Source organism: Papilio xuthus, unplaced genomic scaffold (genome assembly GCF_000836235.2).
Source record: "Papilio xuthus unplaced genomic scaffold, Pxut_1.1 DF827679.1, whole genome shotgun sequence".
NCBI classification, from domain to species: Eukaryota; Metazoa; Arthropoda; class Insecta; order Lepidoptera; family Papilionidae; genus Papilio; species Papilio xuthus.
Genome location: NW_013530970.1, coordinates 3,283,946 through 3,356,034, shown reverse-complemented (window position 1 = coordinate 3,356,034; position 72,089 = coordinate 3,283,946).

The following is a 72,089-nucleotide window of genomic DNA, read 5'->3' as shown; positions in this document are numbered from 1 at the left end:
GAGTATCCTGAGTGGGAGTTGAACCCAGGACATGGAAATTAGAAATGCTTTAACCCATGAGCCACCGACGCTATTGGTTAAGTAGAATTGGTTATATTGTTCTAAATTGATAATATTCTGATTCCTTAATAGTCCATAATTATTTGGAAATGTCATCAAAATTTACATTTTCTTAAACCGTACGGCGAAAGGCTAAACTTTGTTAATTTCAAGAAAACTTATCCTACTGATGGAGAATATTACGTCGCGAAAAGTCGAAAGACGAGGAAAATTTACTAACTTACAGTTTACTATCAATCTAGTGCTCCTCTTTGAATTGACTTCATTTACGTAAATATTTAAAAAATATAATAAGTATTTCATGTGTTACTTGAGACTATGTTCTATATTTGTGCCAAATTTCAATAAGATTTGATGAACAGTTGTGGAGTTATCGAGTAAATGTGTAAATCAAACGGGAACCACGGGAACCGTACATATTTCCAGAATCATAGGTAGCATATGTGTTCCTTCAGATTGTGTGCTACATCTAGCAGCCATTCTAAAAAAAAAAGATGTTGTTTATACTGATGACGATTATAACTATACTGTTAATATGAATAAAGACCGAACCCATTACTTATTTCCGATCGATGCAAAAATTACTAAAGGATCGCTAAATTAGTCGACCTGATACATTGCTTACGAAGACGAGTTATCCATTTACGTTTGTCTCATACAAACTAATAGAACGAACCGATGTCAAAGATCGATTATTGATTTTGGCCGTTAGTTACTTAAGAGTATTCCTTCCTTGGAGGTCAAAGTGTGTTTGTGTCGTTATTTATTCGATTAGTAAGGAAATTAATGCACGAAAGCGTCCCTTGTGGGGCTCCGTAGCGTGATATTGGACGCGACCAACCATACAACCACAACCAATCAACTAGGTACAATAGTTAACCCTTTCACGATGACTTCCCAAAGCTATACAGAATTAGTTTGGTTTTTATTTTTATTCAATTGTTTTATTGACGTTTGTAAATATTTTTCAATTTCGATACAGAACGTTCAAATTCGGTTACCTATCTAGTTGTTATTCACCATTTTTCTAATTTAATATTATTTTTTAGTTTCCTCCATACATTTAGATTGTGATGGAACAGATAACTTTGTATCAAAATGTTGGCGTCCTTGCAATTACTTAGGCATTTTTTTTGAAAAATATTAGCAGCTTATTCGAAATTTACTAATATCTCTTGAAACTATTCCAACTAAGTCATAGACTTTTGCTATTGTGCCATCGATACCACCATCGCGTGATAGTATGCCCGTACCCTTAATCATTAAGTTATTGGCGCTTCCAATCTTGTTTCAAAATTTCACATGTTTTTATTTCTTTATTATAATCACAATAAAAAGTTTAAACAAATTTTTGTATTATTTAGAATCCTTTGAGTTTCTGCATTGATTGGTTATCCAATCTACGACTGTCCGATGCAACTGTAAATTGAATCAAAGAGTTTTGCGATTCGCTTCTCTGTCGGAACTCATCAATTTTATCGATTATGTACATTGTATTCCAGTTCAGTTGTAGCAAACTAAAAGTTTCATAACAATGCTTTCAGATAACCACAAACTTAAAAACTTTCAGACAGGATTTGAAGATATAAATAGCATTTCAGATAGGACAAATACAAATTAAGTATGTTAATCTATGGTTAAGCTAACTAGCATAATTCTGCGTTATATTATGAAGTCGTAACTTTTATAAAATACGACAAAATCTGCCTGTTAATTTCAATTTTAATATAAAAAATCTCATCTAAGTTTTGTTGCGAACTGTACTTTTCAGATAACGTGGATATTCTTTTTTAAAACGCATTACAACACTTATTAATAAAAACAGAAGATTTTTTTATATCATAAGGTGGCAAACGAGCGAACGGCCACCTGAAATCGCTGAAATAGCGAAGTGACCGTTACCCATAGACATACGCAATTGCATATGCGTTGCCTAACTTTAATCGACAGAGGAGAGGATGTACAGAAAGAAAATATTTTCCCCTTCTATGCATCCTCTCATCCGGAAAGTCCACTTCCACTTCCCATCCTTTGAGAAAAAGGATGGGAAGGGAAAGAGGACTAAATTAGGCCTCAGGGACGCACACTCATCAGACCAAACGCGGAATTGCTTCCACTTGACGCCTGTCTTCTGTGTGGTCGTGGTATTTTACCGGGCGAGCCGGGCCAATTCGAGCGAAGATGTTAAAGCGGGCTCTACCACTGTTAAATACTTAAGCCAAATAAATTGCATTTGTATACGACTACTTTTATAGCTACAGATTAACATAATACAAAGAACTTGTATAATTAATCACGTCCAGAGGTCCAAGTAGCTGGGAACTTTCCACGACAAAACCTATCAGACCTTAAACTCATTTATCATAATAAATGATCTACTGCCCCTTCTGTTACTGCAATTTTAGGGGAGTAGCCCAGTTTTTATACAATACAACTAGTATTCGCCCCTGACACCGTACGCTTAGACTTAAAAAAAAACTAAACTAGCCTATGTATTCTTCCAGACTATTTTCAGCATCTGTGCCATATTTCATCAAAATCCGTTCAGCCGTTCCGGAGATACCTTCAAAAAATATCCATCCATCCATCTAAGCGTTTCATTTATAATATTAGTAAGAAGTAAGATAGTGGGATAGAAGCTCCAGTAATCTAATGGTTAAGATTTCGGATAGATCATAGATTCGAATCCTGTCAAGACCTTAAACTATCGCCTGCCACTTGGTATGTGAACATTAAAAATAATTATATGTTATTCTATGTAATTTAACTTTTGTTTCGTATTTCTTGACATAGTCTTTCTAGAGCTACGCGGTAACGCATCACTTCGTCTATAAATCTTAGAAAACGTTAAAAAAAATCAAAGTAAATTAATGTATTTTACATAACGATGAAAAGTAGCATATTAAATTCGCACACTTTATGGAAATTGAACAAGTAATTCAAATGTTCGTACCCAAATTGAAATATTATATTTTCTAATTTAACGCCGAAATTTATTCTCTCCGCGAGGGTTTGTGCGGTGAAGATATCAAATGAAATTGAATATATTACATCTTATTTTACTTGCACCTGTTATGGAGTGAAAATTTTAACTAAGGGTCATTCAGTTTTAATTTTATAACTAGCTGTGGCCCGCGGGTCCGTCCAGGGTTAAAAATAAACTTTATTAGTAACGTAAGTCTTCTTCCACGCTATAATATCAATGCCAAATTTTGTAGATTCAATTCTAAAAATACATTCTAACACAAACATTCGCCTTTATAATATTAGTAAGTTTTTTTTTTATATTCGCATTTGTAATTTATACTAGCAACGTGACCCGAATTCGCACGGATAGACTTGGCAGTAAAATATTGCAATGAAGATTTAAGACAATATATAATTTTTAATTGAACCAAATTACACACATTTTTATTTCAAGTTGAATTTTGAAGTTTGTAACACAATTTTCTTTGCTTTGCTAAAACTCCTATGACTCTTTGACACTTTATAATACGAGATATAAAAAACAAAAAAATAATTGCAGTACTAAAAATAATTTTTAACTCCCGTGTTTAACTCTCACAATTGTTTGCATATGTTCTAGATGTTTCACTAAGCGCGTATTTTTCACGGTGACTACTTTATTTATAACAATGTCGTGTTATTTATAGAAGAGACAATACATTGAATTTAAACGCGGATTTTTACTGCCTACGCTCCTGTACAAAAATATAGTATTGTCTTTATTATTGAAATGAGAATAAGAGGGATTATTTTAAATGTTTAAACAGTGGAAACTTATAATATTATAATAAAGCTTTATATGATTAAAAAATACTTAATAAGTAGCCTATGTGTCTTTCCACACTGTATTCTACATCTATGCCAAATTTCAAGGAGATCCTTCAAAGAAACATCCATCGATCCATCTAAACATTCGTATTTATATTAGGTGCGCAACTAAGTTCTCCTGTTTATCAGTAGATGGCTCTAGCAGTAAGAGTTGGTCGATTTTGACATATCCAAAACGTCATGAACCAAGCTTAGACATATGGTGAACAAACCGTTGCGACACATGAGTGATTTTGTTTTCGCATTATATACTTCTGGTCAAGTAAAAATGTCGAATTTCGTGCCAAACAATCGTCATTTGCGGGAAGTGTTGATTTTTTTTGGTATCGGGGAGGGGAGGGGGAATCTTCGTAAGATACCCTGCCTTTTGGGGGAAAGACAGGATTATGTGAGATTCTTACACACTAAAACCTCGGTGGCCAACCGTGCCAAAAAGTGCGGTTGCGAGGGTCCTGGGATCTCCAAAGGAACGCACCGGAACAGCTGATAGACCTTAGCTTATTAAGGTATCAAAAAACAAAATACAATCAACTCGTACGATCAAAAAATAAACATTAGTTGACGTAAAGCGGACCCACATCAGATGACGTCACCACTGATTGGAACACAGTGTACGAAAGAGTTTTATTTTTTAATGAATGCTTTGACTGGCGCAATGGTCGTGCAGTTGTTCTTTTGAGGCGAGCAATGCACACTGAAAACTGCTGCCCTCCTTTCGCACTACTCATTTTTTCATCAAAATCGGTGTCACAAAGAAAGAGGGTTTTTATGTTGTTTAGCGAACAGAAACTCATTAAAATGTACAGTTGAACATATTAAAAATTTAAGCCATGTACTAAAACAGATTCGCTTGAGTTAACTGATAGAAATTTAAATAGACAAAAATCTAATTTTCAAGAAAATAAAGGTTCGTATTGGTTGAAGTTGTACACAATTTTTGAAAATTGGTTCATCGGTGGATGAGTGTCACTCATAGTATAAATGCATATGTTTGGATAGATAGATAACTGTTTATAAAAAGATATCTCCGGGGCGGCTGCATGGTTCTCTCTGAAATTTGGCATATATGTAGAACATAGCCTATTCTTTCAGGCTTAGATTTTACACATATTTACAGTAATGAATAACTAGAATATTTACTCTTTTTTCAACTTGTATAAATTTTAATTTACGCAATTAAATCCTTTACCTCTTCTTCTGTTTTATATCTTTCTCTTCGTATCAAAAGTAACGCCGCCCTACGTATAACGAAAATGGTGTTTGAAACCTAGTTAACTATTTTGAACTTTAAAAATATAAGACGCAAATTGCTTTAAAATTTGTGAATAACCACCAAAATTACAATGACGTTACGCCAAAAAGCGCTGCAACTAACTGCTTATTATTATAATAATTAGTATAAACATAATATCTTGTGTAGTTCTCGTTCCGTGTTCTGAATAGTTGGCCTCCTTTTTCATTGCTCATTTTTTAAAACAGAATTTCAAACAAATATGAGCGAGTGCACTTACTGCTATTAAAATGAAGCTCATTTGAAATACAACTACTACAATATTGTTGTACTCTATTATGTAAAGTTAAAGTAGATACATAAACATTATATTATATACAAGTCGATGATTCCATGTTATTTGATCCACTTTCTCTACAGTCAGTTACTGCGTAATACTGTTAATACTAAGTACAGTCAGCTGTATAAATATGAACAAACATAAGTTTCTTGAAAATGCAATAATGCGTCAAAAATATGTTACTCATGGTCCGAAACATATGCACGGATAAGTGCATATATTTTTTTAATAAAAAAATAAATGAAGACCTGTACAAATTTTTAAACTTTAGTGTACGCTAACTACTTAAATGTAAACATATTAATGCAGCTGACTGTACATAAATGTTAAAAAATTGAGTTACTTAAATACAACTTAAAAAATCTATGTTGTGACTGATTTTTTGAATATTCTAAACTAATAGAAAATTTTATGTTATAGTCTGTGGTTAATAACATTTTAAATAAACAAATAAAAGCAATGAAGCCCAGTTTTTTTATTCAATCCGTGACCGGAATAATTCTCGCGATACATCATTTATCCAATATCAATATTTCACTGCGCCGACAGTATCAGCTATTAATGAAGTGCCCGATTTAAAAAAGATATACTCTTCGATACTATTGGAATAATAAAATCAAAATATGTTTCGTTTTGTTGCAAAATTATAGGCAAAAAATATAACTACGAAAGGCCTCAATCCTTAGCTCTTCGTTCTTCTTCTTCTTCCAATGCCTCTCCATTACTGGAGGTTGGCCTTCAGCTCAACGAACCCTTTCCTGTCCTGTGCCAAGCTCTTAGTTGAAAACGTCAAAACGTTTTCAATCTTTACTTGGTGATTATTGGTCTGAATTTGTTTTTTAGAAATTCTATATTTAAAATCCGAACTTGAATTTAAAAATAATCTTACTCATATTGTAAAAGCGACTGTTTAGGTGGATATTTGTTTGAAGGTATATCCAGAACGGATGAACGGATTTTTCATTAAATTTAGCATACATGTAGAACATAGTCTGGAAGAACACATAGGTACACAATTATGTTTTTTTTTTAATTTCGAGCAGACAGAGTCGCGGGCGTCAACTAGTGCTTCATATTCATTAATTTGATAATATTTGTCATGTTTGAAAATAAATTAATTGTTTGATCTTGTTTATTTTTAAACGACTCTAAAAAGTGAAGGATCCAACTCCACTCTACGGTTTTTAATTATGACTGTAACTTAATCGTAATTCGTCGAATTACGACTAATTAGGACGCTATCCAAAATTTTAAAGTCAAAAATAATATATTTATATTCTTATGCAACACGCGTTGCACTAAAGCTGGCAGTGGGCCGTTAACTAAATATGTAAACTGACCTCCTTTCACGAAGCTTCATATTTGTACAGCAATATAAACCTAAATAAGATAAGACTATTTCTCCCATTACATGCAGCTATTTAAACATTTAATTTAAATGAACTTTTGCCTAATTAACAGCAAGGTAAAGTTTTTTTCCCGATTGTTCAAAGAATAATATGTTTTTCTATAAGTTAAAAGTCTTGACTCGTTTTGAAAACTAAGTTGTTTTTCGATTCATATTCTACCCATAACTGTTTATAGTCAATATTATTTTACTAATATTATGAATGCGAATATTCAGATGGATGTATGGATGGATCTCGCTGAAATTTTACATAGATATAGAACACAGTCTGGAAGAACACATAGACTCCCGCACATATGTAGTTGCGGGCGACAGCTAGTTTGTTATATGTATTTGTTTTAACCCCAGTTTTCGTTAATTAAATGTATCCAAGAATATTAAATCTTATCTTTTTAATCTTATTAATAACATAAATACCTAAACAATAACAATAACACTCTAATCGGAATCAATAACATTTTATTCAAGGAAATCTTCCTAAACGTTTAGTACGAGGAAATCCAATTAGTCGTCGAGTCTTTAAGTTGTCGATACTTTTCCTTTCATTTCCTGTTATAAAGTCAATTCGAGTGAAGGCACAACTTTTCTTATTTTCCAATAAAAGTTCTATATTCCATTTCTTACTTAAATTTCCAACCTCAGTGACACTAAGTATTACAAGGATGCTTAAAAGTTTTAATACTGCTTACGGATCCATCACAAATAAATTAAAATAATTAATCGAAAATATTCCATGATTCCCCAATGTAAAGAACCTATTCTCTATTTAAATTTCATCAATCACCCAGATCCTCATTACGAAACGTAAAAGCAAACTCAAATTTAATAATACCAAAAAATGTCTAACACGAACACTAAAAATATCGTCTACTAGCGGTCGCCCGCAAATCCGTCCGCGCTGAACTAAAAAAAAACATAATTAGTAGCCTATGTGTTCTTCCACATTATGTTCCATACGTGTGCCAAATTTAATCGAGATCCGTTCAGTCGTTCTGGAGATACCTTCAAACAAACATCAATCCATGTAAACATTCGCTTTTATAATATTAGTAAGATTCTCATTAACATCATAGATCTTGATAAAGAAGTTTTCTATTACAAATTATCATCATCTTTCTGGCCGTAACTTGACTATTAAAAAAATGCAATACTCAGTTAATCATATTCAAATTAAGTGAACGACGACGCGTACAAATCATTTTTAATATATAATACTTTTTCATCGGTTCGTTCTATTGGATCCAAAGCGTTAGAATGACTAACTTATTAAAGTAGGAAGCGCTTCTTACAAAGTTGGATGTCTGCCAACGCTTTACCTGTAACGAAAGGGAACATAAGTTATTTAGGAATACGGAATATCGAAGGCTTGTTTTATTATACTATTACTATTTTTATCTACAACTGAATGTTCGTTTCTGTCGTCGATTGAATTTAAATATTTACATTTTGACGCCCACATACTGTATGAGAAGAATAATGAAAAAGAATTACTTTTGGCAGTAAAATAAAAAAAAACAGTAAAATATAAAGTAAATGTAACAATAATTGAGATTTTTTTTCTTTGATCCTTCTGCATTCATATTATATCTTACTAATATTATCGATGCGAATGTTTAGATGGATGGATGGATGTTTGTTTGAAGGTATCTCCAGAATGGCTGAACGGATCTCGATGAAATTTGGCACACATATAGAACATAGTCTGGAAGAACACATAGGCTACTGATTATGTTTTTTCAATACCATACCGACGGAGTCGCGAGCGACCTCTAGTATAGACATAAACCACAATTTAGAGAGGACCTTTACTTTATATTTACCCTGTGGAAAGTAATGATTATTGAAAAATATATTAATGTCAATGTAAAGCAGTCTCAAAAAGTCTCCCTCTCACTGGAGATGTATCGAGTAGTCACAATGAAACACTGGTTATATCTTGGTGCGAGTCAACTTTATTGAAATGTGATCGGCAAGTCGATAAATATACCAAATAAATAAATATCGTGATCTAGTAATATGTTCCGCCATCTGTTGCCATAATATTATAAACTAAATTGACATAACATTTGACAGTCAATTCTTTTTAATTATTTCAGTACTTAGTAGCGATTGCAAGAGCACTAGTTTATGCCTGCTTTTGATTTAAATTCGACGTACAACTTGTTATGAAAGGGGTCAACTTGCAGCCGCTAGAGGGCGCAACGCCGTTACATGAATTTTACGTAAAATATTCATGTATTAATTAATTAAAAGACCCACTTGAAAGAGCAATAAAAGTGTAACATACATTCATTATTAATATGTCACGGTGACTTCATTAAGGATATAAATTGTTATAGAAATGTAATTAAAAAAATATGAAGTATCAATATTAGTTGGTCACTGTATTTTTGATTCGCATTCGCAGCTTAACTCATGAATAAAGTGAAAAGAAATTAAATATATTTGTAGGTATCTCCGGAACAGCTTAACGGATCTTGGTGAAATTTGGCACAGATGTAGAACATAGTCTGGAAGATCACATAAGCTACTTATTAAGTTTTTTTTAATTCCCCGCGGATGGAGTCACGGGCAGCAGCTAGTAAAGAAATATAAAGAATCAAAGGATAATATGAATTAGATATAAAGTTAACAAACTAATAAGTACGCGCAATGCGACACAACTTGATACTTTAATACACAAAGCGAATCATTACAAACAAGACAAAAAGTAAATGTCTCATTATAATAAAGGTAAAGTTTGTGTGTCTTGGCTTCCCGCCAACGCTTTTACCTGAGACAAAAGGAAATATATTAGTTACTTGGAAATATCCCTTTATTTCCATAATGTTCAATGTTATACTCCAAGATTGAATGTAATACATTGTTTACGAATGATTAAGTATAGGTTAAAGAAATTAATTGCAAAATCTTATAATATTTTTATTGGCTCACAGTAACAAAGAATGTAATTAAATAAACAAAAGTAGTACATAATTTAACCTTTTTATACCGTCGACGAGTAAATTAAAGTTGGTGGCATTGAATGTGTTAAAACAAAAAGCTTGAGTAACCGTTCCGTTATGATACTTGAATAAATATTACTGTAATTTCTATTTAGTTACTAGGCGGTTACAATTAATCAGACAACTTAATCTTTAGTGCTTTTGTAGTATTATCATCAGCTCACTATAGTTCCTTACTGAGGGCCTCGGAGCATACCCTAAGTTAGGGGTGACTAAGCCATAGTCAACCACGCTAGCCCAGTGCGATTTGGTTGACTTCACACATATCTTTGAATTTATTTGCAGATATGTGCAGGTGGCATCACGGTGTTATCCTTCACCGTAAGAACGTCGGATAAATGTACATAGCCTAATCGACATTGTAATATCTCATTGGTACATGGTGGGATTCGAACCCAGGACCTTCAGATTACAAGTCAAGTACTTTACCCCTGAGCCGCAGACGCTCTAGTCAAGCATACTACAAATGCTTGTTATTAAATGAGCAACATTCTAATAATAAAGTGGCACGTCCATGTTATGTGACATTTGCTGATAAATTCGTACTACCTTGTCAGTTTGATTGATGTCCGTAATAGATAGGGATTCGACATTTCTGCGTTTCGATAAAACTGTCAATATGCTTAGTCATCTTTGGATCTAGATAAAGGAAAGGGACGGTTATTTGAACGTTATCCAATAACATTGCAACCTCACGCAAATTTTACGTAATTACGTGCTGTTAAAGTTTGGTTTTATTTCATAAAACAATAATAAAATCCACAAGAGTCGGCAGGCAAAGTGTTTAAAATATAATTAGTAAATTGCAATAATCGATTTAAATATTAATATTAATTATCAAAATAATGGTGAACGGTATTTTAGATTGGTAAAAAGGGAAATGTAATATGTTTTTAAAGTGGCAGTCAAAAGGTTAATATATGAACAATATACATAATATAATATCGTAATTTATATCTTGTTTTTATGTCATCAAAATAATTTATCCTTCAAACAATTTATAAAATGAAAAAAAAATGTTCAATTTTACCAATTTTGTTATGGAGATGAATTACGCTATGGTATAAAATAATTAATCATATAATTCGTAAGATTAATGAACTTCTGTATAAAACTTAGCTTATTTTAGCATCATAACTGTAAGATGAAACCAATTAATTAAAATTGATGTAATGTTCTTTGATATTTATTACAAAACTTAGGTTAACGGAGTTTGTTTTTCACATATTAAATGGAAATTGATATACATACACATGAATGTTGTTTATTTTTCTTAATATACTTACAAAATATGAAGATTCCTAATGCCAAGTAAATACAAGAAATCTTACTTATATTATAAATGCGAATTGGATGGATGGATGGATATTTGTTAGAAGGTATCTCCGGAAGAACTGCTCAACGGATCTTGACGAAATTTAACACCGACATAGGATACTTGTGTATGTGTTTTTCGATTTCCGAATTACATATGTACATTTATCCGACGTTCTTACGGTGAAGGAAAACATCGTGATGCAACCTGCTCATATCTGAGAAGAAATTCAAAGATATGTGTGAAGTCAACCAACCCGCACTTAGCCAGCGTGGTTGACTATGGCCTAATCACCCTTAACTTAGGGTAGGCTCCGAACCCCTCGGTGGGGACGTATGGTGAGCTGATGATATATAGGTTACTTATTTTTTTTAAATTAAAGACAGCTAGTAAAAAAATAGATGACAAGCTTTTTTAATGAATACTTTAAACAGGAAAAAGTAACACCCTTATAAAGGATGAAAAAGTTCATTTTACTTTGTAGAATATTGTACTAAAATCAGAAATGTATACAAAAATTACTTCGGTAACGGCATGCGGATATAAACAATTTCACCGCATAAGTTGAACAATCCATTTTGAAATAAATCATCAGTAATGTATGGACCAATTTCCCTACACATTTTTCGGCTTGCCCCATTTGTCTCTCCTTACTACGTTCAACATCTATTTTCTCCACAACGGCGAGATATAGTTTTGTAATAAATTTCATTTATTATTATTTGTATTGGAAATAACATTTTCATATAACAGACATATTTAAAATAAAAGCGGAAAATTAATATGTCGTTTTATTGCTGAGATGTAAAAGGTGACTTCTTTGTATAATCTATTGTCGACAAACTATGAAAAATCAATGTAGACAGCTACATTAGTAGACAGAGATTGGATATTTGTAAACGAGCAAGCGCCTACCTGAATTCGCAAATCAATTGCAGAGTACGGGACGCACAGAAAAAAAGACATTCCTCCCTCCTATACGTCACCTTCTCCGTCAAATTTCTATCTTCTTCCCATCATTTCCTCAATAGGTAAGTACGGAAAAGGACTAAAATAACAGCTGATAGATATACATGGAAAAAATGTTTACTGACATTCTATAAGAGCAAAAGCAATGATTAAATTATTGTCGACGTCACAACATTCAATTGAATTCATATTAAATTACACATTTCAATAATTGCATTCAATATTCTGTACAAAGGTGAACACTTTCACAATTAACTTTTACCAAGAAACAGATTACCTAACTATAGCTTGATTTTATATAGTAGCTGTCGCCCGTGACTTAATACGCGCGAAATTAAGAAAAAAATTAAAAAGTAGCCTATGTTTTCGTCCAGACTATGTTCTATATCAATGCAAAATTTCAGCGAGATTCGATGAGCAGCTTCGGAGATACCTTCAAACATCCACCCATCTAAACATTCGCATGTATAATATTAGTAAGTTATACTTATAAAGAATTACATGTAGATATAGTACATCGATGAGAAGCAATAAAACGACCGATAAGACGCCAACTGACGGATGCGGGGGAACTTTGTCAAGGCATGATAGACGACTACGCTATATCAGGATCCTTTATCTCCTAATACATTGGCCGATCTGTGGGCAATATTTCACTGGGTGGTAACAATTCGACAGCCGATGGCCTATTAATCATATTTGTCCTTGGGATTCGGGCAAAATGTGTAATAAACTGTTATCATATAAAAAGATTTTCCTTTCTATTGATTTATCTTTGGTTAAATATTGGTCATAATTTTTATAATCAAAAATAAATATTATTTACCTAGCTGCCACCAGCGACTCAGACCGCGCGGGATTAAAAAAAACGTATTAAGTAGCCTATGTGTTCGATCCGTTCGAACTGTTCCGGAGAAACCTTCAAACAAACATCTATCTATCTATCCATCCATCTAAACATTCGCATTTATAATATTAGTAAGAAGTAAGATTACTAAAATAAACCATTGCGTCCTTAAAACACGAATAAAATGTTCAGTAAAAACTCTTACTTATTTACGTTAAAAAGTGATGTGAATTTGAATGTTTGGCACATACACTTAGACTTTGTACTCCTTCTAAAATTGAAGTAATAAGCAACCAAGGCGCAATAATTTACGAATTTCTTCCAAATAAATTAATTGATAGAAAGCTTGGAGCATTAGAGGAATAAACAATGCAGTAAAGAGATAGACGTTTTATGTATCCCACAGAGCCAACTGGTAAAGCTATAAATCTCCAATTTATAGCAGTCCCATCAATTTCACAGGAGCGGCGGTGTCAAGTGAGATTGAGAGGTTCTATGTAAATTTAGTTGTTGGAACCGAAGTGTGAAAACCTCGCACCACGGCTGCTTTTCGAAATACCAAAGAATTTAATTCCGACGAGATCTGAATTGGATTTGACTTTGAAAACATCCATTTAAATATTAAAGTATAAAGCAAAGTTATAAATGAACTTTTGAAATGTTGAGAGAATGCTACAAACTTATTACTTGCATTTATTCACATACATTTAGTATGTTAAAAATTTAAAATATTTTATCATCATCGTCAACTGCTGAACATAACCAATAAATTCCATAGTATCTTAATAAAATTTAAAAAAAAATATATTAGAAACCCGCGCATCGTGAGAAGGTTTCTGTCTCTGCAGCCCTGACCGTTGGTTGCTTGAGTCATGGGATTCCGCAGCCGGTGGTGTTCTATTTTTAAGTAAGTCTATTAAAATGCGACCAATCAAAGCGTTCTCAAATAAATATTGACTAATGTTACATCAAATAAGCACAATTTCATTTATCAAGAAATTAATTTCCGTATATTATTTTTCTTTTATAAAGAATCATTGAAAACATTCCTTGAAGAATATTTCATTACTCACCGGCGCGTGGAGTACGCAACACAATAGATATCTCAGACAAATAAAAAAATATCCCTGATTAAAAAAACAACAATTGTTAATATTCAAGACGTCCCACTGCCCCAAGATATTGTACATACACCCCCATGTAATACTTTTCCGTTTTTACTTTCATTTAAAAATAAACTAACTACTGCTTAGTCAGCACCGACTAGGTGCAGACCCCTCGGGGTCTTTCTTCAGGACTTTTCTTATCTTGGTGTATCCGTTTCCTAATTATTTTATGTCTGTCGCCCGCGTCTCCGTTCGCGCGAAATTTAAAAATAAAACGTTGATAAAAAAATATTTAATAGCCTATGTGTTCTTTCACACTATGTTCTACATTTAACTATGCCAAATTTCAACGAGATTCCTTAAGCCGTTTTGGAGATACATTCAAACAAACATCCATCCATCCATCTAAACATTTTAATTTATAATATTAGTATGAAGTATGTTATGTTATAGTTTAATCTTCTTCACTTTCAAAATTTTTAAACTATAAGCTTTTGTTTTTTTTCTTCATCTTGGTTATATTAATGTTACCAGAGTATTTTAGCTTGGAATTAAAAAAGAAACGTATGTCAACGTGTCACTCGACGTAACATAGAGTAAGTGCCTCTCGACACAACTCGGCAATCGTTGTTCACATCATGAAATAAACAGGAAAGGCTTCAGGATCCCCCTGAGCGACAACAGACCTTTTTTTATCTCTTCATCCGTAACAAAAAAAACCTTTTAAGACGTAAACATAGAGACACGTAAATACTTTAAAATTAAGCTCGTGTTTCAATGAGAAAGAATTCGAGCATTTTAAATGCATATAGAATTAGTATAAAACATTTTTGCGGCATCAGTTTTATTTTTAACTGTTTAAAAAATATTATTTTTTAACTTTATGGTCTTATAAAATCATTTCTTGTGCTGTTTCTCCAGATGTATAGAATCTCGTTTATTTCTAATCCTGCAGAAAAGTCTTGTTTTAAAATTTCTAATTTTTTTTTACTAAGGGCAGTTTCTTCAATGAATTGGGTGTAATGCTTGATCATAAGGTTTCATATTCAGCGAGGCGGGAAAATCTTATTAGCGTAATTGTGTCTCGGAATTTCTTATTCATGCGAGTGCTCCCGCAGTTTAGCTGGTGCGCCAAATTCGTATCCGCAACCGTCGTGCAATCTCACAAGATTGTACGGCCGCTAGTAAGATGTTTGATGATTTATTGTTATTAGGTTCTTGAGCGTAATTTAATAAAATACCTTAAAATGTAAATGCTTCTACGCATTCATTCAATCATCACTAACAGAATATAATTATAATTTAAAGTAAAGCTATAATTATTACTCTCTTTCTCTGGATCTCTCTCTCTCTCACTCTCTTACACTTCTACTGCTTCTCTGTCTACTCAGTTGTAAATTTCAATTCTAATTTCAAAATGTTGCCCAATAACCTCGAAGTAGATTTGTTCTTTCTACAAGAAATGTTGCGTTCTAAGTATAAGTTCCAAGACGAAAATCCCATCAATCCTCATTAAATCCGGATGTTGTTCCGGCCTAATTGAATGAAGCCTGTGTAATATCGTCATAGTACACGAGTTTCACTTACAAGGAAACGTATTTACGACTAAAGCGAAGTTTTTATCTCGAGCAATAAATTCGATTAGTAAAACGGTTGTAACTCCGCGTTAGAATTGCGTACCCGTAGAGTCTATTAAAATGTTAGTCTGTTGAGTAAAATAATTAATAAGATTGATAGTAATTCCCTTTTAATAGCTATTTATAGAACACTGTTTTATAAACAATAGAAATGTTTTATGGTCCTTTGAGTCGGATTCACATCATTTTTCAAATTCGAATTAGATAGATTACCAGCCTATGCCTTCTTTTATAACCTTCTAACTATTGCCCGCGACTTCGTCCGCGCGTATATAGAAAAACTTAATAAGTAGCCCATGTGTTCTTCTAGACTATATTCTACATCTTGACCAAATTGAATAAATATCAGTAGAGTCGTTCCAGCGATACCTTCAAATAAACATTCATCCATCCATCTAAACATTCGTATTTATAATATTGGTATGAATAGTATGATGGACATGGGGGATATATTTGGTCTTAAATAAGTATCTTCATATCTATAGAAATCTCTGAATTTTTTTTAACCAGAAATCATAAATAACTAAAATACGATGAAAATAGTATCAATTATCATAACCATCAAGTTAAATGCCCGAGATTTCGTTTCTAATATTGGCAAATTAAAATTTATGAACCGAAAAGATAATAAATTTTTATGAACTTTGTGAAAATGTACCGAGGAATAGAATTTAATAATGTCGTTGTTAGTAGAATACTTTAGTCTTATGTACTAATATTTAAAGTACTAATGGTTTCAATGTTTACGGTAAAAATAATTTTAGGCTTTACAATAAATGCCGTCATTTAATTTTATAATGTGATCAATACTATGATAATATACTTATTTTCTGATAAAATAAAACAGGAAATACTTATTTATTACTATTGTCAGTTTCTCAATGTCAAGTCGTTCTTGTAACGCGACAAGCTAATTTGAACCAGTAAGAGAGGCGCTGCTATCGCGGTTTTGTCAGTTGGGTATTAACCAAAATAAAGTACAGCTCACTAGCGCCACCCTGTCAATGTCAAGGAAGTGTCACAAGATATAGAAGCTGTGTTGTATTTTTTCCTTTTATGACATTTTCTGCGCCTAAGGAGGTTTTATATATTTTGGACAGTACTATCACTATAACAAATAACGATTACAGTGACTATGTTACCGGGCCAGATTGATTTATACATAGGCATAGGATATAACGTAAAAGAAAACATGGTAGTCACAGAAATAACAAAAACTTATAACACATTTAGACGTTGACATGATGGCGCTAGTGAGCTGTCAAGTTTTAGTTTGACTTATGCCCACCGGGTCAAGTTTATTGGTCTATTAAATACACAGATTAATGAATGTTCTTAATTTTCCACTGTCGCACTTTAAATAATGTTATCTTATTATCTTGGAAAAAACATAGAGACAGCATTGTTTTTAGAAGAATACAGGTAGTAAATTTCACGGTTAGATCATGATATGAGATAATTTTCTAATGACACCCTGAATATTTACTTATATTATTGAAGTGAAACTTCTTTATAGCTGTGGGTTTTATGAATTTTTAGTATATGAGTGTCATGAGTATAATGACATGACGGTACAATGTTTAGCTTTCCCAAATTATTAGCTTGGAAACAAGCCAAGTACGTCATACAGATAATATTAATAAGTTCAATTATGTTTGTGACTTAATAAAAAAATGTCTTATCCTTCCAACATAAGATAATTTTTTTCAACTATCGAAGTATACTGTAAATTGTGATTTTTTTTTTATATTTCCCAAAAAAAAACTCCCAACTTAGAACCGAAAAGAAAGTCGTCACTTAACGATATTGAAAGTGTTAAATACTCTTTCACTTGGCACAAGACATGGTTCGGTTTTCTGAGCTGACAGACAATCTCCGGGAATGAAGAAGCATTGTACATATAGGAACAAGAATAATACTTCCAAAAAAGATAGAAGTATATATTTTTTAAATATCACATTTTAAGTTCAATTCGATCTTTAAGTTATTACATGTTTTTCGCACTAAGATACATTGGCACAGAATTTTCTCTAGTTAATATGTCTTAAGCGGACTTATGCTCTAAAGACGAGACTTGAATTAGTGATTCTTGGCAAACAACCAAAACTTCACAGTGTGAAGATGTTTTCGTACAAAGAAATAACAAGTTACATCTACGCATAAACTTTTAATCCTTTGTAGAGAAAGTAACATTATTTTTTGTTTTCGTTGTGTTTGGAATGTGACTTATATTTTTGAATACGTCGATTACGTTTATAGTCTACTGTCTTATAGGAATGAGCTTACCAGCAGAACTCGGAAGTCTTTTAATGGTCACTTAGCGTAACTTAACTATTCAAAATCAACAATTATGAACTCAGTGATAAATTACCAATTCTGACTAAAACAGATACAATAGGAAATCTATTAAGTTGTTTTTTAAGTATATTAGGTTTCAGTAGCTATTAAACGGCTCTATGAGCGACAATTAAAGCGTAAGTCAGATGTTTTTAAATAAATTAAGTTATGTTAAGTAAAAATATAAGAAAAAATGCTAGCTTTTTGTTTGTTTTATAAGCATATGATTATTTTAAGTTTAAGACTTTTGTAAAATGTTCATTTTTTTAAAAACAAGCCATTTTTCATGTTTTTAAAGGTGTAATGATAGTACATGACACGGGAAGTTTATGATTGAAGGGGTACATTTAGCCCATGAAAGGGTTCAGGTAGCTGACAAGATTCCTACACTGAATGATGACTGAAAGGGAACGATGTCCTTGTTCTTGTAGCATTTTAATCTCACATAAACTGAGATGTCCCAAAAAGCTTACTAAAATAATTTATCGCCTGACAAAAAAATCGCACGTATACAGATCTGTTGATACTAATTTTGAGTAGTCATTACATTTGTACTATACTCTACGGTGAAATAAAGGTTAGTCAGAGTTTAATATTTTTAACTAAAGCTCTCGAAACCGATGTGCATGCGTAGATGTATAAATGTAGAGGAAGCTAGAGGGTGTCTGAACGCCAAATAGAGGTCCTGAGTTACGAGCGTGATGTTATTTTAATTAAACTCAAGTTATACTGATTTATCTTCTTCAAATAAAATGTAAAATAAATTAACTACACTAAATCGTTTCATTCATACTTCAAAATACTTTTAATTTTACTACGTTAAAAATAAAAACATTCGTCTTAAATCCTAGTTTATTTTTCAGTTGAGTGCACCAGACAATATCTTGTATCGACGTTTAATATCTAAGATGGACTACGATAAGATTTCCTCTGCTCTTGACTTTCAAATAACATATACTCCACTATTATGTCTCTCTACTGGACTGATATAAACACTCTTTTCTTAGCTAACGTAAAATATAGAAGCAAGAAGTACATTTCAGAGTAAGCACAAATAATATTTAAGAACATAAATAATATCTATACAATAAAGAAAAAAATCTTATAAGCAAATGATGGGAAGTGGAATTGGATTTCCGAATGTGAGGATGCAGGGGAAGGGAAAATATTATATTTCTGTGCATCCTCTCCTCCGTCGATTAAAGGTAGGTAATGCATCTACAATTGCATATGTCTATGGGCAACGGTTGGTTCGCTATTTCAGAAATTTCATAGTGACCACTACCTGCTCCTAGCCACCTTATAATGAAAAAAAAATTATCAGCCATCAAAATAAATACGACTAAACTATAGTTTAATCAAAACAACATACAATTAGTTTTCAATTAAACTAAGATTTGTGAACTCATTTATGAACCTCATAAGTTCAATTTAGAGTCAAGAAATGTCCGCTGTAACTACAAAGTGCGCAGTTTAGTTGTAAAGTCATATAATAACTTCTTGTTGAGCTCAGCTTTGTATCTAGTAGAATCATAATAAGGATTCCGTTTCCATTTCATTGTTGTTTACTACATGTAACTGTATCTAATTACACTGCATTGTTTAAATTCGTTAAGCTGCAAGTATTTTTAAATGTTATTTGAACTTTGCTCTCGGTGACATTTTTCTCTAAAGAACTGTTAACTGTAAAACGAAGTTACTTTTGCATTTGCTCCAAGGAATTGACAAGGATTTTCTCAAGTACATTTTTAAGTTAATATTAAATATCTTAACTTTAAAAATAATATTATATAAAAAATATAGAATTCTATTTCTAAGCAGCAATATCTCATAAATATAGACAGAATATACAATAAAACGTGTTACAGGAATTTTAATAGAAATACTTAGAAAATAGTTCTAACAAGAACAGAGGCGGCGTATTAGACTCACCCGAGTAAGTACAAAAGTTCGCATTTTAATCGAACTGCGCGGAATGTTGGTATTAAAGTGATCTATGCAAAACGTGTACAAGAATTTTATTAGCTTATGCAACTGGCATAAAATAAAAGAGAGTTTTTAATGCACTTTAATTTGAAACAAAATGTAACTGCCGGATTCGTCGTTAGATTCGTCTTCAGACGTTCAGTGTTCGTCTCCGATATGTAATGAACTGAGGAACTAAGAAACTAAGAAACTTTTTCAGCCACTATTTTACTAATTTTACTTTTAACTTTTTAGCATATCTTATTCATTTATTTTTACTTTTACTAATATTATAAATGCGAATCTTTAGATGGATGGATATTTGAAGGTATCTCCAGAATAGCTGAAGGAATCTCAATAAAACTTGGCACACACATAGCACATATTCTGGAAGAACTCGTAGGCTACTACTTATATTTTTTTTAAATTCCGCGCGGCCGGAGTTGCGGACGACAGCTAGTCTTGATTAACGCTGTTTATCATTCTCTTTAATTTAGATCTTGATTTGAAACAACGTAGTGTTGTAACATTACATTAATTTATCCTTCCTTGTATTTATGTTGTTTTATTAATTGATACAAGGTAAATTGATGTTTACCGCAAGCAATATTTTCCCGAAAGTCGACATTATAAGCTACGGTCCTTCATCACTAAGCTTTTCACGTAAGAGAAAATATTTCTCTTCCCTGTTATTAATTATTTTCAAGTAATAATGTTATTTGATAACCTTTGCAAAATATATTAATATCTGTTGTATAAATAAGCAATACATATATAATACATGATTTCATTAGTGTAAATAAAATATCGTTTAATGTCATAGAGGTTCGTGTACATGCATCGCCGACATTTTCTTACGTCGCTGAAGCCAATCGCTACTTGTTAATCGAGATAGGTGCTGCTAAAGTGGCCGCGATTTTCAAGATGGCTGATGGCTGTACAGTCGACATTTCTGACAGCTGTAAATTCGTGTCAACCATGTAGTCTGACCGAAAAGAGTCATGTCGACGATTCAATGTCATGTGTATCATAGGAACCGCGTGCTACGCGATAAACACGAAGAAAGGGCAAGAGTACATGAGATTTGCGTTGTCTTGTGTACGAACGACCTCACTTGTTTAAAAACAAAACTAAGAGTTACGACCTTTTCCTTCATACCTGTTAAAAGCGTTCATGTATAAACACGTCTCGAAAATAAGTCAAGATAAGTCAACAGGAGAGGGTCACAAATCGAATCGGTCGCGTTATTTGAATTTCGTTTACGTTGGCCCGCGTCACAGGATCGCCGACAAGGGTCTGACACATTGGTGATTGTGAACGTCCGACCAATGGTTTTATTTATTTTTAAATAATCGAAATTGCTCCAAACTATAAGATATATTAATATGGTTTCTTTCATGTACCTTTTTTAAGAAATACCTCATCACTATCTGTTCCGTCATACGCAACAGACAAAAAAAGTGAAATATAGATAGAAAAATATTTTAACTATCTACTCCTTCAACTATGGTATTTTACCAATAAAATATAAAACTAGATTTTAGTACAAAACTAAAAGTTACTTTATAGTTACCATATTATGATAACTATTTGACTAATTCTTTCAATTTTCTTCCTTCAAATCAAATCAAAACATGAAGCTCGTACTGTAAGCTAGTGAGCCAATACATCTTCAAGTCCCATTTATTTCATTTAGACAAGAGATACGAGTCTTAACCATAGAGCGCAATTTAGTTGACAAGTCATACAATAATTTCTCGTAGGAGCCGCTTGATGGCAGCACTGAGAATATTCCACTGCGCGGCTTCTGTCTGCCCGTAATTTAGTGTTCCACGACCCACACACTTTGTACACTTATACGGTTTAATTATGCCATAGGTCTTGTGTTAACTTTTCATTACATGTTGCAAATTTATTAAAAAAAAAAACAAATGGGGCCATTATTACTAGACAAGGATCTGAAATTTTATATTGTCGATAAAGCTTACTAATTATTATTTTGTTTTAATAAACGTATGTGAAAAATTTAAAACAAAAGGGAGAAATAATACTTATGTTAAAAATGCGAATGTTTGAATGGATGTTTTCTTGAAGTTATCTCCGGAACGGCTCAACGGATTTTGATGAAATTTAGCACACATATAGAACATAGTCTGACATGAAGAACACATTGCGGACAGAGTCACGGGCGATAGCTAGTACACAAATAAATATATACAAAAATATAAAAGATGAAATACCTTTACGCCTAAATATTAATATTTAGATTGTAATTTCTTTGCATTTCCTATATATTAAAATTAATAAATTATAGCTTTACTTTTTGTTCTTTTCATTAGTAAGTTTTCCTTATTATGATTACTATGAGTCTCAACATGATTACGTTTTTTTTGTTCGTAAAGAATTGAGAAGACAGCATAATTTTTATTAAAGTAAACACCGTTTATTTTGTCCTTGCAAAAAGGCGATAGTCTTCGTGCTTCCATCCTTCATTTATCACCGTGGTTTACCACTTAAATCAGAAGGAGGAAAAAGTACTATCGAAACGTCGTTTCATTAATAACCTTATGAATAAGCTTTTTTGTACTGTTTGTCATATGACGTATATCTTGTCAGGGTAAATAACAACTGTGGTAAGGTAAACATTACACCAAAAGAAATAGGAACATTGTGTTGACAATAACAAAGTGCCATAAGATGTTGTTAGAACTACAGCTGTATTTTAATTGGGCCAACTGCGAAAAATGTGCCAATCGCCTTTATATCATCGTTATTTATGTCAAAATATATATGATGTTTTTGGTTCGCATTACGCCCGATAGGGGGCGCTGCACAAATTTTAGTACAAATTTTGTCGATGACGATACGATGGCAACTGACATAAATTTTCATATACGAGTACGTAGGGGTTCACTGGGCCCAGATATGTCTGTACTACACATAAGTAAAAAAATACAGTACAAAAATTTAACAAACGTTAACGGGAAAGGTCAGAATTATGTTTTGTTTATCAAATGTGCAGTAATTTGTGGCAGAAAGCGGGCATTCGCACGTACGATGATGTGATGACCCCCAAGGGGGCTATACGAGGCCCGACATGATTACGTACATTAACGTCTACCCGCAGTGTGTCACTGTCGAGATTAATACAAAAATATAATTCGTTGAGTTTTGTAAGTGCGAATTTATTCCTGAAATGGAACACGAAAAATATTTTTATGAGTTTTTATTACAACCTAGCTGTCGCCCGCGACTCCATTCGTGCAGGATTAAAAAAAAAACTTAATAAGGATACGAAGTGTTCTTTTAAACTATGTTCTACATTTATGTCGAATTTCAGCGAGATCCATGTAGCCGCGGCCGTGGTGTAACCTTCAAACAAACATCCATCCATCTAAACATTCGCATTTATAATATTAGTAAGATGACATACGAATCTAGTCACTCTATTTATTATGACTTTAATAATAGAATAAAGTTGTGCGTGTCTCCGTGTTGAGTCACACGGTGGTGAAAGTATGAAAAATGTACAAGAGGAATGAATACAGGCTGCGGTGCACGGCATCATAAATCAAGGAGTCATATTGTTAGCCTCACCCTATATAGTCGTGTTTTTATTTACGAATCGCCAGGCGCAATTTCGATTCGGATAAAAGACTGTACCCGTTAATTTAATGTTTGTCATAACTTTGAATGGAAATAAAAGTTTTTTTTTTGTCATTTTTACCTTTTATTTCAAGCCGAAATAAAAGGAAAAATGACAAATATGTATATTGACTAGCTGGTTCCCGCGACTCTGTCTGAGTGGATTATGCCGCCTATGTTTTCTTACATACTATATTCTACATCTATGTCAAATTTCAGCAAGATCCATACAACCGTTCTAGAGAAACTTGTAAACATCCTTCCATCCATTCCCATCCATTTATCCAAAAATTTGCATTTATCATATTCGTAAGATTTCCACAGACGAAGAAATCGTAGAACGTAATGATATCTCCTTTGTTTTTTTTTAATCAAAAGTATGTTTCTAAACTTGTGTTTCTTTAATGAAAACTCACGTTATATAGTAAGTGTGTAACAAATTGTATATTACATTGTATTGTGTGTATATTGTAAGTGTGTCGGAGGCCAAGACCCACTTTGGGTCGATGCGCCCGCGGAGTAACTAAGTAACAAATTCGTTCCAAACTGGGCAACATATATTTACAAAATTTTCATGAAGTTTTTCGCCTCCAAACGTTGAAACTGTAGATTTAGCAATAATGCGCTTAAAATTTTAGGAATTAAAGTCCTTTTTCGTTTTATTACAAACACTTTTTGCTGTATAAATGCCGACAGCGAATTGATGATCGTCGAAATTTAAATTCTCTTTGGTAATCACAAAAAAAAAGAGTATGTATTGAAGAAACGAGACTAATTGGGTGCGGTCGCAGTTTCAACCGACTTTGGAATAAAAGTATTTGATTAAATTTATTTAATTATAACATACAAGCGATTCTAGGAATAAAAAACATCAATGAGATTGCGACTCTTTTGTATACATTAATTAGAATTCCTTTAGTATAAATATATATGCGAAAGTTCAGATGGATGGATGTATGTTTATTAGAAGGCATCTTCGGAACGGCTCAACGAATCTTGATGAAATTTGGCATAGATTTAGAACATAGTCTGGAGGAACATAGGCTATTTATTAATTTTTAATCCCGCGCGGACGGAACCGCGGGCCCTAGCTAGTATTGAATAATCTTTAATCTCGAATTTAATCTATTTACAAATAATTATTGTTTTTGCTTTAACTGTTTTAATTTAATTTTATGAATAATGTTACATAGCAACATTTTTTTCAAGTTATCTTAGAAATAGATTTTTTTAACAACGAAATATTTTCATTATTTTCCATTTATACCCATTCTAATAATTAGATCAAATGATTAAGTAGCATTTCAATTTGATTTCGCTTAAATTTAGCGACCAATGTACGTCCGAATTTCGACCATTCTCCTCGGAATTCATTCAGTCCAATTGGGCCATTGTCAAACACTCTAGATCGCCGCAACTACGGTCTAACGAACTATATGAAGAACCAAATATTGGATAATTTATTTCATCTGCACTTAAAACTTTACCAAAACGTAAAAAAAAAATTAAAAAAATATTACTTCTAAGAAATTCATACATTATCATAAAAATTAAATTATCACAGTATTAACATTTGTACAATAAACATTAGCAAGTTAAATAAAAGCAGCTATTCAAGGCATAAAGTCGAAAAAAATAAAAAAATGAATAAACAGTATCCTATGTTCGTCTCCTGGCTCTAAGCTACCTCCTCACCAATTTTCAGCCATATCGGTAAAGCCGTTCTTGAGTTATAAATAGTGTAACTAACACGACTTCCTTTTTTATATATAGATGATTATCATTAAAAACAAATTACTATTATGAATGTAGTTATAAATTTGTTTTCCACTATATTTTAGTACTATTTACATAAAATTATAAACATACATTAACACTATAATCTGATCAGATTAGATAAAATACATTAAAGTTTTAAACTAGTAACTAAAACATGTAAGCCCGGGGAAGGTCAAAGTTTAAAAACAGTTAGGGTTAACTAATTTGTACAATATCGTCGAACGATCCCTCGGCAAACTGTTGTACTTGTGAATTATTTATTTTTAATTTAAACTATACGATGTACTTACTCCAAGTCAACCTTCCCAGAAAGATAAAGTAAACAGTAAACGATATTAGAGAATCGAATATGTAACAAAATTTTACCCACTTCAACGACTTCGTCAGTGTGGTTTAAAAAATGCCTCATAAGCTAGTTTCCAATTAAAGTCCCGTCAAATTTGGTCCAACCGTTTAAGAGATTACCCGGAACAAACGCGAATTTGCAGACATACAGACTGACAAACAAACTTAGGTTAGAAGCAAAGCAAATACAATATGATTTTTCTTAAATTTTAATAATACTGGGCACACTATTCCGTCCGTGCGGAATTAAAAAAACATTTTTAGTAGTCTATCTGTTTTTCCTAACAATGTTCTATATATATGTCAAATCTCATTAAGATACGTTCAGCCGTTCCGGAGATACCTTCAATCAAACATTCATCCATCTAAACATTCGCATTTATAATATTATTAAGATATAGATAAAAGCGTCGGTGGCTCAGGGGTCAAGTACTTGACTTGCAATCTGCAGGTCCTGGGTTCGAATCCCGCCATATGCCAATGTGTTTTTCTATTACCGATTTACATAGGTACATTTATCCGACGTTCTTACGGTGAAGGAAAACATCGTGATGCAACCTGGACATATCTGAGAGGAGGTTCAAAGATATGTGTGAAGTCAACCAACCCGCATTTGGCCAGCGTGGTTGACTATGGCCTAATCACCCTTAATTTAGGGTAGGGTCCGAGCCCCTCGGTGGGGACGTATAGTGAATATGATGAAGATTTAGATGGAAATAATAGTTTGCAAGTTAATAACAACTTGCGTTCAACATTACTAACGTCTCTATTGAGAACATTGTCCTTTTTTAATTATGTTAAAGAACATTTAAGTAGTACGCAGGAACGTTAATTGAATGTGCATACATATTCATAATATAATTCATTAATTAAGTTCAAGAATTTAGAATAGTACAGTAAGCACTTTACGTGGCAAGTTAAAATATTCAGTAGAGGCAAGTTGTTCCGGAGTGCACATTCCTGTAGCCGTTGCCGACTCTACTGGATGATGACTATTATTAATTCCACGAATATAACTTAACCTAAAGCAAATCAAATGCATTCGGATTAAGTTTAAGCTATTTACAACGAATTGGTCCAATCAATAATTTTAATATAATATAATTTATTAGTTCCATGAAAGTAATATTATTAATTTTGCAATTATGTATATTTCAAAATAATTCTATGAACATCTATACTACTATAATATAATCGGAAGAGTTTGTTTGTTTAAACGCGCTGATCTCAAGAACTACTGGTCCGATTTGAAACATTATTTTTTAAAGTATATAACATTACGCTGCGACTAACAGTTTTATGTTTATTTCCGCGCGGACGGAGTCGCGGTCGACATCTAGTAAAATATACAAATAAACATTTTTTTTATCTAAAACTTAGCACATTTTTAGTAATTTACAATAATTTCTTGTAGCACTCCATCTAAGCTCTTAGCTTGTGCTAGGACATGATTTACAACAATAGTCGATTGGGATTCGAACTCTCGACCACTTGATCAGAAATCCGCACCCTTAACATTTAGACTATTGGTGCTTCAGATACTTTAGTATTTAATTATTAAACATCTGAACTTGTACTTATGAAAAACAATATTTAATATAAGAAATTGTGTTTAACTTAACAAAGCAACATCACGTAGAAATTTAATTTATCAGAAACCTCGCTTAGTGAGTTCTAATTCAGTTAAAGCTTTTACCGTCCATTTGACAAATTATATCAGATTTCTCTTTCCTTTATTACTTTCAAAATATGTCGTCATACATATACTATGGCTACAATAAAGGAACTTACTAAATAACTTTTTTAATGTATATCAGCCGTCATATCTGAATTCATTTCTGTCTTACGCATATCATATCATATTTTCACAACTGTGCGGTTTGCGCGAAACTTCCTGCCTCGTACAGCAGCGTTATGGAATGGTCCGTCCTCGTTGGTATTTCCTAACCGCTACGACTTAGTGTCTTTCAAGAAGTGAGCGTATCACCATCTCAAAAGCCGGCAACGCATCTGCGTTTCCTCTGGTATTGCTGATGTCCGTGGGCCTCGTTTGCCCTGCTCGTTTGCCCATTCTGTTATAAAAAAAATCCTCTTTCACACCATTCATACTTTCTTCGGTCTTCTCTTTTACCTTTGTGGATATTAAAATTCAATCTTATCGTCATCATCTTTCTCTTTGCTACTGTATTTTTCCACCACTTACGCTACTTTTAAACACCCTCTACTAATTTATAACTTTAAGTAGCAACCACACCTTCCATGTATTCAAACCAATGTATTTACATTCTTATAATTGTTATCTTTAATATTAACAGTTGTCCGAGACTTTTACAAAATACAGTAATAAACATAGCCTATGAATAGTGTATCTTCCTAACAGTGAAAGTCTTTTTCATATCGGTACAGTAGGCTCGGAGCCTATTCAATGCAAACAAATAAACAATTATATCTTTTAATTAATATTAATTTATAGAGGTTTATTTTTAAATTCAATCAAGATTATAGCACAAGCAAGTCTATTTTAGGTCAGCAGTCTACAACATGTCGATAGGAACAATACCTTACGTCTTTGAATCTTGCTGTATTTATCTGACACAAATCTGACATAGGCCTTAGCTCGGCTACTCGATAAAGCTTCAACATGTACAGTCAAGGACGTTAATTTTATACCCATTTCGAAGAAATATCATTTGACGTTCAAAATGTAATAAGGTCGAAAACTAATCATAGCAACGTAGATGTATGCAAAATTATATCTCTTATAGTGACCGTTCACTATACCATTATCGATCCTAAATTTAATTCCGTGACATTTTCTGAAATTATAGCGTACTAGTTGTCGCCCCCTACTCCGTCTGCGTGAAATTAAAAAACTTAATAAGACCTATGTTTTCTACTAAACTATGTTCTACATCTATGCCAAATTTCAGCGAAATCTATCCAGCCGTTCTGGAGATACTTTGAAACAAATATCTATCTATCCATCCAAACATTCGCATTCATATTATTAGTAAGATTATATTATGAAAGTGTGAGCTGATTTTGCAATTGCATTTTAATACAGCACGGTTTATATATTGTTATTTATTAAACTAAAAACTTGTAACTCGTAGTTATCCGTTGATTTATCGATAGCACTGGGAGATTATAGCTGTCGATCTATTCTGATTGTAAATATCCAATGATGCGCAAAATTTTCCATTCCGGCTTAGCTTCACTGCCCGATTCGATCCGGAGATCAGTAGCTATGCAGATCCCTGTATCCCATCAAGTAATATTTAAATTAAAGTTCTATAACTTGTACGTACTTTGTTCAACTACTTTAAAACAAACATAATTATTTCGTATTGTTTTCCGAAAGAAAAATTTCGTCCAAAAAATTGCAATAGTTTGTTTAATAGTTTCGAATTAACTTAAGTTAAATTTCCTATTCTTAAGTAGTAGTATAGTTTATCAAATAAACTTATTGATTACTTAAATCAGTCACTAATTAAAAAAACATTGCCAAGAAATAACACGTACACTTATTACTTTGCACATTTGTCCCCGGTGAGGCCAAAAAGGATCTTTCACTTATTTAGTATTATAACATTAATTAATATAAGTTATATGTAACTATTATTAATTAAATTAACAAACAAGCTTCCAATTAATTAATTAACTTTGACTCGTACTTAATTTGTGACTAATGTATTACACCTGATCTCTATCCTAAAGGACGTTAAAACATATGTAAATTTTTGTCTTAAATTTGAATACAAAATCATTTTGTGAATAATTTATTTAATTTGTTTCATGCGGTCTTTAAAACATGTCAGATTTATAAAAGACTATCTGTCGACCGCGACTCCGTCTGACAGGATTTAATATAAAAGTAATAAGTAACATATGCGGCGTTCTTCGAGGCTATTTATGCAGTCGTTCCAAAGATACCTTCAAACAAACATCCATCAATCCATCTAAACATTCGCATCTATTTATATAAAAATCAATCGTTGTTCGTTAGTCTCACTAAAACTCGAGAACGGTTGAACGGATTTATCTTATTTTGGTCTTGAAATGTTCGTGGAGGTCTAGGGAAGGTTTAAAAGGTAAGAAAAATTCGAATAATTGCCAGGAAAACCCTAAAAACAGCCCTTTTCTTTTTCCCATATAAACGGCTGAATAGATCTCGCTGAAACTTGACATAGATGAACAACACATAAGCCAATATTTATGTTATTTTTAATCACGCGTGGACGGAGCAGCGGGCGACAGATAGTTTATAATATTAGTAAGATAAGATTTAAAGATATAAAGGTTATCAATTAACATGCACTTATCGAATTTTCAACATTAATTGGTAATTTTAACTCCCCCTTTTCACATTTCACAATTGGCTATAATAATAGGATCGATACGGAAGATACCAGAGAACGTTGTATCGAACAGAAATGCCGAACATAGCTGAAATAACGGCCGGCAATTTCATGCAAAATCCGGAATGTGTTGGCCTATCTAAGATAACCGTATTAATATCATCTTTGGTGGTCTGTTATGATATTTGAGGAGTCTTAGCTAGCAATTAGGGTTACGATTTCCACGCTACTCTTAATTTTTGTTATAAATCTATTCTATGTGTATTTTTATTCTGTCGTGTACTTGTGTGGTAAAAATATGTTTCAAGTTCAATTTAAATTTCGATTTTATTTCTATCCTAATTAATCTTTTTTTTAAATGAGTAGGTATTAATAGTTCTTTGGAACAAAACATGAAGCTGTGAACGTACGAAAATGTAATAAAATTCAAAATATTACACGAAAAATCAACTTTAAATTTTAATATCTGGATCAACTGGAGAGCGTCGGGGGCTCAGGGGTCTAGCACTTGACTTGCAATCTGCAGGTCCTGGGTTCGAATCCCGTCATGTACCAATGTGTTTTTCGATTTCCGATTAACATATGTACATTTATCCTACGTTCTTGCGGTGAAGGAAAACATCGTCATGCAACCTGCACATATCTGAGAAGAAAATATATGTGTGAAGTCAACCAACCCGCACTTGGCCAGCATGGTTGACTATTGCCTAATCACCCTTGACGTATGGTAGGCTCCGAGCCCCTCGGTGGGAACGTATAGCGAGCTGATGATGATGATGATGATGATGATCTGGATCAAATTGTTACTTTTGAGATAAGCTCTAAAATTACGGAAACAAACTTTATGAATTTTTCGTTATAACTTATAATCCTATAAGTTATTATATGTTGAAGTTTATTTCATGGAATAAAATCTTAATATTTTCATTATTATTTCCCTTGAAATAATTATTGGAGACGATGTAAATTTATTTAATTAGTGTCGTAGTCTACAACAGCGCTAATTGACTTTACGTCTGTTAAATAGGAGCTTTACTGCCATCAATTAACTCAGTTTGTATTGGCAACTTCAGTGCCAGCTGACACGCGATAAGTCTTACTAATTAGCTGCTTCTACACGCAGATAAACCCAATAGCCCAGTGGTTAAGATGAACTTGCCAAGATGCGAAATTGAAAATACATTTTTTTGTTTGTTTTCATGTGCTGTTTCGAAAGACCGCCAGGTTCCTCAACATCTCAATGGCTGGTATTTCACAAACGTGCGGTATTAGCGAAATGTTTTACCTCGTACAACGGTGTTATGCAATGGTCTGTCTTTACCAAATCGCTACATCTTAGAGTCCTTCAAGAAGCGACCATACTATCTCAAAGGCCAGCAACACATCTGCGGTTCCACTGGTATTTCCGATGTCCATGGGCTTTGATTAACACTTCAATATTCCCGCTGCTCGTTTGAACCCTTCTCTTTAAAAAAAATGCAATTTTTCAATTGTTAACATCAGTCCCCGTAAACGGGGTAACTCAACTAAGGGCGACTACTAACTAAACGGGGGACTCAGTTGACAAGATTAATGCGCGGTAAGGAAAAGTAAGGAATATCGGACATACGGCATAGTGCATAAGGGCCCTAACAACGAATGAAAACGTTTCTCACATGAACACTGTGGCATGCAAAAATAAGAAATCACTCGAACCGCATACAATGACCAAGTTATAATCTATTGGAACAGCGCCGTAATAATCATCACATCAAAATTCACAACAGTGTTATCGTTAAGTTAAAAAATAGTCATTTTCAGTACTGTCCTTATCCGTTTTTAAAAAGATTATTCTTACGTGAATTTTAAAAGCAAGTGTGCTTTAAAAAATTGCTAAACATATTGTGGTTGCCGGCTCTATAAATCTCTTAGCTCTACGTGTCTCTTGTGCATCGTAAAAGAAGACAGTATATGTATGTTTTAAGTTTACTTGTGTCTCCCGTAGGGACATCGTGTTTAACATTACGCTTTCTTCAGAGAACTGAGTGAATAATTAAAGTAGACATTCGTATGTGTTTCTTTGAGTTATATTTTTTGAAACATAGAGGGTGATATTTGTTATCAATTTCATGACTCAAGTATTGAATACAACCCCTAAAAGTTGATGAATTTTATAGGAGTGTAGTCAGGGTTATTGCTTTTTTAAGGTAATTGTTTATTTTTTAAAGAATTTAAAATCATCGAATTATTATTTTTTTAAATTTTAATTTGACTTTGAAAGCAACAAAACATTTGTAAAAAGTGCATTTTCGTTATTCGTCGCAATATGTAACTAAAATTTCTAAATAACAATTGCCGTAAAATTTCAGCAATGCAATTTTATTTAGCGTATATAAATACGGTCGCAGAAAATGTTTGTCTCTCCCAGCTATCTCTGCGAGCTCCGTCACGCCGTGATATCTGCATTGCAGGGAACTGTGCATAAATATGACGAATATGACGCTTCCCACTTTGCACTTGTGTACCGATGTGATGTACATTCGCTGTTTTGTTTTCACATTTAGAAATTAACAACATTTAAATTTAATATTTGCATAAAAGTAGGTTGAATTTATTTTATTTTGTACACATGCGACCTTTTTAATAATTGTTTTGCATATTTTCGTGATGAATGTCCATTCCATCTAAACCTCCCGTAGATTCATCGGTTCATTTTTAAAGAATCAGATTTAATTCTGTGCTTTTTACTAAGTACTTGTATGTTAATTGTTTAGGAAATTATATCTTATACTCGTATATAAAATATCGTGTCATAACGTGAGTTACCATACTCCGCCGAAACTTATTGACTCATTTTTATAAAATTTTATAATTATATTCAGTTAGTCTGAGAATCGGCTTCTATATCTTTTTTAATACCGTTCGAACGGAATCGCGTTCGACAGCTAGTTAAGACAACTTACTCACTGCAATAAGCAGTTATCTACTAAGTCGCCTACAGCGATACTCTGGAACGGTAATCTTCAATAGCAAATAAGCCTCGCTCCCTTTAATAAGATTAATTAACATTCGGAGCGTCAAAATGACGTTGTAATTAAATATGACGTCACTTAATTTATTTTGAAATAACGGGCTTTATACGTTACAAAATCAAAGTCAAAACAATGATGTTAAATATAAAATTCTCGTGTCACAATGTTAGTTACCATACACATCCGAAACTTGACCGATTTTTATGTAATGCTATATGCATATACGTAAGTCGCCCACTGCTGGGCATAGGCCTCCCCAAAGATCGCCACGATGACCGGTCCTGTGCTACCTGCATCCAGGACACTCTCGCAACCTTGACCAGGTCATCGGTCCATCTTGCGGGAGGCCTGCCCACGCTGCGTCGACCTATCCGTGGCCGCCACTCTAGAACTTTGCGGCACTAAGAATCGGCTACTATCTATTTTTTAATCACGCGCAGACGGAGTCGCGGGCAACAGTTACTAAGAGTTTAAAAGATAAAAATAATATTGCAATGATAGAAAAGAAATTAAAAACTTTTTTAGAGAGAAGATTTTCTTAGAGTATAAACTTCCTCCTAGTTACATCAAAATCTATCCAGTAGTTTAAGATCGTATAGAATGAACAAATATACAAACATTGAATTTTATTTACATAGATAATAAACAATAAACAACTTGTTTACTGTAAATACGTCAGGTCAATCAGATGATTGAATTTCTCCTCGCAGATACTGAAAAACTCTACTAATTTGTATGCAAAAGTAGTAGTCCTAGTACAAACATTGAAGTATACAATACCATTGTAGTAATGACCAGCCGGCAACAAACGGAATGTGAATTAATAATGACTCTTTTGATCATTAACCCACATATGTTAATGTAAAAGTTTATTTATAAAAACCTCGTTGTTGCCCGCGACTCCGTCGGCGCGGAATTGAAAAAAACTTAATGAATAACCTATGAGTTCTTCCAGACTATGTTCTACATCTATGCCAAATTTCAGCGAGGTCTATACAGCTGTTTTGGATATACCATCTAACAAACATCCATCTTTTCTTAGGCATATATAAAAATGAATAATCTTCTTTTACCTGTTACTACAATTGCAAGGTTATTACTGGCAGAAAAGAACGAAAAAGAAAAATAAAAGTTTAACAAAAATTTGAAAAGAAAGAAATTATTAGCAGATGCAGCGAATACTGTAGTTTGATCTTTAACTTTTTATGACAAAATCACTTTTCATATTTTATTGAGTTTAATTGAAACTATCGATGAATGTCACTTAATTAAACAAAATTCTCCTTTCATACCAATATATATTTCACCTTGAAGAATAAAACCCTTAGTGAATGTTACACATTTTCCAATTAACACCTTTAGCACACTTTAATCGTCCCCTTAATTAAAACCCCACTTAAGTTGTATAAACGTGTGTTGTAAAGATCATTAAATATGTTATAGTGAAAACGATTACATGTTTACGTGCCCTTAGGTTGCTAATTTTCTTGTTTAATGCTACAATTATATTCATGACTTAAGACTGCTTTCCCACTAAAATTATTCTTAATGACCATTAAACTGTTTTCTACCCACCATGGGTTTCTGAAACCAAAAACCTTGTTTAAAACATATTCTTATCTCTGTTTCGTCAAAGATGATGATATATTTTATACATACGTTTTGGTCTCAGAAATCAAAGGTTACGGATATTATGTTTACAAATCAACTAAGCGATTAGTACTGTTCTCATGTAAAACTAACAGAGAGGAAAAAATATTTTCATGTGACAGGCCATAATTCTAAACGGCCATATTTTTTTCATCACAATACGTCTTATGTTTGTAATTATGTGTATTTTCTTATATATTTGTATTAATTTAACACGTGCATTAGTATTAGTTTTATTAAATTAACATTTTTTTCCGATTTGCTACATTTCAATTTTATTTCCAAGTTATATAGAGCTGTTGAATAAGAAACTTTAAAGAGGTCTTAAATTCAGTGGAAACCTTTTCGAAATTTTCTTAACCTTAGACGTTTGCAATTAAAAAAACAACCTGCAATATCTCAGAATGAACCTGGGATTAAGTTTACTGGCTTCCTTCCGCAGACTTTCAAAACGAAACTCGTCCATTGAAGTAAAGTGCAAGGGTCGTTAGTGAGCGTCGGAATTTTTAATTACACGGAAGTAAGAAGTTACGCGCGATTCGCTTTAAATACACTCGATTTTATGACTTTTTTGACTAAAATAATACTTTTAAAATGCCTTCCATTAGTGTATAAATAAAAAAACATAGTTTTTTGTCTTTTCTTTTTTTTATAAGAGAAATGGTACGAGCGACGGTAACATTAAGATGATCAACGGCAGCCATGGACATCCACAACACCAGAGGAACTGCAGATACGTTGCCGGCCTATAAGTAAATGGTATGCTCGCTTCTACAAGGACCCTAGAAAGTATTGGTTTGGAAATACCATCGAGGACAGACCATTGCACAACTCGGCTGTGCAAGACAACAAATTGCGCGAGAATCACACCGTTGGGGAATGCCAGCCAGGTAGTGTGAAACTCGATGTCACAAACTTAAAAAATAATAGAAAAAAGTTTCCTTTTAAACTACTATTGAAATATCATTCAAAAAATAAAGTTCATTGAAGTTTTTATTAAAATGTTAAATGTGCACGTGTCAAAGGGATATAACGAAGCGTGAATTACGTTGTACAAAATTGATAAAAGCCTCTTTACACGAAGAGTTTTAAACTGTACAACGTGTCGGACAGTGTACAAGCACTTTTATAATTTATATTTTGAAATATTCGATGCAATCAACATTTTATATTTCCCTAGTTGTCCCGAGACTCCATCCGAGCGGAATTAAAAAAAATTAATTAGCCTATGTGGTCTTCCAAGCTATGTTCTACATCTATGCTAAATTTCAGCGAGATCCATACAGCCGTTTTTAAGATACGTTCAAACAAACATCCATCTAAACATCCGCCTTTTTCTACCTACATATGACTATATCACCACCATAGGTATTTTAAGAAGTAAATATTAAAAATAAAAATTGATTTCTGAAAAACGCATATAAAAATTTATTATTCCTAAAAATGTGTTCCATTAACTTAATAATTTTAAAACATGCTTCCATTAGCAAGGGTGAAAGCATTAAGGGAAATTGATAAACACGACTTCGGTACGAAGTAATGACTCTCGCATTATTGAACTCGTTTTATATTTGTTTTAATGTTTATATTTTTATATTAAAAAGCTCGATTTAATTGTTAACATCACAGTTGATATACTGGATAACATAACAACATCTTTCGTTTTCAAATTAGTAATAATAAATTTAAAAATCTTACTGGCTGACTAAGAAAAAACTTAATTTGTAGGCTATGTGTTCTTCCAGACTATTTTCTACATTTAGCCAAAATTTCAGCGAAATCGCTTTAGTCTTTCTGGAGCTACCTTCTAACAATCCATGTAAACTTTCGCACTTATAATATTGATAAGATAAGATTAATCATCACGCGTCCTGTTTCATTTTAGTAGTAACAATTAATCGTTAAGCTAGACTAATCCAATTGTCAACAACAAGGGGCGTAGTCGCATGTCGTGGCTTGCGCTAATTATAGTGGCTTGTGAGACACGGTTATAATCAATATGTATGCTGCCTTCAAGGACATGTTATTGAGTCTGTTCTTATCACTTTTTACTTGATGGAATATATAAGCGAACCAGGATGAACGAAAGACCCATGATAAGTTTCTCGCTTATAGACGAAGTCAGGACTTGACACCGCCTCTAGCTTATATAAGTTTCTTGCTTATCCAGGTTCGACTGTACTTTTAAGTTATGCTTTTTTTTCTCCTTTTTCCTTCTATAACTTTTTCTCTCCTTTTTGTTTAAAAAGGTCTTGTGTTTAAATTTCGAATGTTGGTAAATGGTGGCTAAATGTCACTGGTTATTCCTTATTTTTTTTGTAATCCCACATCATCCTGCACGGCAAAGGTTTTCCTACGTTCCCTCCATAATTCTCTATGTGCTGATTTTTATAATTTCTTCTACCAAATGATATAAAATCGGACAACTATAAATATATTCCATTCGCCTTGTCTAAGAGCCGTTTTCTGCTTTAATTTGTTTTCCATTAGCCTTTGCAATTTTAATAGCGCGAAACTCTTTTATGCATGCAAATCCCGATCTGATACTTGTGAAGCACTTGACTTTGAATACAGTTCCACAGTGTTCACCGACGGATGAAATAATGAGTGAATTTTTAAAACAAGACGGTAAACAGGTTACCAGCAGAATAATGCATTAAGGCCATATCGCTTTTACTAACCAGATTATTTAAATGATTAAATCTAAAGACATTTTTCAGTTAAACAATGGATTTTAAATTGAAACTTACATTACTTATTACAGATACTGCTACAAAGACATTTTTCCTAAAAGATTAATTAATTTAATATAAGATTTATCTTTAGTTAAGACTTGCTGTCGATCGCGACTCCGTCTGCGTGGATATATAAAAAAAACTTAAGTAGTGTAGCCTATGGGTTATTTCAGACTATCTTCTAAATGTATGCCAAATTTAATCGAGATCCATTCAACCGTTCTAGAGATGTCTTTAATTACCCATCCATCCATCCACATCACATCCATCTATACATTCGCATTTATAATATTAGTAAGTTAAATAAAAAGCAACTCTACTAGGCATAAATTTGAAAAAAAAAAGAAATAAATAGTATCCTATGTCCGTTTCCTGGCTCTACTAAGCTACCTCCTCACCAATTTTTGAGCCATATCGGTAAAGCCGTTCTTGAGTTATAAATAGTGTAACTAACACGACTTTCTTTTATATAGATTTATTATGAAATCATTATGTCTGATTGTAATATTAAAGAATAAATTCATTTTGTAAATATGACGTATTTGCGTCGCAAGTCCGTGTTTGTTCCGAGTAATCTCCGAAATGGCTAGGCCGATTTTGTCGAGATTTAAACTGGAAGGGACCTAATGTATACAGGAATATCATAGGCTACTTTTTTATTCCGTGCCAATGAAGTCTCGGGTCACTATTAGTTTTAAAGAAACTCACATTTGATTGACTTGATAATTAAATTATGCGAAAAGTTTTTACAATGAGCGTCACACTTGCAGTATTACTATCTGTTATCCCTTTCATTTTCTTGGAAAAAAATAGAGACAAAAATAATTTAGATCAGTGAAATTCTTTGGAAAGATAAACAATATGACATATATTTTAGAAAAATTTTCTGTAATTAATCATAATAAAATAGACTCTGACTGGCCATCGAATGACGAAAAATATTGTACGTAATATACGTTAGCATTGAAATAAATGAACAAAAGATAAAAAAAGACCAAAGAATAATAAATAAACAATCGTGGTTATAATACTATGCTTCTGATTTCATTTATTCTGAAGTGATTTTTTTTAACACAATAAATTATGTGTCAATAAACGTCAGGAATAAGTTCACTTTGTCAAAACAAAACATTATTTCGAATGCCAAATTTTTAAAAAATATATATGGAGAATAAATTACTGTTTTATTGTCAAATATCAAAAACTATATTTCATTGGAATCGTTATAGCGCACAGTTCATGGGACATTTTTAACAGATAAACGCGCTGTACGTAGTTTTACTGCCTTTGTTTGAAATGTACAGTTATCGTAATGATGAATTGTAATCGACAATGATGTTACATGAGACCTTTCTACTTATTATTTAAATACCACGGATAACCTATTTTTGTTAAAAGATTTTTTTTTATATAACAGAAGGGGCAAACGAGCAGCGGGAACACCGAGGTGTTCAACGACGCCCATGGACATCAGCAATACCAGAGGAACCGCAGATGCGTTGCCGGCCTTTGAAAAGAACAACGAACGACGAAAAATCTCCAGAACGGTTGCTTGTATCTCGCTGAAATTTGGCGTTGATGTAGAACATAGTCTGGAAGAACACATGGGTGATTAATTAACTTTTTATTCCGCGCGGACGATGTGGCGGGATACAGCTTATTAGGTTATAAATCTATGATAAAATCAAATAAATAACTGTGATTGTAAAATTACACAGTGACCCAGCAGTTCCAAATGAATGCGGAAGATTCTTTGTCCAGTATGTCGATGGAAAATAACATATCAAAATAGATTAATTAATTTAATTTGATTGAAATATTTGAGTCATTAAATAGTAACTAAGGGCGATCTTTAGTGCAGATTGATGAGAGAAAAGCTACGTTAAGATAACTCTGTACTTTAATAATGTAAAAAGAAAAATTAAGGCGCAAAAGAAAATTTTATTTAACAAGTAAAGTCATTTAACATTGGGAAAGCCTTTGCTGACGTTAAGTAAACTAAGTTCTTTATGATGTCACTCTTCTCAGGTCTTAAGTTGAATCCTGCCAGTGACACGGTCTTCTAGGAACCTATGAAGTTTTTAATTAATAAATAAATTTTATAATAGAGCTTTAACGTCAACAATTATCGATAAATGGTCACCACGGGTGCCCCTTAGTGTGGATTATGTATAAGAACACATAGGGTCCAGTCCAGGAGTCCGGGATAAATGCCAGTAAAGTTTTTTTTAGGTTAGTAAGAAAATCAATATTTTTGCCCCATTAAGAGAGTGATATACATATATCTTTCAGATCCATTGTGAACGGCTGTAGCTAAATTTTGAATACAAGATAGCACTGAAATATCGTAAAAATTAATCAAACACAAAAGTAAAAAATTTACCTAAACAATACAGGAAATTGTAAAATGGAAAATTTTTATTAAAAAAATAAATATTATAGTTGAAGTGTTCCGTTTTTATTTATAAACTAGCTGTCGCCCGCAACTCCGTCGGTGCGGAATTAAAAAAAAAAAAAACTTCATGAGCCTATGTGTTCTTCCAGAATATGTTCTACGTCTATACCAAATTTCGGCGAAATCCATGCAGCCGTCATAGTATTGTAATTCCTTTTCCATCAATACAAATAACAAATAAAGGTACAAAAATTTGTAAACCGTGAAATAATGTTCTAAGAGTTTTGTTTCCAGCATTATTTTTATTCTACAGATTCTAAATCAAGAAACTTTGAAAGATTTTAACTGGAGATAGGTATCCGATTTCTGGCTAAACGAAAACAGTGATAAACAATCTTTTAAATTTATTATTTTTAGTCGACTTCAAAAAATAAGGTATCAATTCGTCCGAATTTAATGTGACATTTTCCTGTTTCTTCAAGATTAAAGATAAGTATTGAAGATTTTCACATTTTTATTTGTTACAAAGCGTTAAGTGAGTCGCTTCTTCCCCATTTATACACTAAGGGGCTTTTTTACTAGTCATTAAAAAACTAGAAGTGTAGTGAGTATGTTTTGCTGTATATTTTATAAAAGTGTATCAGGCTATCAATTCTCGCGGTAACGATGTCACAGGTGTATCGTGATTAATAAGCTGTAAGACAGCTTGGCTTGTACGTCATCTATCTTGTTTTGACAACAGATGTCGCCAGTGTTCAGATAAATAAATAATGCAACCGTGTAGTTAATGCATGTGGTACTACTATGATGTTATAATCTTATAAGCGTGTGTTTCGATTGATAGATATATAGATAAAGCCTTTATTTTGTCAATAATAAACTTAATATTAACTTAATTTAAGATTAAGGGCCCGATACAAAAGGCAGTTATCCTAGAAACCGCACGCATCGTGAGAAGGTTCCTGTCTCTGCAGTCCTGACCACTGGTTGTTTGAGTCATGGGACTCCGCAACCGGTGGTGCTCTATTTTTAATATAATATATTTTGTAATTTTTTTTATATGAAATGTAATATATGAAAAATAAGTTCAATAAATGAATAAGTGATATATAAAACTTAATAAGTTTGTCAATATTGTTATTGACAAACTTATTTTCTAGTAATATAATACATAATTAACGTATATTATAATATATGTATGTACAATCTATTGCCCAGCATCCAGTTGCGTGTTAGGTTGTCCATCGACATAGGCCTCCCCTAGTCTGTGCGTTTCCATTGTTAACCCTTAATTCGACGAAATTTTTTGTAGCAATAAAACTGGTTTTTTTTCATAAAGTCATACTTACGTAATTTTCTCTAAACTATTATAGTTCAGTAGATTTTTTTAATTAGTTGTTTGTCGCACTGGACAACATCGAATTAAGGTTTAAAACTAAAAAAAAAACATGTTAATCTTATCCTGCTTGGAAAGACGGAGATAATGTATGGTATAGGATACCTACGTACAATATTACATCGTATTTTCTCTTTGATAAACCGTGGGTTTTTCAGTACAAAATCTCTCTTTTAAATATTATATATCGTCATCCCTCATCATTACCTTTGTCAAAAAAGAGACAAAATATGTTTTAAATGGGAATTTTAGTCTCTGAAACCCATAACTAATCTTTACTAGCGGTCGTTTATTTGTAAAATGGACACATAGTTTTTAGTTCATGTACCTATTACTATATTGAACTCAGAATAGGAATATCGATAGCTCTTATGTAGTACTTTCAAAAATATTCTGAACTACAATTTAATAGCAAGCATATTATAGAATGTACTGGGAAATCTGGAAATAGAACGAAATTAATCATATAATACGATGCATGCTTGCCCTCGATAAAGCCTTCCACATATATTGTTAACCCAAGATTTCAATAACGCTGTTTAAGAAATATTTAAGCTTATATTTTTGCTGGAAATAACATTCCTTCTCATGTTATTAAAAACTTTGGTTAACTGTATCTCTCGGTTATTGTTTTCTTCCTAGTTTAATATCTAACAATGAGTAAGAATATAGAATATTCACATAAATTATTTAAACTTTCGTGAGGCATTATAATAAACTGATATCAAAACGGCTAAACACTCACGTATATTCGTTCCATAGCGGCACCGAATAGTTTGGAGCTCATCGGGGGCCCTTCATTAGGTTGAAACTTGAACAACAACATCACCGACTCTTTGGTATCAACATCGGTGACGACGCCGGCGCAGGCCGCGTCCGCAAAATAATACCAGTCCCACTCACCCTGATGATCGTCCCCCGATGGGATCGAAACTAGTCGGTGCCGCAACCGGACGAATATACGTGAGTGTTTAGCCGTTTTATATCAGTTTAATATACATATAAATATGTTTACGTCAAACTTTTAATATTCCAAATCAATACACCTTCTTAAGCCTGAAAAAGCTACAAATGTGTTCCTTCATATAAAAATGTTAAAAGTCAATATTGTAGTATGAACAGTAAAGGATAATGTTTAAGACTCTACAAAGATACATAAATACAAACCGAAATAACACCATTATCATTATAAACTAAACTAAACGGTGTGGTTAAAATAACCCTATTTTTATAGTTATAGTTATGAAAACCCTTTCATACTGCCGTTTTCTCTCTCAGAATATTGATAGACTAGCTGTGACCCGCGACTATGTACGCGCGGAATAAATTAAAACCTACTTAGTAGCCTATGTTCTTCCAGACTATGTTCTACATCTATGCCAAATTTCTAGGGTCTCCTGCTCCTAATGCAGCTGTTCTGTAGATACATTTAACAAACATTCATCCATCTAAACACTCGCATTTACAATATTAGTGAGATTATGCAAAACATTTATAATAAAAGTTACAAAAATCATAAGAAAACAGCATTCATAAGAATAAAAAAAACTTTAATACTTTAACAAACATTATCAATATTAAGACTTTTTCTTCCAAATAAGTTTTCAGAATAACAAGAATCTTTTCTCAAAAACTACTTTTTTTTTGTTCTATGATGAATTGTTATAATTACGAAACGAAAGAAATGTTTCTTGAAATAAAATATCTTTTGCCCATTTTTTGTCGTTAACCAACCTAGTTTTTATGGTGGAAAAAGTTTTTTTTATTGTGAAAAGAAAAATAAAGGTTTGAATAAAATTCTTATTAATATATTTATTGATTTTGTTGATAAATTTAACAATAATTTATATTTACTCTTTGCCTGCATTAATGTATCAGTTCTCTATATTGCTTTTTATTTATGGTCTGTGCCTTTTAAATAAAAAAAAATAGTTAAAACTATAATAGAAATATGTGAATCTAAATTGGAACGTAATTCATAATCTAATATTATTTATTTTTCCGTTTAACCGTACGCGAAATTTCCGTAAAAAAGAGGTAGAAAGTTTATCCCGTGTCTTTAACTATCTGTATATTAATGAATGAATTGAACAAAAATATTATAATTAAATTAATAGCAAAATTAAGCCAAATATTCAATTATGTAAATACGATGTCCGATATGTATGCAGATTATTGCACGAGGGATGAGCTTCTAATTTACACGTATTCATGTTCGACTCGACTGAATGGAATCTAGACGAACTGTAATCATGGAATATTTTCCCTCATGTATTATATTGATGGAGAAAAGCAAGATACTAATAAATTACATTAACCGTAGGCTTCTGAATCTAACATCTACATTTAAAACATAATATTATCTATGTTTTATCACAGATAATGACAGGAATGATGATATCTTTTACATAGAGATTTAGGTCTTAGAAACCTACGGTAAGTGTATTAATTCAATTTTAAAACGAAAACCTTATTAATTTAAGTTGATACATCTCTGATCAGCTAATGTAAGTTAATTTAAATATTTTCTTTACCACCAATTGTAATAAAAAATATGAAAAAGAAACATAATGGTATCATCTAGATCCTTTAACATATTTATATCTTATCAATTTGTTTATTCGTACCATACACATTTATATTATCTATTTTAATTTATTTTGTTTTTCCTTGATTTACTTAAATTTTGTTTTTTTTTTTAATTATTATTGTATACTGGAGTAACTGATAATTGTTAAATGCTAAAATGTCATGAGTGTGGGTTTTTGTAATTTTGTAGAAATCTGGATTTCGGTGCCCACGAAACAGGCATTGCCTAGTGTGGGCATCATTATATTACCCAAATTAACCATAAATGGTAACTTAAGTTTAATTTAATTTCTCAGTTATGTGCAATTTTTATGTTAGTTATTGTTTCTTGGTTTAATCTTTATTATCTACAATAAAAACTTTTCTTTCTTTCATATTGTACTCGGTAGCTTTAATCTGCTAAATGTTTAAAACGAATCTTTTAAACAAATTCATACAGACTACATTATAAATGGTAGACAAAACGTGTGGAGTTTCTCTAATAATTTTACCCTTAAAATGGACAAGAAAACTATAGACTTGTTTTATTAACATCAAAGTTTGAAAATTTTATCAAAATTCAATTTCTACTCGCGGCACTGTACTTGCCGCTTGTAAAGTTGCTAACAATATTACTTATTACCAACTAAAGTTTTGTTTTGCAATTTACGAGATACTATAACCCTTGTAAAAATATAACAAAGTTACATTAAAAAGATGTCATAAGGTACGCGTCCATTGGCACGCGCTGGACGCACCGCCCGCATCGGATTTTGGACAAAGCAAACTTTGTGTGATTTAACATAGCGTTGCATACATTATCCACGTCGTCCGCATCGAAAGCCGGCATGTATCAACAAGCAATCCGCTGCGGACCGTGTTTGCGATGCGTCCGACACAGACCGATGGGCGCGTATCTATACAGGGTAATTAATGATATAAGCCATTAGTCAACATATAAAATACAGTCATACGACTGTGGGTTTCCACTTGCGAAACGCATGAGAAAACTTATTTTTATTTCTTAGTTTCCCTTTGAAATATTTATATAAAAACATATTTTTATGGATAATCAAATCTCGGAATTTTCCATACCGTAAAAATGGTACGTCTAAATAAGTTATAAGAAATGAACACTCATAAGACAGTTCTTAGAAAATGAGATAAAAATATTGTTATACCTTTCAAAGTAAAAATAATCTACGTATACTTTTATTATTTTAACCCGGTTACGAATATCATGATAGAATATGAAGAGCCAGCAAATATGGACCTTATTGTATTAAGTTAAAGTTCATTTTTGCCTATCTGTCGTTTTTCACACCTGCTTCGATTGTGTTTACCTATTACACCAAATTTCCAATTAGTAGTTAACATAAAATATAAGACCAACACGTGTGAGCTTGACACATCGAATGCAGGTGACACTATATATGTGAATCGTCAGCGTCAAGTAACTAATTATCACATAACGCTTATATAACTATTCATCATCAGGAATCAATTGTTATGTAATACATAAATTGAGTATTGATAAATTTAATTATATCTATGTTTAAAATGTATGGACTACTCCACCATACATATCAATCAGCCATCATATCTGAATCCACACCCATCGTATGCATATCCTCTTTCACACAGTCCATCCGAATATTAAAATCGATAACACACATAAAACACCAAACAAATGGTAAGAAAAACTGCTTTTCGCTAATTATAAATGTCAGCATGATCGACAATGGCTGTATGTAAAAGCATGTAGTGTACAAATCAGCTCTGAACTGGCTCAAATTTCAGCTCACGATCGTGAATCATTGATTTGCAACTCACCAACTACCCTGTGACTCACATCTCGCATATTAAAATACTCGGATAAATATGGAAAAGAATATTAATATATTTTTATTAGTAATAACATCAAAATATAGATTTAAATTCAAGCTTCAATAGAAGCTGTCTGAAATATCTTCTGAGAAAATCGTATATATAAATCCTGAACTATATCGTTGAGTAAAGACAACGTAAACGATATTTAACGTTTAAGAGACAGGATCTGTCAAGCGCGCTTATTCACCTCTGTTATTTAAAAACGAAGAATAACTTTATCCCTTAATTTGGCAATGTATGTTGTGGCATACATAAGTTTTCAGGAAAACTAAGCTTTTCAGATTTTTTAAATTATTTTTTTTTATAGTTTTATGTGTATCAATTACAATTACCACAAAAAAGGTTTCTACATTTTGAACTAAATATGTATGTATAAAAATGTTTCAATTTTAGGAAATATTAGCATAATATGCATTCGTGTGATTGTCAGTTTTATTTCAGGCCCCACGAAAAGTGGCAGAATTTGTTGTGAAAAACGGCGACTATTTGCCTAGTCCATTTCTCTATTGTCAAAGGTAACACAGGTGAAATTGACGTTCACAACTCCGTGATATCTATTTCAATTTCAGCTCCACTACGGGTAAAAGACAAAATATAAAATGACGCTCGTGTTGTGACTTGCATTTTGAATCAAAGCTAGAGATTGTTTTATAGGTCACGTTGTAAGCGTACAAACTCCGTACATTAACTACAATCAATGTATCAATTTATGTTACTTACATTAAATGTTTTAACTCTACACAAGAATCATTATTTACACTAAGTGTAGATTTAACAACAGAATTCTACACTGAAGGACTGTTTAAGTAATAATTGAAATACTCAAATGTAAATTAAGACTTAACGTAGCTTTTTGCACGACATATTATAATATATGTAAAAAAGAAAGAGTAAACGTTAAGGTAATTTTTCAGTTATAGTTAAAGGTTACCGATTACCGCTTATTCGTCAACTTCTCACCCACCTCGAGATTGCCGTGGAATAAATTCGTTACCGCCTGGACGTTGCCGATTTGGTATTGTTAGGAAGTAAGTCCGACAATGTGCCGGTGAATCGGCGCAACACTAGCTTTATTAAAATGTCAACGTTTATGCCCCTTCACTATGTCCAATCAACCTGACTCTTGACTTTGTAACAAAAGCGCGCCATTTGCGCCAAAGAATTCCAACTAATAATATCTAAAAGTATGGAATAAAGAGCGATAACTTGATAGCTTGATACTAGTTGAACTTTCGTACGCGTCTCTGAAACGTTTTATTATGTTTTGTTTTAATATTCAAAGGACAAAATTTAAAAATTACCCTCACAAAAAACTTAGGCTCGTATTTAAATCCGTAAAGAAATGTAAGAATTTGAATAAGATACGTCAAGAGAAAAGAAGATTAGAGTTTCTCAAAGCTGTAGATGAATTCCATTGTCAACAGCACAATGTCCGTCAGTCAGTCCATTTGTCAGCGGTTTCTAAATCATAAAAGGAAAGTCCGTTGTAGTTATGATTTCCACGCGCTTGAATACTTCTCAATGCTAAGCCAGACTGCCGGCTCCGTGGAGTCAGTGTTGACGAGAAATATACAGTTAAAGAATTAAATTCGCTTCCCACTTACAATCGAATATTATACAACAAACTTTCACTATACGTTTCGATGCGTGTCACTTGTTATCTTACTAATTCAACTTTATTACATCTAGAGCTTCAAATTATATTTTACAGAAATGTTACCAAAGTTTATTGTAGGATATCAAAACTTTTATATTTATATACAAAGATTATGAAATAGTTTGGAAAAGATTTACTTTTAAAATAAATCAAATTAAGATTTTTGTCAGGTCAACTTTGGAAAAAAAAATATTACGAAAAACCTCTTTTATCGTATATTATCTGATGGCGAATGTTTGGATGGATGGATAGATGTTTGTTTGAAGGTATCTCCAGAACGGCTGCATGGATCTCGTTGAAATTTGTCATAGATGTAGAGCACAGTTTGAAAGAACACGTAGACTACTAATAAAGGTTTTTTTTCACTCCACGATTACGAATTAGCACGCAGATAGTTATTAAACATTTTCATATCGTTATTGTTTAAATCGAAACATTCAGAAGTATTGTATTCAATAGAATGATCAATATAAATAGTAACAGGGAATTCCGATCCTATATTAGATACGAAGAAACGATTTCAGTGCCAATATTAAAACACTGGAATACGAAATATGAAAACAAATATCTTCAACATTAAACAAAGCGTTATTACACAAAGTTAAGCGAATTCATATTAGTAGGAAACAAACATTTTTTTTATTTCATAAGGTGGCAAACGAGCAAGCCACTTGAAATCGCTGAAATAGCGAATTGTCCGTTGCCCAAAGACAGAGGATACACAGGAAGAGAATATTTCAAACGAAAATCCACTTCCACCTGCCATCCTTTACTTAAGAAAAAAGGTGGGAAGTGAAAAAAGACAAAAATTAGGTCTCCCATACAAACCCACCCACAGATATAGCAAAATTGTTTTTTTTCCATAGTATTGAAGACTACAAAAATATTATGATGACTTTCGTTTTATATTTAACTTTACGATCCAACTTCTCGTTTCCGCAAAGTTTGCGACCTCCTCACTTTTTCCAATTGTTAGTCTTTACATTTCTTTTCAACTTGGAAATATTAGCCTTAGAAAAGGTTTACTTTGAGTAGTAACTTATAAAAAAATACGTAGTGAGAAATGAAACGATATCTTTTGAAAAGTTTCTTAAATGTTTATTGAATTATGTATAAGTATCGGCTGAGGTTAATATATTTTATTCATTTATTTTTTTAAATCATTTTCTCTCATCAATTTCAATGTAATTCCATGAATGATGTTTCAAGAAAAATAGATAATAAATAATTGTATTCATAATATGAACCTGATAGGTCCTAATATTTATAATAATAATTCTCTACTACCATAGTGTCAATAAGTTTCTATACACCCTACAGCGGGGTTAGACAAAATGCATTCGCTTCGAGGCGATTCCATAGCGAACTTTTAAAACGTATAGATCTGACAAGAACTTTCAATTCCCATTTTCTGAAAAATAACTAAATATAGAAAGCATCATGATACTAAACTCTTTATTTCTTAATAAAAGATACATAAATTATTCACAACATAAATAAACAGAAAGGAGTTAGTTACACATAAAGTGATTGATGATAAATTTTAAAATATTATATATGTTTTAAGTCAGTGTAGAAACTATCCAGAGCTTTGTTTCCACGTGTTACTTTCAGCAATAAGTTACAGCTGGAATGTTTGCCAAACACGTCATAATTTGTCTTATAGGTTCCAGAACTTTCTTAAGATATTTTATTTGTACCATTCAGTCCTCTTCACATTCCAGGCCTTTTTCTTCTAGAACAAAAGGTAGGCAGATTTGTGAGCGATGAAACGCATAGGAAGGGGAAATATCCTATTTACCCGATCTCCAAATTCAAGTATCTATGGGCAAGATCACTTCGTTATTTTATAATGCAAACATTTTTTTTATATTTATGGCCAGAGATTAATGGCTGATTCAATTTCTAAAAATCAATTATAAACGAATTAAATATAATAAGCGTTTGTTCCACACAAAGATTCCCTCTTTAGATTATTAGTACAGCTTCCTTTATTGGTTCATTTCTTACAAACTTTTTATCTCTATCGTTCATTGTATTGTCACTTAATGGTCCATTTTTGTAATAAACTTTGTCCGTGCGTTCGTTTCCATTGTTCAGATTAGCTTGAGGTTTAATAGCTCGATATAAATTCCCTTACAGCATCCCTTAAAGTCTTAAGTGGACAATTAACTTTGGAATAAAGGAATAATATTACTAGAATACAAACATAGACTTGACCTAATCTACTAAGAGATCTTTAATCAAATGTATGTATTGTCGCAATCAAAGAAGTACTTGAAGTACAAAGAAGACACGTGAATATTTTGATATAGAAATACATAATTCTTGGTCGACCATTGATCGAAATATCATCATCATGATCATCATCAGCTCACTATACGTCTCCACAGAGGGGCTCGGAGCCTACCCTAAGTTATGGGTGATAAGGCCATAGTCAACCACGCTGACCAAGTGCGGATTGGTTGACTTCACACATATCTTTGAATTTCTTCTCAGATATGTGCAGGTTGCATCACGATGTTTTCTTCACCGTAAGAAAGTCGAATAAAGGTACATATGTAAATCGGAAATCGAAATAAAAAAACACAGTTGTACATGGCGGGATTCGAACCCAGGACTTGCAGATGGATGTTTTATTGAAAGGTATCTCCAGAATGACTGCATGGACCTGGCTGAAATTTGGAGTAGATGTAGAACATAGACTACTAAATAGGTTTTTATATTTCCGCATGAACGGAGTTATGGGTAACAGTTAGTAATAAATGTAGGTACCGTAGAACATTATCAAATCTTATATTACATTTTTTATTATGCCTATAACTTTTTAAGTCTTTGTCAACTCTAAAGTGAACGAGAACAGACCGCTCTACATATTATTATGGCCTTATACATATAAGTAACTATATACTGTTAAACAAATAAATATAGCAACTTGACTTCGGAATGACGTTATCCTAATAAGCTATAAAAAATAATATAAAAACTACATAAAATAAGAGCGGTACAATTATTTATTTCTTACAATATCGGGCATTAAAATTTATGGCCTCTTCGCTGTCTTTATCAACGACTTATCATAAATCTTCATCAAACGTTCTTAGTTCGTATAAGACGTTCAAATGAAAACTTTTTAAGTGCATCATTTCGAGTGTTAGTACTAACGGGCACTTTATTCACTTTAAGTAGCTATTTTATAGCTTAGTTAATTTACAATTTACTATAACTATTATAAAATAAAGTGTTATATTGTTACGTTCTTAACCCAATTTATATTACTACTATCTGAATCAGTCGCATAATACGCGTCAATAAATAACATATGGAGGTCTAACATGAATATTTTCGTGAACGTATTCGTTATCGTAATTTTTTTTTTGAGATTTGTCATTTCACTTTACAGCCAATAACGTTACGATTTCTTTCTCATGAATATTAGTGACCCTAGGTCTTTGAAAATAGTACTTATAACTAGCTGTCACCCGCGGCTCCGTTCACGCGCTATTTACTAAAAACTTAATTATTAGCTTATGTGTTGTTCCAAGCTATGTTCTACGTCTATGTCAAATTTCAGCGAGATCCATTCAGACCTTCTGGAGATACTTTCTAACAAAATCCATCAATCAAAAAATTCACATTTAGAACATTAGTAAGAAGTAAAATTAATCAGCTCACGTAGTTGTGCGTAATAAATAAGGTTGGGTAATAGGAAGGAATTCTCGTAGATTACGACATTTTCAGTAGATTTTAAACAGTTGAAAAGCAATGTAAGCAATTCTACTAAAAACAAAGTAATTATATTAGCAAATTGTTATCGGAATCGTGCTTTTAATGATGAATTAAAAACTAATCTTGTTCACTTTGTTATAACAACATATCAAAGTGAACTAGCGCAAAAAGTCAATTAAAGTTGAGATCCGTGCTCAGGACCCGGAAAATCTGAACCTTCCGTAATGAATCCCCGAGATCAAACAGCCTTTGGTATTTGCACCTTTGTAGGAAATTTAACCTTACATCTAAATTACTTAATCTTTTAGTGGCCGAATTTACGTGATGCTTATTAATTTAATTTCAAAGCAAAATAAAATAAAGTTTTAAGATAAATTTTGAAAGGTAAATGTAAGTAACATTAAAGTAATTGTTTGTTACAAAACACAATTTAAATAGTTTAATAAAGTATGGTTTAATTCTTTAACGTGAAAATATTACAGTTATTTTTAGTAAATCTGAACGGTTGAATAAAATTCTTCGTAAGTCAAAATATGAAAACCCCGTTTGTGCAAGTAATTTAAATTAAATTGTATAAATTGTTGCTTACTTTAATACACTTTTTATCTTACTAATATTATAAACTAGCTATCGCCCGCGACTCCGTCCGCGTGGATATATAAAAAAAACTTAATTAGTGTAGCCCAACCATCCATCCATCTACATCACATCCATCTAAACATTCGCATTTATAATATTAATAAGTTAAACAAAAATCAGCTCTTCAAGGCATAAATTCGAAAAAAAAAATTAAAAAAATGAATAAATATTATCCTATGTCCGTCTCCTAGCTCTAAGTTACCTCCTCGCCAATTTTCAACCATATCGGTAAAGCCGTTCTTGAGTTATAGTGTAACTAACACGATTTTCTTTTATATATGTAGATGCGAATGTTTAGATGGATGTAACGGATCGCGCTGAAATTTAGTCTGGAAGAACACATGTAGGGTACTTATTAACTTTATTTAATTCCGCGCGGACAGAGTCGGGGGAGACAGCTAGTCTTTTTATAAAGTCAGAGTTTCTTATAATGAAATAAATTGTCATCTCAGCGCACATTTTAAAACCAATACAGCATATTTATTGGTGCAATTCTCCGCACGTGTTATCCGTATAACTAAATCATATCAAGTTTTCTCCGTCAGCGATGTCAATTTAGTGTTTCAAAATGTAAATTGCAAGTAAATGGTATTTTAAAATTTTACTATGATTACGAAGATCTACCGTTGAAACATAACGTAATAAAATCCACAATGCAATATTATCTTAGATTACCTTACAATTTGACTTATTGTAATTGTCTGCTCCTAGTTTTAAATAAACTTACTAATATTATAAATGCGAATGTTTGAATGGATGAATGTTTGTTAGAAAGTATCTCCAGAACGGCTACATGAATCTCCATGTAATTTGGCATAGGTGTAAAACAGTCTGGAATATCACATAGAATATCTTACTCATATTATAAATGCAAATGTTTAGATGGATGTTTGTTTGAAGGTATCTACGGAATAGCTCAACGGATTTTGATGGAATTTGGCACACTTATAGAACATATTCTGGAAGAGGACATAGGCTACTTAGTATTTTTTTAAATCTGTGAGGAGGGAGTCGCCGGCAAAAGCTAGTTATTAATAAAATGAAAAGGTTCAATATGGATCATTGGGTGGGGTGACAATGATTTCATCTTTCATTACAATTTGTAAGGCCTTTCGACTTGTTCTTTTTACGTCCCATGTCTAACTTTATCTAATTTATATTCATTAGACCTCAGAAGTTTTCCGTAACTTTCACAGTAAGTTAGCAAAACAGAAACTTTTAAGTACCTCGTTAGGTTTTAACTGACTGACGACTTTTTGCTAAAAGTTTTTTTTTTGCAGTGAGTACTAACGCAAAGCAAACATGAATATGTTGACTATTTACAAAATTATTAAACTTTTAAAATATTATGCATAATATCATATGAATGTTTTGAGACATTTTCGGCAAAAATAAAAAGAAACATAAATTGTAATGAAAAAAAAATTTCACAGTCTTCAATTAAATCAGCTTAAATATATGTCCTTTTTATAGCTGATATTAAACATTACCAGAAATCATAATCTTTAAAATATGATAACGTAATACGATCTTGACATTAAATACTTATAACGGAAACAATTTTGGTGCGACTTAATATTTAAGGATTCTTCTTAGAAACACGTTGACGTTCACAATATCGATCACCGGCGGCCAAAAGGTTAAAATACGTGTTTAACTCAAAAGTGCCTAGGTATATTTTTGACCTAATTAACCGCATTTTTTCTTAAACCAGTCTTGGCAATGTAAGCTTTAATTTTTAAGATATATCACTTAAGTCACGTAAGTGTGGGCTTACTCTTTAAGTTTTATAAATAAAATACCATATAAGTCGGTCGTAGCCTATTTCCCACTAATGAGTCGCTAATTACTAATTAACTTAATATGAGCTGACTAAATTATTAACATATAGAATTAACGAGTAACTAATTCATGTTCGTCATTTACTAAAATATATTTAAATGAATAACCGATTATTCAATTTAAAAATGACTTGCTGTCGCCCGCGACTCCGTCCGTGCTGAAATAAAAACAATCTTAATTAGCAACCATTGTATTCTTCCAGACTGTGTTCTACATGCATGCCAATATAACTAGTATTTATAATATTACTAGCTGTCTTTGACTCCGTATGCGCGATATTAGAAAAAAGTTCATAAGTAGCCTATGTGTGCTTCCAGACTATGTTCTACATGTATGCCAAATTTCATCGAGATCAATTGAGCTGTTCTGGAAATACTATCTAACAAATATCCATCCATAAAACCAAACATTCGTATTTATAATATTAGTAAGATATTTTAACGTATCTTAACAAAGGAAAAAGCGTATTTAAGTAATATAAAAGCGTAGAAGTTGCAATAAAAGATTTTTAATACATGTTTTACAATAAACAGATCTTTAAGAATCGTCTAGACAGTGTAAAGACCCTAATCATTGTATTTACTTAAAGCCTTACTGGATTTATACGATTAAAGTGTAGCAAGGACACTATAAGGCGTGGTTTACACGAAGCCCACAAACTTAATGCTGAGTTACGATACATTTCTCATAAAATTCTAGAAGTATGATTATCTATCATAGGTATTACTAGGGACCTTAACCACATGTATGTTGGATACACAATTATTTATACAGCCGAAAATATAACTCTAATATTTTCTGCACCTCCTTACACGAATTTAAACAAAAAATTTCTACACTTCAAAAGACACAGACTTAAATAAAATGTCGAATTAGATATTTTTAAATTTTTTGGTTTGTTTAGGTCAAACACAAGTATTTGGGTGTAATGGTTTAATAAGCGGTAAATACAGAGTTGCAAAGTAGACAAATTAATCGTTGCGCGTTTGCATCGGCGGTCGAAAGCGGAAGTCTAAGTGACGTTTCGTGCCACCACACGTCGTTTCTCACCGGTAGTGGTGTTGCCCGCATCTCAGGCACGAACAGGTTCTTATATCTGGTCCGTTTTCTATCAATGTTGTACACTTGTTATCGGATAAATGATCAGATTTGTTGTGTTGTGTACTTTTGTGAATGTTCCGTAATTTATAATGTTGTGTGTACGTGTATAAAAGAAATAGAGACTAGTTTTATTTTGGTAATTTATCCATGTTTTTTTAATATTTTGTTTAATTTTTTTACATTACAGTAATACTATAAATCATTTTTAGATACTTTTACAACCACGTTGACGTCCACAACCACATCAACGGCGCTCAAAAGGTTAAAACACGTTTAAACAAAACTTTGTTTAACTTCATTTTTTGGAATGATACAGTATGTCTTCAAATAACAATGACCAATAACAATGTAAGTGAAAATTTTAATATCGACATGTCAGCTGCATTGAATATACCAAAATCGGATGAATAATAAAAAGATCTGGGTCAAATCGTTCTTCCCTTGGCCCGCAAACATAAAACTCAGTAACTGCAACTGACTCACGAATAATGTAAAAGAACAATAGGGATGTAATCGATTTCCTGCGACGTTCAATTGTTCTCACTTTAAATTTTAAGCTCTAATGAGAAAATATTAAAACCTATTCTTTTGTTTTATTTTGTAACTGTGCTACTTCAATGCCGTATCAATTCTTTTATATTGTCTTTGTTTCATCAAAAATAATGATAGAGAAAGCTAATTAGTATTTAAAGTGACTGTCGACAACCAGTATAATGCCCCAATTTTATTAGTCGTTAGCGCCCGTATGCGGGATGCGAGAGATTTTTCTTCACGCATGCCGATGCAAGAACCGTTTATAATAGTCTTTAGGGCCAGCATGCTTTGAGTAATATTCTTCACCGCCCATTACATGTCATTTTATATATTTTAGTACAGTCAAGGTAACGACTAATGTGTATATGCCATTACAAAGCTTCCAAAGCTGTTGGAGATTTCGGAGAGGTTTATTATTGAAATGGTCGATATCACAATCCGATACTGCTTTATTCAGTCAGTGCGCACACCGGCGCGGGGACTGTCTCTACACCAAGCCTATCACTTGTCAAACGACCACGCACACTACAGACAGATACAGTGACACTGACAGACGTCAATCACACACCATACAAGCGATGTTGCCATTCGAATGAAATAATTAAATCATAAATTGATATTCCCCGACATACATATTCTAAAGTAACATTTCTTTTAAGGTGGATCGACTAATTGGAAAATCAGTAGAATTTCAAATCTATTGTTCTGTAAACTTACATTTTTAATTTTCTGTGGGTACAAAAATAGTTTTAATATTATGTCATTATGAATTATTTTCAAGTTAAAAGCTTCGTAGATGTACAAGCTTAGCAGAAAACTGGGGCGAGCGAGATCTTTAATAAAAGCGTAATCTTAAAACGACTGGCCAACATTTTTAGCTCGTCAGCAAACTTATAACACTGTGAAATACGTTTAGAAGCAATAAATAACAAACCAAATACACATAATACGCGTCAATAGCCTAATGGTTAAGGATACGGGTTTCCAAACACGAGGTCGGGTGTTCGAATCCCGCCATTCGACTATTGTCATAAACCATAACCTAGCACTAGCATAGAGCTTAGTTGGAATTGTAAAAGAATTATTAGTAAATTTACAAAAAAATCTGCTAACATTTAAAAAAAAAACAATAAATATGGTCACAAATAGTTTAAATACTCGTTTAACTTAATATGTAGTTGGAATTATACTATAATATTATACATCTACAAATATCCTGGGGTCAATGGTTTAACAACCAAGTCGTACCAACTTTTGAACAAAATCTGTCAAAGCGCTAATCTTATATGCTTCCTGTTGTCAACTTTGACGCTATTGACAACCTTTATCAAATTGTCTGTTAACTTATTTGACACTTTCGTTCCGTAGAAAATTCTGTAGCAAATCAATTTCCATTATAGTTACGTCCTTTATAAAATTACCTTTCGTTCTATTGATAGAATTAATAAATAAATATTTTAAATAAACACTTAAGATAAATAAAATATTGCCTATGTAATACGAGTTTCATCATCATCAACCTGCCCTTATCCCTATCGAGGGTCGGCACAGCATGTACTACTCCTCCATACATCTCTATCAGCCGTCATATCCGAGTCTACCCCCTTCTTACGCATATCCTCTTTCACACAGTCATTCCATACTTTTTTTGGTCTTCCTCTACCCTTGTAGCCATCCACATTCAATCTCATTACTTTTTTGCTTATTAGTTTATTAGCTAAAAAAAATTGTTAAAAAAAATCGACTCCAGTTTTTGAGTTAATGAGGAACGAACAACGAAATTATTTTTTCGTTATAAGTTTTTCGGCAGAATTATTCAAGTACCAAAAGTAAAAAAGCACTGTGCAAACCGTAAACTGTTGCGACCTGAAAATAAATATTTATTAAAGTTACATAAAAGCCCAAATAGTTTTTAAAAGCTGCAGGCTTTGGTAACAGTTTTATAAAAGTATACACGCAAACTCAACGTATTAAAATATCGTCTGTACAATGTACTTGAAACGAAATTTTCCATTTCCCAATTATTCTACTAGTTGGATGTTTACTATTGGCCAATCGGCCTGCTGGCCAATCGGTCTACTGATCAATCGGTCCAACGGGATGCTATTATTTCTATGTACTTTGTTCATGATCAGCTAGATTTTTCTTGTTGTTTATGCTAAAGGCTATGTTTTGGTTCTGTACGTGTTATGGCTATTAATATAAATAATAAAATAAGTATTTAATACAACAAATAAGTTTATGTGTAATGCATACTTAATCGGCCCAATGAGAAAAAATTCCCATTAACCGGTTGGCCGATTGGCTTTCAGGAAACACCCTATTAGTCCTACTCTTCTCTGTAATCATAAAACATAATAATTTCTTGGCAACCACTTCGTAGTGATATGATCAATGTTAATTTGAGGATTATACTAGTCTCAAGATAGTTGAGTAATCACAACCGCCTACTGCCTCACTTGCCAAACATGTGAAGTCGATGACTCGATTGCCGCCTTAGCATAGAGCGGTGACTGTCAAGTAACACTTCATCGACGTGGTAGGACGTGGGTAGGAAATTATTTTCTTTAGGTAGTCGGCGCAAAGAAAACTATTTTATCAGCTTCTTATGGGTTTAAAATCTTTGAAAGAGAATTTATTATGCTGCCATTCTAATGTGTTTTTTTCTAAAATCCGAGAACCTCAGACTAATAACCAAATTAAAATGGAACATTAAAATTACTGGCTTAATTAATTTAGTTCCAGCCGAGAGAGTTATGAACAAAAACAATGTAGAACAAAAAAAAATCGATGACTAAATAACAAGAATCTAGGTCAGTCCGTGACTTCTTTAAGCCGCGAAAATAAAACTCGCATTACAACAATCGCCTCACGAAAGTCAAAGGACAACAGCCGAGAAATCGATACCGACGTTTTGTTCTTTACTGCAACATTACTTCAAATTCACTACCTATTTTGACTTTTTTTTACATGAACATTTATTTAGACGTGTTTCTTTTGTTTTTATTTTCGTTTTTTTAATTTAGAAAGATAAGAAAAAACAAATGCAATATTTCTCAAAATAAAAAGCTTTAAATGTCAAAACATTGATAAGGAATTACTACGTACTGTCGTATCTAGCCTATGATATACCCGCGAAGCTACCATTCTGAGGTTAAAATTAGTCCAGTCGTTAGGGAGATTACTCGGAACAAACAAAAATTACATTTATAATTTTAAATGAACATTATAATAAGGGAATAAAACTTTTAAGAATTATCGACAATCTATGTATATAATTTAATCATTAATAAACCCTACACTAAATTAATGTTCTAGTCTTGAATTTTTAAATGTAATTAAAATAATGATATAAGTTCATCAGTAGATCATTAGTGTAATTGTAAAATATATTTCAGAAAAAGAAAACTGTGAAGCTATTAATTTGTAAAAATAACACTTAAAGAAGTCTTGCCGTTCTCAATTTCGCTGATGCAAATAAAAAAAAGGCGGACGACAAGTTCTAAATGGAAACGCTCAAGAATCTAATTGAATAATTTTGTAAGCTCCCAACTGCCGTAGGGCGGAGGGTCGCGGTAACATCCTTTTAATACATTACATGGAGATGGATTAAATATACTGATGTTTACATTATTAGAACTACTTAATATAGAGACCATTGTTAAAGACGTATTTAATTTTATGTCTGATTAACGAGACTAGCTGTCACCCGCGACTTTGTCCGCGCCGAATTAAAAAAATCTTAATTAGTAGCCTATGTCTTCTTAAAGGCCATGTTCTATCTCTATACCGAATTTCCTCGAGATCCATGCAGTCGTTCTAGAGATGCCCTCGTATAAGCATCCATCCATACATCTCTTTAGGATCAAATTTGATTACGTCGAAGTTGATTTCACAGACTTATTTAAAACAATTTGATTTCATTGAATTTGATTTTACAGACTTATTTAAAACAGACGTTTTTGTATCATCAATTTTACCTGTCCAATATAAATCTAAAGAAAATAAATGACATTACCAGCCGGGAGTGTTAATATTATATCCCATTTCCAATTTATTCGATCATACTTAAGTATGTGGGTTTAAATGTAAGTCAATTTCATTGTAATCTCCCGTACTGTACTATTCCGAGAATTTTTGGGACACAGTCATTTGAGCTTATTGAAATTCAAATTGACTATTTAATATTTTTTTTTATTTTACAATGATGTTTTTATACTTATTATAACAGGAATATGGCAAATTAAACAGGCACAGGTAAACATTTTTGTTTTTATATGATTGTAGCAAGATATTTTAGGATCGCGTCAAATAAAAAACTTATACTGTGTGTTTTGTTAGGGTGTTATATCATGCCAATGCCATGATATTCAGACAAAATTATAGAGGAAGAACAAAGAAACTATGGATGGATTGTGTGAAAGAGGGTATGCTTAAGAAGGGGTGAATGCAGATATGACAGCTGATAGAGATATATGGAGGAATATTACATACTATGCCGACCCTCTATAGTAATAAGCTCAGGTAGATAATGTCAAAGATTTATTGACTTCGACATAAGGCTATTCTGGCAAAGTAAATAAATAATGTATATGTGTGTGTAGACTTTATTAAACATCCGAAACATATGTTATTAATATAATATTCATTTTGTAGCGTCGGTGGCTCAGGGATCAAGCACATCAAGGTGAATGAAAAGATCGTGATGCAACCTGCACATAGATATCTGAGAAGAAATTCAAAGATATGTGTGAAGTCAACCAACCCGCACTTGGCCAGCGTGGTTGACTATGGCATAATCACCCTTAACTTAGGGTAGGCTCCGAGCCCTTCAGTGGGGACGTATAGTGAGCTGATGATGATGATGATGATTCATTTTGGTTAATAATTTCTCTTCTAATTAGCTCATTAAAAATAATATCTGACTTTCATTTCATAACTTGGTTTTAAAATAAAAAGGAAGAGTGAATTTGTTATTATTAAATATTCATACTCTAGACCCTAGTGATGTGGGTCTACATTAGTGCAGAACCGGTTTTAACATTTCAGGCGCCCTGGGCGAGATTTTTGCGGCGCCTCTTTTTTAATTTCAGAGAAAATCTTCCGATGATAGGGTACCTTAGGTATCTTAGGGCCACCACGTACGTCCCTTTATATGTGAAGCTGCAGCCAACGGCGCCTCCTTATGCCCGGCGCCCTGTACAATCGCTTCAACCCGCCCTACCCTAACGCCGCTCCTGTTTTAGTGGATGGTTGCAATTTTTCGCCTATTCAGCTGACCCCGCTTTTTTTGTCCCGCGAGCAATTTCAAGTTTATTACGTAATAAAGAAGTTCCATATTTGTAACGACAATGTTTCACTGGTCATTTTGCCGACAAACGAGCAATGGTTGGACGAGTTTTTCGCATGGACAGACATATTTTAAAATTTAACCGTTCTGTATTAACTGACATTTTTTCCTCAAATATTTTTCAGTGTTTCAGTTATTTTAACGCAAAATAATAGTTCGTAAATTTTACGAGCAATTAACGGTAAATTAAAAAGGTTTATTGAAAATATAATAATTATAGCAATAAATAACAATTTATTAAGGAGACAAACAGTAAAACATTACTTTAATTTTTTGTGTTATAGAAATAATTACTTATGCTATAATACGAAGCATAATCTTTCTCTTACGTTTGTACTGATTTTGAACAGTGTGATGTCAAACCTAATTTTCCCCGATATATCGAAACACGAGGGTATATCGTTTTAAATTAATTACTAATTAAATTAACTTAATGTTTCTTAACCTACACTTATAATTGAAAAAGGAAGCAGCAAAGAAAACTGTACCAAGCATAGCCGTTGCAGTTTTTATGCGTTCTTAGTTTTTATCGCGGTCATAACTAGGCCACTCACGTACTTTGGAAAAACAAGCGGCAATTTTGTTATGAGACAAGCTCGGAGAATTTTAATTTTACTAAATTAATTATTGTGAGATTATATTAATAACTACGATGTTGTGAGTTATTATTCACTTCTTATAATAATTGGAAGTTTGTTAGTTATTTAAAATATAAGAGACAATATGCAGTCACAAACAATTGAACGTTTATAAAGAACTTTCATTTATTTAAACTAAATTCTGTGTAGATTATATTTACATTTACTATAGGGTGTTACTAAAAAATTAAACAACAGTTTTATATTATTTTATTATTTTTTCCGTATTGTTTATGTGCAAAATTATATATTTTTTAATGTGGTAAGTTTAAAAATGCATCTAAAAATGTACTTATTATTGATCACTCTGTAGCAATAGTAAATACATCATACTAATATTATAAATGCAAAAGTTTGGATATATGTATGTTTGTTATTACTTATCTTTAAAACGGCTTAATGGAACATAATCCGAAAGAACGCATAAACGCTACTAATTTAGTTTTATTTTCGGTGCTGACGGAGTCGCAGGCGACAGCTAGTTTTTAAATCAAATCGTATATAGTGTGGGTAGAGACGAGATATTGTGAGTTCTTATTACATTACTGAGTAACAGAGCGTCGCGGTGCAGCGGACTGTTCCGATGCGACGACAGAACGGAATTAATTTCACTTTAAAATGTAATATTCTTTTATTAAAAGTTTTTAAGATATAACATAGTTTCTTGAAGAGTTTTTTTCTTTAGTGATGTGAGAATTATTAATGAAAATTTCTATACACAGAATGTTCCCTTTTTATAGTCAACATTTAATATATGTGTAATTAAATAATTAGGCCCTTAAATTAAATTTTATATCATGATTAAAATGATACCAAATTTTTAACGTAGGTATCGCTTTTGTTCACACTTTGTAAAAAATACATATACAGACCACTTTTGCTTTTTTTTTATCATGGCACATCCTGTATGTATACAGTAAAATGCTGCGATGTTCAGAAAACGTAATTGAATAATTTCGTTAACGAAATGAAACTGTTGATGATAGGGAAAATTCTCAGACAATTCCGCAACTTAGCAGCGTAAATTTTTTTATCGCGGTAACCAAGTTCTCTCAAAGATATTGCATTATGTCTGGATGGGATGCTACAAAGTTGATTGAGGAAAGGAATTTGCATTCTCCGGATACCAGAATCCATGATATAAAGAAACAAATTCTGATTTACAATCTAAAATATATCAATACGCGAACAATCTATGTGATTTGTGATTGTGTACAAAAGCTAATTTAAAACAAAAGCGCTAGTTACGAGATAAAACGTTACGTAAATTACAGTTTTAACATGTTTTAAATGTAGATGGCATTGTTCATAATATTTTTTAAAAACTATTAAAAAGTTCGATCAAAACAAGAAATCAACAACATTTTGAAATGGCCGTTTAACTACATGTCATTAAAATTTGCGTGATAAAGGTAACCAGAGATCATTAAACTTTGCGTGTTGAAAGGCAGTAAGTTAAAACGCGTCGAGCTCAGAACTCGTTGAGTCGTAAATCTTTCGCATAAAAATAATGTCACGTAAAAATTTAGGCATGCTATACCTACCTGAAATATGGTTAACAATTTAATTCAAAAATTTATAAACGAACACTCCTTACAACCCTTCTTCACTTAGCAACTATCAACTATGGCCGTAAGAAAGGATAAAACTGCCTTTTGCATGTCACTTACCTGACAAGCTTTGAAGAAATGGATGGATTTTGTTAAAGGATATACGTTCAACAAAGCGAACAGTAAATCGTAGATTGATTCAGAAGACGAAAAAATCAATAAGCCGAACCCACATACAGCGTGATTAAATCCTTACTAATATTATAAATGCGAAAGTAACTCTGTCTGTCTGTCCTTCTTTCACGAAAAAACTATTGAACCGATTTAAATGCAATTTGGTACACAAATAGGCTAGAGCCTGGGAAAGGTTACTTTTTAACGAAAAATAGGTTTTAAGGGGTTGAAAAGTTTGAAACTTTGTATGAAAGCATGGTCATTTTTACAGATAAAAGCTTGAAACTTATTTTGTAGGCTTTTACTTTGGTATAAATAAATATGACATTTAATTTGTGTAAAAATGTTAACCTCAAGGGTGTAAAATAACTATATGGGATGAAAGTTTGTAATAAAATATGTGCGGTTTATGTGAATGTTTTGTGAGTTTAATATGTTCTGTCGTTATCTTATATATATAACTAGCTGTCGCCCGCGACTCCGTCCGCGCGAGATTAAAAATAGATGTTGGCCGATTCTCAGACCTATTTTTAATCCCGCGCGGACGGAGTCGCGTACGACAGCTAGTATACTATAAGTGTAACTAAAATAAGTAGCCCAAATAATTAAAATACTATCCACCACCACATACTACCCAATGACAGAATTTCAACGGACGAAGTCGCGGGCACAGCTAGTAGCATATATAAATATTAACTAATATAATTATATTATTCTAAGCAGCTTGAGCTCACACCGTATACAATGCGCATCGCTCGATAACACAGTAATGTTTTGACTAACAAACTTAGTCCGCAACACGCGACATGTTACATGAAGTTCTCGATACACCATTTTGCGGTTTATCTAACTGAAAACTTTGAAACTGTATTACAAAGTACAATTTATTAGTTTTTGATTTATACACTTGACAGATTTCTTTTAAACAACCTTACGATTATTATAAAAAATATTTCTTATACTTCCTTTCTTCATTCTTAATGTTAATTCAACTTTGAATTAATTTCATTATTTTTGCAAATTTTAATAAGTTAAAAGAATCCCAGGAAGTACCGGTTTAAATTGAATTATCTATTTTGTTTAATTAGACAGACTTATTATTATAAAGGAAGATTAAAAAAAACAATCTCTTAACGATTGGAAAAAGGCTTATTTTCATGTTACTTTGATTTTTAAATCTTCATCACTCTTTACAGTAAATTTATTATGTCAGAATAAATTTATCTTTATAAAACGTATATCGTAAAAACCTCGCTATTTCATAAGAGAACATAATGAAAACTAAGTCAAACTAAAAAAAAATGTAGTATCCGTAGGTGTCTAGAAAAACATATTACGCGATGTATTCGTGTTGCTTATTAAGAACTAGCTGTCGCCTGCGACTCCGTCCGCGCGTTAAATTACAATAAACTATTGGTCGCAGCGTAATGTTATATAGCTTAAAGCCTTCCTCTATAAATGGACTATCCAACGAAAAATTTTTTTTTTAATCGGACCAGTAGTTCCTGAAATTAGCGCGTTTAAACAAACAAACAATTCCGCTTTATAATATTAGTATAGTTACTTAATTTTAGTATTTTTGTCTGTGGCAAGTCCACGTTTCGTACATAAATTGTTATTGAAATCTGTAACAATTAACAAGTTTTACGATTTGCATGTATTTTGACCTTGTAACGAAAAGCGATGACACTGAAAGTGTAAAATAGCGAATGCTACAACATGTAAGCTATAAAGATTTATAAAAGAAGTTAAGAAGAGCATTGTGATTAATTCCGTAACGTGTAATCAGGGCACGTCATCGAGTTGACTCCCCGTATCTAGTAATTGGAAATACACGATAGTAATTTAATTCCCTCATCGTTCCAGACGATGCTATCGCGCCCGAGGGGATTATCCTTTATTGCCGCCAATTTTCGGAACTGGTATGCAATTTTTTCCCCAACTGATAAGTTAAACGCATAAAAATAGTTATTACTATTTTTTATGGTTTTATGTGACCCTGAGGTGAAAATGTTTCCTCGTTTAAGTTTACGAGCTGTTCAAGTGTTATTTTCATATTAAATGGATGGATGAAATTTGGCATAGATGTAGAACATAACTTGAAAGAACAAAGGATACTAATTAAGTTTTTTTAATTCGGCGCGGACGGAGTTGCGGACAACAGCTAGTTATATAAATATATAAAAAGCATAGTTTGTTAATAATAAATTATGGTCATAACAAAAAAGATTAATGTGGAGATTTCGAATTTCCCTTTAATTTTGGAATATCTTTAGTGGATGAGTTAATCGAATACACACGTGTATACTTACCAGGTATACGTACCTATATTCTTTTTTACAAATTAACATTAAGCTTGAATAAGATTTATATACTAAAAACACGAAGTCAATCTCTACTGTATTTTTTTCAAATAACATCTTGACAGATTTATATTGTGCGAAATACTTCAACGATGTAAAAGGTCGGACATTTTTCTTACCTTTCACATTTAATAAATTGACAACGAACAACATTTTACCGATATAAAGCTACGAACTAAATTTATTTATTTAGAATTATAAGAAGGAAGATTTACTTTGTAAGTGTTCAATATTTTAATAAAACTTCCAATTAACGATGAATCTTCAACAGAAACGAAGGGATTTTAAATGTTGTAGCTTAATTTTTCTATTTTAGAACTTTGGCCCGAAGACCCGGACCTGTGTAACTTTATGACATTGTATTATCTATAATTTTGTATGTAATCATACTTCTTAGTAATATTATAAATGCGAATGTCTAGTTGGATGGATATTTGCTTGAAGGTATCTCTAGAACAGCTGAACAAATCACTGAGAAATACACATAGTCTTGAAGAACACATAGGCTACTAATTATATTTCCTTTTTTTTAATTCCGCACAGATAGAGTCGTGGTTGACAGCTATCTGGAAATAAAAGTCACCAAAATGACTTAATCGCCAGATTTCTAAAATTTATATCGCCTAGTGTATAAAAGCCTAAGTGGCGTTCGAAAGGTGGTTTGCATTATTTTTTTCTATTCATTCTTCCTTGAAAAGTATGCATTAATGTATGAAATGTTTCAGTACCACGTTGTTTTACCACAAATTAACTTCGTTGGAGCTTTAATCAAGTTTGTGTCGCAGGCGTTTTAAGGAAAGCGACAAAAAGGCCATTATCGGCTTTACCTTGTTAGAGGTTACATTTCCTTTTAACTAAATCTATTTTTATTTTTTATTTAATAAATTATACACAAAAGTGAGGAAAAGGCTTAAATAAAATGTGCATAATAGGGAAATTACTAATAGCTTTAATGATTCATTATTTTGAAAATAAAAATTCAAGTCTAATAAAGTTATGTGTTGATACCATAGCGTGTCAATAGTCCAACTTAAATATGAATTAGATTATGTGAAACACAAACCAAGCATCTTATTTATAAATGAAATAAAACCAATCCATACTACATTACTTATTACAGGTATGTATAAGAAGTATTGCAACGTAATTGAAAAGAAAAACAAAAACCCTATAGAAATCTTGATAACAATGAAGCAAGAAAAAACTCATTTATTGACGTATCTTTGTTCTCGAATGATAAAGAAGCTTCACCAATTACATAACATATTTGCTATAGTATATATCATATATATGTTGGTATATAACAACATTCCACGGTTTGTATGAAACATTGTTAATTGGCTGCGTAAACAGCAGCAGTCAGAAACCAATTCTTGGTCCCCTTTGTAATCTCTTAGTGTACATTTTTAATATTCAACCTACACTTAAACGACTTATCTCTGAGTGGGGCAGTTACATTTAAGTTGCCGTTTAATACGTAACAAATGTTACATCGCCTGTAACTATATCGGACTAGCAATAAAACTCACACCCCATCATTGTGCCCGTCTTAGTAATTGGAAGCACACGTTCGTAATGTAATAAATACGTCTTATCAGTGGAAAAGGTCTAATCGTACACTAAACAACTGATCTTTACTGCTATCTCAGATACGAACTTTCGCGCGACTTATTTCGACGTAATTTCAAGTTAGTCGTAATTCTATTCAATCTATACTACCAAATCTTACAAGATGTAATTACGTGTAAATTCCTTTATAACTTTCAAAATTATTCTCTTTTTTTCACGATTATAACACTTTTTTTTCCATGTACATTCTTACTAGCCAGTACGATCTCTTTAGTAGTCATCCATTTCTTCCAAAGAGGTCAAATACATCACTAATCAATTGTTGTTTCTACAAAGAAAATTATGTAAGAACAAAAAGTTAAATAATTTATTATGTGTGCGCTTAGTTAATATATGATAATAACAACATAAAATTTTCCCAGTTAAAGTACATTTGAAAACCGTGATCGAATTTTAATCTGAAGCAAAATGAAATTTAATCAAAGGCTCGGTGGACGACAAAAAGTCCATTATCGGCCACCCTTCTTACCTTGTTAAAAGCTTCGCTTCCTTTGCCTTCCAAATAGATCCATTTTGGTTCCTTTTTTAGTTAGAGTACATTAATATTAAAAACTTGGAAGTATCTTTTAAAATCTGTGGTATTTTTAAGGATCGAACGTAATAAATTCAAATTCGAAATTCAAATGTAGTATTTTTTTTAAGTGGCCAATAACCGTGTTGTTAGTTAAAACATTAAGAATTTAGTAAATAAAATACTCTTCATAAATCATTCACGCGTCGTATTTAACGACTTGAGTAGCTTTATGCACAAAAGGTCCAGAAAAAGTAAGTCATTGATAGAAAGGCACCTTATAAGCTTTGGTACCCAAGGACCTTTCATCGCCAACTTTTGTACTCTTATAGAAAGCAAACGGTTCATTGATGCCTAACCTTATAAAGTGTAACGGATCAAAAATCAAGGAAGATTCGGAAACTATTAAAAATATAAAGCTGTGAATCCTTACAAAGTCTTTTAATATGACTGCCTGACATTTTCATGATACAATGTTTCTAATCTCTTCACAAAGGCCGGCAACGTATCTACAGTTACTCTGGTATTGCAAATGTCCATGGACATCGTCAAACTACTCTGTGTTCCCGCTGCTCCTTATTTTATAAAAAAAAATTCAAAGACGTGTGCATCTAATTTATTATTTAAATAATTACCTATACTTAAACGTACACAATTATTGGAAAGAAGGTAAAGGCGGTAATTCAGCATTAGGTAACTCTTCTTTTGTTCCCTGTATCCTATTCAAAAATTAAAAACTTAATTATTTAAATATACAGCTATATAATAATTACAAACGTCGTCGTATTAAGAGTTTATTTTGTATAAATTTGTTCCTATCACAAACCTTAAAGCATAGGTATATAGAAAAATACTTAAAGCATGTTTAAGTACCAAACTGTTCGTAGCGTGTGCTCAAAGCGAATGGATTTAGTGTCCTCGAGCTATTCACTCGCTGTAAAGAAGGAACAGATCAATGTACACACAACAAACGATAAGCGACGCTTTCGAATAGTACTTTTTCGTTCTATAAACTACTAGCTGTCGATCGTGACTCCTTCCGCGTAGAATTAAAAAAAAAACATAAATAGTATCCTTTGTGTTCTTCCAGACTACAAACATCAATACGTCCATCCATGCATCCATCCATCTAAACATTCGCATTTATAATATTAGTAAGAAGTAAGATTCACGTAAATCACCTTTATTAATATTATAAAGAAGGAAAATGTGATTGTTTGCATTAAACAAAACTAATGAGCAGATTTGTAAAAAAAATTCTACACAAATATTCTATAATGTAAGTAAATTTATTATGTGTTACATGTTAATTTATTTCTAATATTTGGATTGTTGAACATTTTGATGTTATTGTACCAGTAAATATCACAATTTAATTTCCATACAAAAGAATTATAAAAATAAGTAGATAATAGTGTAGAAAACACTAGTTCAGGAGGTAAATTCTCGAGCAAATGTGGTTACTAAAGAACATTCAAGATCAAATAAATCGATCAAGGCGCGCAGCGGGGTTCTATAATTTTGCGGTGGACGTCCCGTTGATAGTAATGAACCTTTATATTATATCTTATCGTACTCAGAAATAAGGAAGAATTAACTTCACTATAAAATATCAGGTGAGATAGTAAACAAGAATATTACTACAGAAATACGAGATGTTCTAAAACCATACGGCCAATTATCTGTCTTACTAAGCATTCCAGTTAATAAGTTTATTTCTTTGTGACTATCCATTCATAAGCCATGACCTGCTGAAACGATTTAGACGAGTAATATTTCTTTCAATTCGATTTCCCTTTTGTTTTTTTTAGTACTATTTATTTTAAAAAATGTATCTACATAGAGTCTGAGTAATTATAAATTATAGATTCACAACTAACTTGGTTATTGTTGAAACTTCAATAAACTGTTTTATAGCATTTTAATCTTAAAAAATAACAACAGTGGTTCGTGATTGGAATTCACAGCAATTTTGCAGCAGTACGTGCGGTAGGAGATTTACCTACGAGTATATGAAAGTCAGTTTATTCAAACTGTGCACGCGTATAGCGAAATCCGATCTAACTGCGAATAGGATTTAAACGGAACGAAATAAAAGGAATTCGATTTTTTTTTTGAGCCAGTACTTTCAATAAACAGTTCGAATAGGTCGATTTTATTTGACAATTGTTGACTATTACTATCTTAGATACAACCGTCCCAGATAGTCTGGAACATTAACTTTTCAATCCTTTACTGAACTAAATATTAAATTAAATTAAATCAAATTGATTGTCTTAATGTCTGACAAGTAAAGAAGAATGTTCGAAAGAAGTTGTTCCTGCTCCTGCAATATTAATTAGTACTAAAACCTTAATTAATAGCCTATGCGTTCTAACAGACTTTATTATACATCTCTGCCAAATTTCAGCAAGATCCATGTACCCTTTTTGGACATAACTTGAAACAACAATCCACTAGTTGGTTTAAAAACCTTGGCTATCTCTTCCGCCTTTTTTGAATTTACACTCCAATTGGGATTAAGATGATTGTAATGATTTTGACAACTGTATACTTTATTTCTGCCAACGTAATTTCATGTTAACTGATATTTTCGTTGCATAATTCTGTTGAAATTCCAGAACTGTAATCAAACCTTAAACTTTACAGAAATTAAAGCACGCAAGCAATCATCAAAATAGGTCAGAGCTAGCGTTGCCGCGAGCTGTGACGTTGCTTTTATACGATACCCGCAATGTGCCATCGCAGAGCTTAAAGCTTGCCAACGTCACTGGCGCAATCTCCGAGATCTCTACCATACGGCTCGACTTGATGAATCGAAGTCACCTCCATTTAGTCTCGTTGCCAAATTCGAATTAAATCAAAGATTTGAATAAGATGTTCTTGAAGCAAGAACTTCAATAAAATTTATATGTCAATATTATAAATGCGAATGTTTAAATGGATGGATGGATGGATGAATGTCTGTTTGAAGGTATCTCCAGAACGGCTTCATGGATGTTGCTGAAATTCGGCATAGCTGTAGAACACAGGGAAAAACATATATGCTACTAAGATATTTTTTTAATTCCGCGCAGAAAGAGTCGCGCGCGACAGCTAGTGATTAATAAAAAATACGTGATACATGTCTTTAGTGCTTATTATTGTGCCTACTACACCTTTGGTATAAATCTACATTTTCCCAGACCATATTTTATCGCTCGCTTTCAAGCGTGACCTTGAGAATGAGAGATTGTACTATTACAAGAAAACGTAACAAAGCTGTGCTCAAAACTAGTTCCGCAAAGCTCTACTGGGACTGATCCATCATTTCTGACAGCCCTATTAGAAGCAATAAGACCCTCCATTTCACTCTTTTAATACAAGTTTCCTTTATGATAAAGTGTATCTAATATTTTCATTATTCACTAGCTGTCGCCAGCGACTCCGCGCGATATTAAAAAAAAATTAAAAGCCTATGCGTTCTTCCAGACTACGTTCTACACCCCTGCCGAATTTCATTGAGATCCGTTGAGCCGTGTTGGAGATACCTTCAAACAAACATCCATTCATCTAAATATTTACATTTATGACATTAGTAAGATCTTTTTTCTTTTATACTTTTCTAAACTTAAGAAAATGACAACACTATTTGATATTTGTAAACGTTCTTTGATGTATAATATAATTTTGTTCTTTTGTTAATTTTAGAACAAAGACATAATTGGATTTGAACAAAACTGAATTGTTTATTATTATAGATTCAAGGCCAAAAAACAAAAAAGAAACACACAGTTATCAGTCTGTAGTAATTCAAATAAGAAATAAAATGAATTAATTGAAGAGTAATCGTATTCCAACCTGATAAAAATACATGGAAATATAAAATGGCAATGTGCTCATCAATTTAGGGCCAATTTTCCACCTAACCTATTTTACGCGCTGCGCTGAGGTGTAGTTCACATTATTAAGCAAGCTCATTTTCCACATCAATACACATTCTCTGATACAATCTGCAATAAAGATACGGTCGCCTTCGATAGGCGTTCTTTTAAATAGCCATATACAGACTATAAATAGAATCACAAACCTAACCTCAAATATTGTGTAACTTTTTCTAAACTGTCAAATAAATATTTACGATTTCTGACAGTAAAATTCTCGTTTAAAACATATTGTTATCTCTGCTTTTTCAAATATAATGACAGGGATTTTGTTCTCAGAAAACAACGGTTACACTCATAAGACAATAACTATCTCACTTAATACTATAAATGCGAATGTTTAAGTGAATGGATGGATGGATGTTTGAAGGTACCTCCAGAACGGCTTCATGGATCTCGTTGAAATTTGACATAAATATAGAACATAGCCTGGAAAAACTTTTTATATTTTTATAATCCAGCGTGGACAGATTTTCCGGCGATGGCTATTATTAAAATTTATGTGTGTACATTTTCTGTAGACTACCAAAATGATGGTTTTAAGGCTGTTCGATTTATGAACGATAATTGGTTATTGTTTAGTAGCGATCATATGACATTAGTACTACTAACCGTGTAAATTA